The sequence below is a fragment of the Canis lupus genome, chromosome 32, assembly GCF_048164855.1.
Source record: "Canis lupus baileyi chromosome 32, mCanLup2.hap1, whole genome shotgun sequence".
NCBI lineage: Eukaryota > Metazoa > Chordata > Mammalia > Carnivora > Canidae > Canis > Canis lupus.
This window is the reverse complement of record NC_132869.1, coordinates 3,511,442-3,570,270: the sequence shown is the minus strand read 5'-3', so window position 1 is coordinate 3,570,270 and position 58,829 is coordinate 3,511,442. Positions and strand designations below refer to the sequence as shown.

General features: G+C 39.0%; 2 protein-coding genes and 1 pseudogene across 2 annotated transcripts; all 3 read right to left on the bottom strand.

Annotated features, from left to right (window-relative positions):
• Positions 1-778: 778 nt before the first annotated feature.
• On the bottom strand, positions 779-1,895 carry LOC140622718 (olfactory receptor 4F6-like). Its single transcript, XM_072808386.1, has 2 exons — positions 1,560-1,895; positions 779-1,357 (listed from the first exon to the last, which is right to left on the bottom strand). The coding sequence occupies exons 1-2, from the start codon at positions 1,893-1,895 to the stop codon at positions 779-781; spliced, it is 915 nt and encodes a 304-aa protein (XP_072664487.1).
• Positions 1,896-25,283: 23,388 nt separating this feature from the next.
• On the bottom strand, positions 25,284-26,215 carry LOC140622752 (olfactory receptor 4F15-like; annotated as a pseudogene).
• A 12,373-nt stretch (positions 26,216-38,588) lies between these two features.
• Positions 38,589-39,642, bottom strand: LOC140622661 (olfactory receptor 4K15). Its single transcript, XM_072808296.1, has one exon. The coding sequence runs from the start codon at positions 39,625-39,627 to the stop codon at positions 38,653-38,655; it is 975 nt and encodes a 324-aa protein (XP_072664397.1). The 5' UTR covers positions 39,628-39,642; the 3' UTR covers positions 38,589-38,652.
• Positions 39,643-58,829: the final 19,187 nt, after the last annotated feature.

Genomic DNA, 58,829 nt, shown 5'->3' with positions numbered 1-58,829 from the left:
CTCCACAGGTCCTTCCTCTAAGATGTTCAGCTTTTTAAGTTTTAGTAATTCTACCTTCTTCCCTTCATTTTCCATTGCAAGGGGTGAGAGCTGCTTCCTACAAATGCTATGTCTGTGATACTTCACAGTTCATCTTTTTTCAAAAAATAATTACCAACTTTTACTTAACAAACCATTCTTTACAGCAAACTTTTCCTTTAGATTAACTGGTATGGTTACTGTCTCCTTACCAGACCCTGAAAAAGCTAGATTAGCAATAAAACAATGAGGGAAGCTAACACATATTGAGCTAAAAGATAGAAAACAAATCAGCTATATAGTAAGACAAATCAGATAAAGTAAAAATATTTATCTTTAAAGGAAGAGAGTCTATTTAATATTGAGAAAATAGAAAATGAAGAGTGAGCCACATATTGCCTTTCAAAAGAGCTTGTTTCACATTTATACTAATTCTATTTGGCACCATATCAAGGTAAGGCCACTGGTGAGATAAGAAAATCATGACCAGGTCTCGTGGGTGGCTCAGTTGGTTAAGCATATGACTCTGGCTCAGGTCATGCATGATCCTGGGGTCCTGGTTCCAGGCCTGCATCCAGGCTCTCTGCTTAGCAAGAAGTTTGCTTCCTCCTCTCCTTCAGCCCCTCCTCCCACCCATTCTCTCTCTCTCTCTCTGAAAAAAATGAAAGAAAGGAAACCATGACCTAGAAGTCTCCTGCATAAGCAGAGTCCTGAAAATGACATCACAGTGCAATACCCTGCATATTTAAGAGACATTACTCTATTTCACCAACTGAGAACACAGTCTCCTCATTGCCACCTTCATCTCCTTATTCCTAAAAGCGTAGATGACCAGACTCAGAAAAGGAGTGAGAACTGCATCAAAGACGGCAAGGAATTCATCCAGATGTGATGTGGGGAAGGGCCACACATAGAAGAAGATTAATGGCCCAAAGAACAAAACAACCACAGTGACATGAGCTGACAAAGTGGAGAGGGCCTTGGACCTACTTCCCAAAGACTTTTTCTGAATAGTCACCAAAATAAAGGTGTAAGAGATGATTAGAATGAAAAAGGAGGCCACAGAAATAAAGCCAGTAACCATGAATCCCAATGTGCTTGTGTATGTGCAAGCAAGTTTGATAAACCAAGGAAAGTCACAGAAAAAGCTATCTAAATCATTAGGCCCACAGAAGGACAAGTCCACAACAAAAGCCAGTTGAGTCACTGAATGAATAAGGCCAATAATCCAGGAAGCGACTAGAAATAAAATGCACTTCCTCAGGGTCATGATCGTCAGGTAGTGCAAAGGCTTACATATGGCAACATATCTGTCAAAGGCCATGGCGATGAGGGATCCCTGGGTGGCGCAGCGGTTTGGCGCCTGCCTTCGGCCCAGGGCGCGATCCTGGAGACCCGGGATCGAATCCCACGTCGGGCCCCCGGTGCATGGAGCCTGCTTCTCCCTCTGCCTGTGTCTCTGCCCCTCTCTCTCTCTCTGTGGCTATCATAAATAAATAAAAATTAAAAAAAAAAAAAAAGGCCATGGCGATGAGCAGCACCATCTCAGGGCTCCTAACTGCATGGATAAAGAAGATATGAGCTACAAAGCTCCCAAAAGAGATGGTTTTGCACTCTCTTAAAAGATCATAAATCATCTTGAGAGCTGTGGAAGAGCAAAACATCAAGTCAATGATGGAAAGGTTGGCCAGTAGTAAGTACATGGGGGATTGTAAACGAGGGTCAGAGGTCACAGTTAGCACAATGAGGAGGTTTCCCATCAGGCTGGCCATATAGTACACACAGGAAAAGAGGAAGAGAAGGAGCTGGATCTCCCGGGAGGTGGAGAGTCCCAGGAACACAAACTCCAACACCACAGAGTGATTGCCTTCATCCATTGCCTCTGTCAGCAGGGATACCTCTCATGCCACCTGAAAGAGGAGAGTAAGGAGAAACTGACTTAGGAGAAATGGCACTGATCTTAATCTTGGGCAATTCAATCAGTGTCAGAAAACTAGACCAAGGCTGCTGTGTGCTCTTGGAGATCATTTTGATCACAAAGCAATTCAGGTATCTTTGTCATGTATTTTATCACCAAAATGCAAAGCAAAGAATAAGGATCCTTTTACTTAGATTGGTAGTTCTGTCGTATTTTTTCTGTCATTGCTTCATAGTCATTTCTCATATATGACTACAAATTAATAGGCTTTCAGAAATTACTTAACTGCATGAACTAATGCAGTGACAGTACATTTCATATTTTGGACATATCACAGTAGAATCTGTCCATAACCATGACCACATTGGCAAATTCTATGAAAATCTTTATAAACACTTTTCTTTGAAGACCTGATATGTAAATTTACCATAGCTATAAATTAGCAAGACAAGATGAGTTCTTTTAGAGGAAGGAAGGAAAGGGAGGTGTAGTGGTTGCCAGAGCATGGCATTCACCATCCCATAGAAGGAGGATAGATGCTAGAGACAGTGACGCAGTTATGGGTTCTGTGGAGGGGATTCTGCAGAGGAACAAAGAGAAGAAGGAATGAGAGACCAGAATGGCGATGATAAGTCATTTTTTAAAATGCCATGTAGAAGAGAAAGAAAAAGAGTGAAAATTACCCATGGCTCTCTTGACTTATGTATGAAAATACTTGACCTCATTCTGTATTAAATAAATGCATACTGAAATAGCAAGACACTTGTTTTTCTTACAACATTGGCAGGGATTTAAACACTTGACAAAATTCAGGGTCTGAGAGGAAATGGGGAAACATATAGTCTCATAACTGGTAGTGTGAAAGTAAACTGATAAAACATGAGCCAAGTTGGTGATACCTTCCAAAATTGTAAATGCTCATGTTCTTTGATTCAGCTACTCTACTCCTTGGAAAGGATATCTGGATGTGTGTGTGTGTGTGTGTGTGTGTGTGTGTGTGTGCGTGTAGGTGTATGTGCATGCATGTGCACGTGCACATGCACACAGGAAGAAAGTGAACAAAGAAGAGTGGTAGGAGAGTGGGAAGGGTGGATGAAATGGGTGGTGAGGGTCAAAAGATACAGTTATAAAATAACTAAGTCATGAGGATGTAATGCATGGCATGGTGGCTACAGCCGTTGGTCATGTATTACCTATTTGAAAGGTACCAAGAGAGTAAATCTTGAGAAAGTTCTTATTGTGATGATCATTTTGCAGTGTAGACAAGTATTGATTCATTATGTCCCACACCTGAATTGATAGACTAGGCCAATTACATCTCAATTTTAAAAAGATACAGAGATGTTTACTGAAGCATTGTTGCTTTTAAGAGTAAAAGCCTGCAATCCCATTTACAAGAGTAAAAACCTGACAATAACTTCAATGTGTAGAAGCAGGGGACTAGTTGAATAATGTCTATCAGACCCCATCTATGGAATACTATGTAACCGCCTAATTTGCTAAAGTTGACCTAAATGTACATAGGCAGGAGAGATAGAGGAAAGGGGGCATTATCTGGCATTCATCTTATCCTGTCTGGCTTTTTAAAATTTATATCAATAAGTTACATACATAAAATCAGATTAAAATGGATAGACAATGCCTAGATTGATAGGCAAAATAAAAGTTAATAATAATTACCTCTAACGAGTAGGAAGCTATGCAGGAAAAGGGATCTTTTGCTTTTCACTTTGTAAGCTCTCACCAACCATCTTTCATTTTTGCAGTAAACCTGCAATTGAGCTTTAACAAAAATGTCAATATATGTGGATCTGAGAAATTATACAACTTGTATCTCTGGGATTTAAACCTTCCAAAGATACCTTCATAATGTATCTTCCAAATTATAGCAATCTCAGATCTTGCACCCAAGATATTCACTGTGTTACCATACTCCTTTCTTTCTCTCCCACTCTTAGCTAAACCACCTCCTCTTCCCCGGACAGGCACTCAAATGGTATTCACCCTTCCCTCACACACACACTTAATATTCCAGCCCATGGCCTCCTTCCACATTCTTCACTCAGCTTGCAGTGCCCAGGCCTTCATCACATCTCTCCAGTTCTTCCCTTTCTTCAACAGCCCACTCTGCACAACTCCTTACTCTGTGAAGTCCTTTTTGATACCCTTGCTTTACATATATGGGGTGAAGACAAATTTTCCTTACAGTGTGGTGACAAAACAAGAAACACTAACAACCATAGTGTTCTACTACTGCTCTAACAAAGACCACTATCTAATTCTCTGTTGCTCTACATAAAGGTTTCTAAATATGTGTTTACAATGTCTTTTCTAGTTAAAAATAGAGCTACCCAAGGGCTCAGGAATCGCACTACCAGGTATTTATCCAAAGGATACAAACAATGATTCAAAGAGGCACATGCAACCCAATGTTGATAGCAGCAATGTCCACAATAGCTGAACGATGCAAGAGCCCAGTTGTCCATCAACAGATGAATGGATAAAGATGTAGTGTATACATACAATGCAATGTCATTCAGCCATCAATAAAAAATGAAATATTTCCATTTGCAATGACACAGATGAAACTACAGGATATTATGCTAAGGGAAATAAGTCAGTCAGAGAAAGACAAGTGCCAGATGATTTCACTCAAATGTGGAATTTAAGAAACAAAACAGAAAACATAGGGAAAGGGGAGGAAAAATAAAATAAGATGCAAGCAGATATATAGGCAAACCATAAGAGATGCTGAACTCTAAGAAACAAACTGAGGATTGCTGGAGGGGAGATAGGTGTGGGGATGAGGTAACTGGTTGATGGCCATTAAGGAGGGCCCTTGATATAATCAAAACTGGGTATTGTACACAACTGATGAATGACTAAATTCTATCTCTGAAACTAATTTTTTAAAAGTCTTTTTTAGACCTTTTTTATGATGTTGTAAATCATACTCACATTAATAAAAAGCAACACAGCTTGGAAGCAGTTAGTTTCTTTTCACGGGGATTATCACCAGTAACCTCCCCACTGATGCAATTTATCCCAGCAAACGACTGACTCCAAATTACCCTCCTAGAAGCTGACAGTTAATCCACCCATGCTTTCAAATCAACCTTTATTTTATCTTCCCCTAAAAATGGATGATACTTTTAATGGATCAGATTAACTAAGATTTAAAAAGTAGATAACTCCTTGTGTTGGTAAAAAGTTGGAAAACAGGATAGTTGTGGAAAAAAATGGAAAACATTCGTTGGTGGCACTGCTTTCTAGCCAGTCTTTCACTTTCTGCCTAACTGAAAACTTGAGGTCTCTACTGATACTTGGTATCAGTCTCCACTTTTAAACAAGGGCAGAATAGTAGTTTAAATCTGATCTTTTCCATTAAGGGGAGTGAAACTGTCCCCCTAACTCCTTTTTGCTAAAGGAGAACAGGTGATCAGTGGTGATCAACAACTAAATACCAGGGTGCCTTTGTACTGTCCTGAGTCTCACAGCTGTTCAACACACAGCATTGACCGCTGCCCACACCTCCACCATAAGCCTAGAATGTAAGAAACCAGAGACAGTTCAGAGACCATCTAGTGACCACCTGACCCTCTTCTCTCCTCAGGTTTGATTATCCTTGTGCTGGTCTGCACAGATAGTAAACAAATGATAAACAATGTGGGCTCACCTCCCATTCAAGCAATGATGACAATTCTGGAGTACTTTTAAAGTAGATCAAACACTTGTAAAAACAAAAACAAAAACAAAGACTTGTAACCTCTACTTCATAACCTGAGTCTCACTCAAATTACTCACAAGGTTGAGCTGAAATTAGAATTACTGGAAAACAATAAAATTCACAGAGAAACATCTCAATATCATCACCATACAGATTTCTCCAGTAGTTGGCTCCTCCAGAGATATGTAGAGAGAGCTCAGAAGAGTAAAAAGATGTACATGAATGGGCAGTGGAGCTGCATGCTGTCAAAGGGATTGTTCCTACAATGCAGCAAGCACTGTAGAAGACTGTTGCTGCTGGGATCTGAGTGAAACTGCTAGTGATTGTAAAATCCCTCTATTTTAGAGTTAGGAAAGCCAAGGTACAGAGAGGATAAATAGCATTACTGAAGCCAAGGACAAGCCCATGGCCAATCCAGAATTAACATGGTTGAGTCTTGGTTTCTAGACAAGCCAGGTTATTCCTACTTCTGTTGCTGGGATGGTCCAACCTGGACATCCAGTGTGTGGCTCAGGAAATCATAATATATCCAAGCTACTTTCTTCAGCATTGTCCAACATTCTTCTCACTTTACTCCCCTTGGATCAGATGTTCTGCTCCTACTATATTCTTCATCTGGGAACAACACTCAAGACACATCTGCAAATGTCACTAGAATGACTCCTCCAATACAGGTCAGGAAGTCATGATTTGAGTCCATCATCTTACTGTCTTCTCTAGTTTGGGTGTGAGTTTATCTGCCATACTCTCCCTGTTGAATAAGAGAACTCATTCATTTCTTCTAGTTGACTAGATCTCCCTTCTCACTGCTCTATGTGTTTCTACTTGAAGCTCTCATCTGCATCAAAAATTATGTCCACCTATCTAACTCACCTGAGCTCATGTCAAAATGATCCTGGACTTAGATGACCACAGAATGCAGAGCTCTTTCTTTGAAATGTTATCAGCAGCTGGCATAAAAACTCATATGTAATGCCTCCAAGCAGGAAGCACAGCTATAGCAGCACTGGAAAGTTACTTGAGCACTGCTGTAGAGACCTGGAATTGCCACTGTACTACATTTTGCCAAGGGAGTTTTATCCTAGAACCCCAGAAATTTGGTCACAGCAACCAAAGGGAAAAGTTAGTAATAGGCCACTTGAGGGGGGAAGGAGAGGAGACTAGAGATTTTTGTGGAAATTATCTATTTGATTTTCTGATTCATGAGAGGAAAAACCTCATAAGAATGAAAATACATACCTTCAAACAAGTGAAAATAATGCTTATAGTCTCCATAGGAAGGAAGCAAGGGAGCAAAAGTGGATGTAATGCAGGGCTCCAGTATGGCGCTGTCATCTGTGTATCATTAAACAGGATAACTAAAGTAGAGGTAATAAGATATGCAGATGTTCCATCAACAGTTAGCTAGTTCTTTATTATGTGTGTGATGTGGAGAGATGAAGAGGGTGCTATAACAGCAATGCAAGGGGATGAACCCACATGATAGTGGAGCTGAGATGAGATGGAGCTGAGATGAGATGAGGCAAATCACTAATGGTTTAATATCTCATGCAAAAAGAAACATCAACGAAACAGAAAATCTCCCCCAGTTACATCGTATATTTTTACATCAAAAGTATGCAGAGAGTCAGTGATGTGGCCATTGATAAACCATAATCATATAGAGCACTCTGTTTCAGTTACCTATTGCTGTATAACAAAGTAGCTTAAAGCAACAGCATTTTACTTGCTCCTGAGTCTGCATTTAGGACTGAGCTCAGCTGGGCAGGTCTCATGCTAGTCTCACCTGGGTTTTCTCATAAGGCATCAGTTAATTGGCAGTTTGGAGATGGAGGGTTTATGAAGGCCTCTTTAACATGTCCAGGGCTTTAATGGTGGCTATGGTCTGGGCCTTTTCCTCCAAGGGGTTTTTTATCATTCAGTAGTCTTGCTGAATTCTTTACAGAGTAGTAAGAACACTGTAGGATAATGAAGGCAGAAGATGCAAAGCAAACTATGTCTTAGTTCTGGAATTCAGGCAATATCATCTTTACCACATTCCACTGGTCAAGACAAGGCAAGAGACCAGGCCAGATTTCAGGTTGAAAAATAGACTCCACCTCTTAACAAGAGAAGGTGTGAAATATTATAACCATGTTTTCAATTAACTAGAGACTCCATAACTACTCATTTGAGTTCTGTTGATTGGCTAAGTCTCAGCCTTAATATTAGGAACTGAAATAATTCCTATGAGTTCTAAGTTGCTGTTGCTCCAAATTTTACTAATTCAAATTTTACCTAGCAGCTCTCTCCCACTCCTGTATTTGTTTTCTAGTTAACAGATTTGTAATAATTAATTTTAATTTCTTAATGAATTAACATCCTGTTACTATATATGAGCCTGGGGAAGCCACATGACCTTCTTGAGTCTTCTGTGTTCAGGACAGAAGAGCCTTCTGTCAAAGAATATTTAAGAACACTGAGGCAGAAACCCAGCCACTTGCTTAATTTGAAAGTAATCTAGAGTTCCTTTCATATAGAAATTTCTACCATCAACATATACAGAACTGTCTGATGAGTTTAAGACGTCCAAAGGAGGGCAACTTAATGCATCTGAGATAAAGTCATAAAAGCAAAAGATATCAGCAAAGTAGGCAAGACTGAGCAAGCAAGTTCTCAATCCCAGGTACAGAGTGAGGGTATACATGACCACCCTCCAACATAGACTCTCTACCTTTTTCCCACCCCTGTCTCCCCAGATCCTTGCATGTCACTTGCTTTCTGGAAATGATAGAGTTGTGATATGAAGACAATAGCTGTGATACTAGAGCCCAGATCTCTTCTGTGGGAATACCTTCACAGAAGAGGCTGTGAGGAGCAGCTAAAGCAAGCCAAGGCGGACAGTCCAAGGCAGGCTTGCAGAGGTTCAGACAGCAATGTGTGGGTAACTGGCTACCAGTCATTTGGGAAAAGCAGGCAATGACTCAAGCAGAGAACTATGTGCCACAGTGGCCCATGTCCCTAAAGCAGAAGAATGGCTACAGCATAGCCAACAGAACAGTCTGTACTCATTGGAGAATCTTCCTGCCAATTACTCTAGAGGAAATATTTAGGGAGGAGAACCCAGGAAAAGATTTAATTTCTGCTTCAGAAGCAAGGCAGAGAAATGAGACTCAGAATTTTGTATTAAGGCCATCGGCAAGAAGGAGGAGCAAGGGTCCTCACCTCACCTGGCCCCACCAACTTACCAGGATAACTGTCAAATCATCCTGAAAATATATTAATCCTACCTGAGATTTAAAGAGATAAAGGCCAAGAACGCTGAAGAGAGAAGGATTTTCGCTTCTAACAAGGTAGGAAGGCGGAAAAAAATAAAATAAAAAAGAATCAAGGAGGGGAGGGGCCCCGTGTGGTACTCAGCTAAGAGGGGCAGAGAGAGACTCCAGAACAGGAGAGCCCTGCCCCAGAGATGCAGGAACTTTAAAAAATCTACATGGGATTCTTTCCAGAGAGGCGCTCAGCAGGGAATTCGGGCAGAAGCACAGGATGGGCAGGGGAGCCTCCAGTTTCCCGGAATCTCTAACAGAGGAAGTGCGCCAGGGGAGAGCGCCCGCCACACAGTGGGGCGAGCTCAGTAAAGGGCTGGAGCCTGCACCTGGCGAGGCCTCGGGGAGAAGCCGGTCGGTCAGGCGGGGCTCCAGATGGAGGGGGCTGCGCCCTGCTGCCTTCGGAGCCGCGGCCCCAGGAGCAGGATTCCAGCAGCACAGACCCCAGATCCCAGGGCTCCGGGGGACACAGCCCAGGATCCTGCGCTCCCCTGGGACGGGCGGAGGCAGGGAAGGCACAGAACAGCAAGGAATTTCCTGCCTCGGGCCGCCCCAGGCGGAGGCAGAGAGGGCTCAGGACGGTGAGGACTCTTCTGCCGCCGGGTGCCCCCCCCCCCCCCCCGGAGCATCTAGGCCAGTGCAAACTGAGAGCTGCAGGTGGTTACTGGGGAAGCTGACACAGAGCTGGAGAACTGGCCTCCGCCAGTGTTGCTGTTTCTCCTGATGTCGCTGGGTTCCTGGGAGGGGCGGGGCCGCCAGGGGAAAGAGGCCTCATCGGGTAAACAGCTCCCACTGAGTCCAGCACCCAGCAGGGGACGGGGCAGCTCCCCAGGTACACGCACCTGGGAATTAGCACAGCAGGCCCCTCCCCCAGAAGACCAGCTAGAAGGACAAGGAAGAGCAAATTCAAGCAGCGCTAGAAAGCTCCAGGGGAAGTCAAGGGATTTACAGTATATAGAACCAGAGAGTACCCCTCCGGTTTCTTTTTTTCTTCCTTTTGCCAGTACAACTCCTTTTAATAACAGACTGTAAATTTCCAAATTTTTCTCTTTTCCCTCTTTAACTACAGTATTTTAACACTGTTCATTTTTAAGTTTCTCCGTCTTTGACTTTCATATTTCTACCATCACAGGTCTTAGATATATTTTCCACTTCTAAATTTCCTTCAACATACACAGCTAAATTTTGGGACATATACAAGATATGTTTTTTTGCTTTACGTTTTTTGTTTCTCTGCCTCATTTTGTTCTACAATGGCAGAAGTTAATACCTTCTAAAACATGACCCGCATGCACCCAGAACCAAGTGGAATACCGTGCTGGTTCATTCTGTGAGATTATTTTCTCTCTTCATTCCCATTCTGCCCCCCTCTTTTATCTCATTTATGTTTTGGTGGTCAATGTTGGGGCCATCTACAAATATCACTAGTTTATATAAATTTGGGATTGAGCATATTCTAACATACAGAGAACTTAATATACTCAGAACCAAGAGGATCACCCTCTAGGGCCACTCAGGTAGACTACAATCTCCCTCCGCTACAACTTCGTCACCACCACCATCTCCCAGGACCCTCCCTTTCCTCTTCTTTTTTCTTTTTTCTTTTTTTCTTTTCTCTTTACATTTGCTTTTTTCTCTTCTTTTTCCTTTTTTTCCTCTTCTTTGGGATTCTTGGCCTTTTATTATTTACTACTTTGTTTTAAATTTTGTTTTTCATTTTAGTGGTCCTTTTGTTTTATTTCGTTCTGATCTTTGTTTTCAATTTCTGGTCTCTGACCTCGCCAGAATCATCTAGGGAGAAATTTACTTGTATAGTGCTTGATATTCTTGACTCAGCCCACTCATACAGCCACTCTGCACTGAGCAAAATGACTAAAAGAAAGAACTCACCACAAAAGAAAGAATCAGAAACAGTACTCTCTGCCACAGAGTTACAGAATTTGGACTACAATTCAATGTCAGAGAGCCAATTCAGAAGCACAATTATAAAGCTACTGGGGCTCTGGAAAAAAGCATAAAGGATTCAAGAGGCCTCATGACTGCAGAATTTAGATCTAATCAGGCCAAAATTAAAAATCAATTAAATGAGATGCAATTCAAACTGGAGGTCCTAACGACGAAGGTTAATGAGGTAGAAAAAAAGAGTGACATAGAATACAAGTTGATGGTAAGGAAGGGAGCTGAGGAAAAAACAGAAAAAAAAAACAATTAAAAGACCATGAGGAAAGGTTATGGGAAATAAATGAGAGCCTCAGAAGGAAAAATATACGTTCAATGGGGTTTCAGAGAGCGCCGAGAGAGACAGAGGCTTAGAAAGCATATTTGAACAAATCATAGCTGAGAACTTCCCTAATTTGGGGAGAAAAACAGGCATTCAGATAGATACAGGAAATAGAGAGATCCACCCCCCCTAAAATCAATAAAAACCATTGAACACCTTGAAATTTAATAGTGAAACATGCAAATTCCAAAATTAAGGAGAAAACGTTAAGCAGCAAGAAACAAGACATCCCTAACTTATATGGGGAGAAATATCAGATTAACCACAGACCTCTCCACAGAGACCTGGCAGGCCAGAAAGGGCTGGCAGGATATATTCATGGTTCAAATGAGAACATGCAGCCAAGGATGCTATATCCAGCAAGGCTCTCATTCAGAATAGAAGGAGAGATAAAGACCTTCCAAGATAGGCATAAACTGAAAGAATATGTGACCACCAAGCCAGCTCTGCAAAAAATATTAAGGGGTACTCTGTAAAAGAAAGAGGAAGTTGGGATCCCTGGGTGGCGCAGCGGTTTGGCGCCTGCCTTTGGCCCAGGGTGTGATCCTGGAGATCCGGGATCGAATCCCACGTCGGGCTCCCGGTGCATGGAGCCTGCTTCTCCCTCTGCCTATGTCTCTGCCTCTCTCTGTCTCTCTCTCTGTGTGTGACTATCATAAATAAAAAAAATTTAAAAAAAAAGAAAGAGGAAGGCCAAAGAAATAATCCACTAAAACAGGGACTGAATAGATATTATGATGACACTAAATTCATATCTTTCAACAGTAACTCTGAACATGAATGGACTTAATGATCCCATCAAAAGATGCAGGGTTTTGGACTGGATAATGAAGCAAGACCCATCTATTTGCTGTCTACAAAGACTAATTTTAGACCTAAGGACACCTCCAGCCTTAAAATGAAAGGTTGGAAAACAATTTACCATTCAAATGGTCCTCAAAAGGAAGCTGGGGTAGCCATCCTCATGTCAGATAAATTAATGTTTATCCCAAAGACTGTAGTAAGAGACGAAGAGGGACACTATATCATATTTAAAGGGTCTATTCAACAAGAAGACCTAACAATCATGAATATTTATGCCCCTAATGTGGGAGTTACCAAGTATACCAATCAATTAATAACAAAAGTAAAGACATATTTAGATAATAATACAATAATAGTAGGAGACTTCAACACTGCACTTTCTGCAAATGACATATCTTCTAAGCACAACATCACCAAAGAAAAAAGAGCTTTAAATGATACACTGGACCAGATGGATATCACAGATATTTACAGAAGTTTACATCCAAATGCAACTGAATACACATTCTCCTCAAGTGCACATGGAACTTTCTCCAGAATAGACCACATACTGGATCACAAATCAGGTCTTAACCAATACCAAAAGATTGATATTGCCCTCTGCATATTTTCAGACTATAGTGCTGTGAAAAATGAACTCAATCAGAGAACAAATTTGAAAGAAACTCAAACACATGTAGGTTAAAGAGCATCCTGCTAAAAGATGAATGGGTCAAATAGGAAATTAGAAAAGAATTTAAAAGTTTCATGGACTCTAATGAGAATGAAGATACAACCATTCAAAATCTTTGGGATACAGCAAAAGCAGTCCTAAGAGGGAAATACATCCCAATAAAAGCATCTCTCAAAAAATTGGAAAAAACTCAAATACTCAAGCTAACCTTGCACCAAAAGGAACTGGAGAAAGAACAGCAAATAAAATCTACACCCAGCAGAAAAATAGAGTTAATAAAGATTCGAGCAGAACTCAATGAAATAGAGACCTGAAGAATTGTAGAACAGATCGACAAAACCAAAAATTGATTCTTTGTAAGAATTAATAACATAGATAAATCATAAGCGAGCCTTATTAAAAACAAAAGAGAAAAACTCTAATTAATAAAATCACGAATTAAAAAGGAGAGATCACAACCATACGAAAGAAATAAAAACGATTTTAAAAACATATCATGAGTGGCTATACACCAATAAATTAGGCAATCTAGAAGAAATGGACACATTTCTGGAAAAAACACAAATTACCAAAACTAGAACAGGAAGAAATAGAAAACCTGAGCAGACCAATAGCCAGGGAGGAGATTGAAGCAGTCATTAAACACTTCCCAAGACACAAAAGTCCAGGGCCAGATGGCTTCCCAGGAGAATGCTGTCAAACGTTTAAGGAAGAAACAATACCTATTCTACTAAAGCAGTTCCGAAAGATAGAAAGAGACAAAATACTTAGAAACTCGTTTTTGAGGCCAGCATCACCCTAATTCCAAAACCAGACAAAACCCCACGAAAAAGGAGAAATATAGACCAATATCCCTGATGAACTCGGATGCAAAAATTCTCACCAAGATATGAGTCAACAGGATCCATCAGCATATTAAGAAGATTATTTACCATGACCAAGTGGGATTTATCCCCGGCATACAAGGCTGGTTCAACACTGTAAAACAATCAATGTGATTCATCATATCAGCAAGAGAAAAAACAAGAACCATAGGATCCTCTCAAGAGATGCAGAGAAAGCATTTGACAAAATACAGCATCCATTCCTGATCAAAGCTCTTCAGAATGTAGGGACAGAGGGAACATTCCTCAGCATCTTAAAAGCCATCTACAAAAAGCCCACAGGATAATATCCTTCTCAATGGGGAAACACTGGGAACGTTTCCACTAAGATCAGGAACAAGACAGGACACCTTCACCACTGTTATTCAGCATAGTACTAGAAGTTGTAGCCTCAGCAATTAGACAACAAAAAGAAATAAAAGGCATTCAAATTGGCAAAGAAGGAGTCATTCCCTCCCTTTTTGTAGATGACATGATACTCTACGTAGAAAACCCAAAAGACTCCACCCCAAGATTGCTAGAACTCATACAGCAATTTGGCAGCGTGGCAGTATACAAAATCAATGCCCAGAAATCAGTGGTATTTCTATACATGAAAAATGAGACTGAAGAAAGAGAAATTAAGGAGTTAATCCCATTTACAATTTTACCCAAAAGTGTAAGATACCTAGGAATAAACCTAACCAAAGAGGTAAAGGATCTATACCCTAAAAACTACAGAACACTTGTGAAAGAAATGGAAGAAGACACAGACAGATGGAAAAGTATTCCATGCTCATGGATTGGAAGAATTAATATTGTGAAAATGTCAATGCTACCCAGGGCAATTTACACATTTAATGCAATCCCTATCAAAATACCATGGACTTTCGTCAGAGAGTTGGAACAAATCATCTTAAGATTGTGTGGGATCAGAAAAGACCCCAAACAGCCAGGGTAATATTGAAAAAGAAAACCAGAGCCGAGGGCATCACAATGCCAGATTTCAGGTTGTACTACAAAGCTGTGGTCATCAAGACAGTGTGGTACTGGCACAAAAACAGACACATAGATCAATGGAACAGAATCTAGAATCCAGAAGTGGACCTTTATGGTTAACTAATATTCAACAAAGCAGGAAAGACTATCTGCTGGAAAAAGGACTGTCTCTTCAATAAATGGTGCTGGGAAAGTTGGACAGCCATGTGCAGAAGAATGAAACAAGACCACTCTCTTTCACCATACACAAAGATAAACTCAAAATGATGAAAGGTCTAAATGTGAGACAAGAATCCATCAAAATCCTACTGGAGAAAACAGGCAACACCCTTTTTTAACTTGGCCACAGTAACTTCTTGCAAGATACGTCTAAGATGGCGAGGGAGACAAAAGCAGAAATGAACTATTGGGACTTAATCAAGATAAAAAGCCTCTGTACTGCAAAAGAAACAGTCAACAAAACTAAAAGACAATCCACAGAATGGAAGAAGATATTTGCAAATGACATATCAGATAAAGGACTAGTAACTCAACACCCAAGAAACAAACAATCCAATCATGAAAAGGGCAAAAACATGGACAGAAATTTCATCAAAGAAAACATACACATGGGCAACAAGCACATGAGAAAATGCTCTGCGTCACTGGCCATCAGGGAAATACAAATCAAAACCACAATGAGATACCACCTCACACCAGTGAGAATGGGGAAAATTAGCAAGACAGGAAACAACAAATGTTGGAGAAGATGTGGAGAAAGGGGAACCCTCTTGCACTGTTGGTGGGAATGTGAACTGGAGCAGCCACTCTGGAAAACTGTGTGGAGGTTCCTCAAAGAGTTAAAAATAGACCTGCTCTATGACCCAGCAATTGCACTACTTGGGATTGACCCCAAAGTTACAGGGAAAGACAGAGACACCTGCACCCCAATGTGCACAACAGCAATGTCCACAATAGCCAAATTGTGGAAGGAGTTTGGTGTCGGTTGACAGATGGATGGATAAAGAAGATGTGGTCTATACATACAATGGAATATTCCTCAGCCATTAGAAACGACAAATACCCACCATTTGCTTCAACGTGGATGGAACTGGAGGGTATTATGCTGAGTGAAGTAAGTCAATCAGAGAAGGACAAACATTACATGATTTCATTTATATGGGGAATATAAAAATTAGTGAAAGGGATTAAAGGGGAAAGGAGGGAAAATGAGTTGGAAATATCAGAGAAAAGGGCAAGACGGCGGAAGAGTAGGGTCCCCAAATCACCTGTCCCCACCAAATTACCTAGATAACCTTCAACTCGTCCTGAAAATCTACGAATTCGGCCTGAGATTTAAAGAGAGAACAGCTGGAACGCTACAGTGAGAAGAGTTCGCGCTTCTATCAAGGTAGGAAGACGGGGAAAAAGAAATAAAGAAACAAAAGGCCTCCAGGGGGAGGGGCCCGCGAGGAGCCAGGCTGAGGCCGGGGCGAGTGTCCCCAGGACAGGAGAGCCCCGTCCCGGAGACGCAGGAGCTGCACCGACCTTCCCGGGGGAAAGGGGCTCGCGGGGAGGTGGAGCAGGACCCAGGAGGGCGGGGATGCCCTCGGGCTCCCGGGGACACTAACAGACACCTGCGCCCCGGGAGATGCGCCGAGCTCCCTAAGGGCTGCAGCGCGCACGGCGGGACCCGGAGCAGCTCGGAGGGGGGAGGGCGGAGGAAGAGGCTCTGCAGAGGGGGCTGCGGGGCGGGAGCAGCTCGGGGGGCTCGGGGGCGGCTCCGGGGAGGGGGCTGCGGGGCGGGGGCAGCTGGGGGGCCTCGGGGGCGACTCCGGGGAGGGGGCTGCGGGGGGAGCAGCTCGGGGGGGTGCTCGGGGCCGGCTCCGCGGAGGGGGCTGCAGGGCGGGAGCAGCTCGGGGGGCTCGGGGGCGGCTCCGCGGAGGGGGCTGCGGGGCGGGAGCACGAATCCACCAGCGCAGGCCCCGGAGCGCTGAGCGCCGGGACACAGCCCAGGATCCGGCCTCCCCCGGGACAGGCAGAGGCCGGGAGGGCCCAGGACAGCAAGGACGCTCCTGCCCCGAGCTGAGCAGATCAGCGGCCCCGCCCCGGAGCCTCCAGGCCCTGCAGACTGAGAGCTCCGGAGTTACTGCGGGAGCTGACTCTAGGACTCCAGAGCTGACCCCGCCACTGGGGTTGTTCCTTCTGGGACCTCACTGGGTAAACAACCCCCACTGAGCCTCAAAGTGGCCTCACCAGATAAACAGCTTAAACATCACTCACTGAGCCCTGCACCAGGCAGGGGGCTGAGTAGCTCCCCCAAGTGCTAACACCTGAAAATCAAAACAGCAGGCCCCTGCCCCAGAAGACCAACTAGAGGGACAGGGGAAAAGCAAATTATTGAGCAAGCAGCACTGGAAAGTTCCAGAGGAAGTCGAGGGACTTACAGTATACAGAATCAGAAGATATACCCCCTTGTTTTGTTGTTGTTGTTGTTGTTTTATTTCTGTTTGCTTCCCCCCCCTTTTTCTTTTTTCTTTTCTTCTTTTATCTTTTTTTATCGTTTTTTTCTTCTTTTCTTTTTATTTCCTTCTTTCTCTTCTCTCTTTTTCTCCTTTTCCAAAAAAACTTGTTTTTGGCCACTCTGCAGTGAGCAAAATGACTAGAAGGAAAAGCTCACCTCAAAAGAAAGAATCAGAAACAGTCCTCTCTCCCACAGATATACAAAATCTGGATTACAATTCAATGTCAGAAAGCCAATTCAGAAGCACTATTACAAAGCTACTGGTGACTCTAAAAAAAGCATAAAGGACTCAAGAGACTTCATGACTGCGGAATTTAGATCTAATCAGGCTGAAATTAAAAATCAATTGAATGAGATGCAATCCACAATAGAGGTCCTAATGACGAGGATTAACGATGTGGAAGAACACGTGAGTCTTTGATGGCAAAGAGGGAAACTGAGGAAAAAAGAGACAAACAAAAGATCATGATGATAGATTAAGAGAAATAAGTGACAGCCTCAGGAAGAAAAATCTACATTTAATTTGGGTTCCTGAGGGTGCCAAAAAGGACAGAGGTCCAGAATATGTATTTGAACAAATCGTAGCTGAAAACTTTCCTAATCTGGGAAGGGAAACAGGCATTCACATCCAGGAAACAGAGAGATCCCCCCTAAAATCAATAAAAACCACTCAACACCTCGACATTTAATAGTGCAGCTTGCAAATTCCAAAGGTAAAGAGAAGATCCTTAAAGCAGCAAGAGACGAGATCCATAACTTATATGGGGAGAAATATAAGATTAACAGCATACTTCTCCACAGAGAGCTGGCAGGCCAGAAAGGGCTGGCAGGATATATTCAGGGTCCTAAAAGAGAAAAACATGCAGCCAAAAATACTTCATCCAGCAAGGCTCTCATTCAGAATAGAAGGAGAGATGAAGAGCTTCCAAGACAGGCAGGAACGGAAAGAATATGTGACCTCCAAACCAGAACTGCAAGAAATTTTAAGGAGGACTCTTAATATGCCCCCTTTAAGAAGTCCAATGGAACAATCCACAAAAACAGGCACGGAATAGGTATCATGATGACACTAAACTCATATCTTTCAATAGTAACTCTGAACGTGAACGGGCTTAATAACCCCATAAAAAGGCGCAGGTTTTCAGACTGGATAAAAAAGCAGGACCTATCGAATTGCTGTCTACAAGAGACTCATTTTAGACAGAAGGACACCTACAACCTGAAAATAAAAGGTTGGAGAACCATTTACCATTCAAATGGTCCTCAAAAGAAAGCAGGGGTAGCCATCCCTATATCAGATAAACTAAAATTTACCCCGAAGACTGTAGTGAGAGATGAAGAGGGATAGATACTATGTCATACTTAAAGGATCTATCCAACAAGAGGACTTAGCAATCCTCAATATATATGCCCCGAATGTGGGAGCTGCCAAATATTTAAACCAATTAATAACAAAAATGAAGAAATACTTAGATAATAATACACTTATCCTTGGTAACTTCAATCTAGCTCTTTCTACCCTCGATAGGTCGTCTAAGCACAACATCTCCAAAGAAACGAGAGCTTTAAATGATACACTGGACCAGATGGATTTCACAGAAATCTATAGAACTTTACATCCAAACTCAACTGAATACACATTCTTCTCAAGTGCACATGGAACTTTCTCCAGAATAGACCAAATACTGGGTCACAAATCGGGTCTGAACCAATACCAAAATATTGGGATCTTCCCCTGCATATTCTCAGACCATACTGCCTTGAAATTAGAACTAAATCACAACAAGAAGTTTGGAAGGACTTCAAACACGGGGAGGTTAAGGACCATCTTGCTAAAAGATGAAAGGCTCAACCAGGAAAATAGAGAAGAATTAAAAAGATTCATGGAAACTAATGGGAATGAAGATACAACCATTCAAAATCTTTGGGATACAGCAAAAGCAGTCCTGAGGGGGGAAAAGCTCACAATACAAGCATCCATCCAAAAACTGGAAAGAACTCAAATACAAAAGCTAACCTTACACCTAAAGGAGCTAGAGAAAAAACAGCAAATAGATCCTACACCCAGCAGAAGAAGAGAGTTAATAAAATTCGAGCAGACCAGAGGAACTGTGGAACAGATCAACAAAACCAGGAGTTGGTTCTTTGAACGAATTAAAAAGACAGACATTAGCCAGCCTTATTAAAAAGAAGAGAGAGGAGACTCAAATTAATAAAATCATTAATGAGAATGGAGAGATCACTACCAACACCAAGGAAATACAATTTTAAAAACATATTATGAACAGCTATATGCCAATAAATTAGGCAATCTAGAAGAAATGGACGCATTTCTGGAAAACCACAAACTACCAAAACTGGAACAGGAAGAAATAGAAAACCTGAACAAGCCAATAACCAGGGAGGAAATTGAAGCAGTCATCAAAAACCTCCCAAGACACAAAAGTCCAGGGCCAGATGGCTTCCCTGGTGAATCCTATCAAACGTTTAAAGAAGAAACCATACCTATTCTACTAACGCTGTTTGGAAAGATAGAAAAGAGATGGAGTACTTCCAAACTCATTCTATGAGGCCAGCATCACCTTAATTCCAAAACCAGACAAAGACCCCACCAAAAAGGAGAATTATAGACCAGTATCCCTGATGAACATGGATGCAAAAATTCTCAACAAGATACTACCAATAGGATACAACAGTACATTAAGAAGATTATTCACCATGACCAAGTGGGATTTATCCCGGGGCGTAAGACTGGTTCAACACTTGTAAAACAATCAATGTGATTCATCATATCAGCAAGAGAAAAAAAAAGAACCATGTGATCCTTTCAATAGATGCAGAGAAAGCATTTGACAAAATACAGCATCCATTTCTGATCAAAACTCTTCAGAGTGTAGGGATAGAGGGAACATTCCTCAACGTCTTAAAAGCCATCTACGAAAAGCCCACAGCAAATATCATTCTCAATGGGGAAGCAATGGGAGCCTTTCCCCTAAGATCAGGAACAAAACACGGATGTCCACTCTCACCACTGCTATTCAACATAGTACTAGAAGTCCTAGCTTCAGCAATCAGACAACAAAAAGACATAAAAGGCATTCAAATTGGCAAAGAAGAAGTCAAATTCTCCTTCTTCACCGATGACATGATGCTGTACATAGAAAACCCAAAATACTCCACTCCAAGATTGCTAGAACTCATAAAGTAATTCAAAAGTGTAGGAGGATACAAAATCAATGCCCAGAAGTCAGTATCATTTCTATAGACTAACAATGAGACTGAAGAACGAGAAATTAAGGAGTCAATCCCACTTAAAATTGCACCCAAAAGCATAAGATACCTAGGAATAAACCTAACCAAAGAAGTAAAGGATCTATACTCTAAAACCTATAGAAACTTCTGAAATTGAGGAAGACACAAAGAGATGGAAAAATATTCCATGCTCATGGATTGGAAGAATTAATATTGTGAAATTGTCAATGTTACCCCGGGCAATTTACAGGTTTAATGCAATCCCTATCAAAATACTATGGACTTTCTTCAGAGAGATAGACAAATTATTTTAAGATTTGTGTGGAATCAGAAAATACCCCGAATAGCCAGGGGAATATTAAAAATGAAAACCATAGCTGGGGGCATCACAATGCCAGATTTCAGGTTGTACTACAAAGCTGTGGTCATCAAGACAGTGTGGTACTGGCACAAAAACAGACACATAGATCAATGGAACAGAATAGAGAACCCAGAAGTGGACCCTCAACTGTATGGTCAACTAATATTTGACAAAGGAGGAAAGACTATCCACTGGAAGAAAGACAGCCTCTTCAATACATGGTGCTGAGAAATTGGACATCATCCACATGCAGAAGGATGAAACTAGACCACTCTCTTGCACCATACACAAAGATAAACTCAAAAAGGATGAAAGATCTAAATGTGAGACAAGATTCCATCAAAATCCTAGAGGAGAACACAGGCAACACCCTTTTTGAACTTGGCCACAGTAACTTCTTGCAAGATACATGCAGGAAGGCAAAAGAAACGAAAGCAAAAATGAACTATTGGGACTTCATCAAGATAAGAAGCTTTTGCACAGCAAAGGATACAGTCAACAAAACTAAAAGACAACCTACAGAATGGGAGAAGATATTTGCAAATGACGTATCAGATAAAGGGCTAGTTTCCAAAATCTATGAAGAACTTATTATCAACAGAAAAGAAACAAACAATCCAATCATGAAATGGGCAAAAGATATGAACAGAAATCTCACAGAGGAAGACATAGACATGGCCAACATGCACGTGAGAAAATGCTCTGCATCACTTGCCATCAGGGAAATACAAATCAAAACCACAATCAAAGACCACCTCACACCAGTGAGAATGGGGAAAATTAACAAGGCAGGAAACAACAAATGTTGGAGAGGATGTGGAGAATGGGGAACCCTCTTGCTCTTTGGGTGGGAATGTGAACTGGAGCAGCCACTCTGGAAAACTGTGTGGAGGTTCTTCAAAGAGTTAAAAATAGATCTGCCCTGCGACCCAGCAATTGCACTGTTGGGGATTTACCCCCCAAAGATACAGATGCAATGAAATGCCGGGACACCTGCACCCCCATGTTTCTAGCAGCAACGTCCACAATAGCCAAGCTGTGGAAGGAGCCTCGGTGTCCATCGAAAGATGAATGGATAAAGAAGATGTGGTTTGTGTATACAATGGAATATTACTCAGCCATTAGAAATAGAAATACCCACCATTTGCTTTGAAGTGGATGGAACTGGAAGGTATTATGCTGAGTGAAGGAAGTCAATCAGAGAAGGACAAAAATTATATGGTCACATTCATTTGGGGAATATAAATAATAGTGAAAGGGAATAAAGGGGAAAGGAGAAAAAATAAGTGCAAAAGATCAGAAAGGGAGAAAGAACATGGAAGACTCCTAACTCTAGGAAACGAATTAGGGCTGGTGGAAGGGGAGGAGGGTGGGGTGTGGGGGTGCCTGGGTGGCAGGCACTGAGTTGGGCACTTGACTGGATTAGCACTGGGTGTTATTCTGTATGTTCACAAATTGAACACCAATAAAAAATAAATTTATTATTAAAAAAAACACAGACTGCAAAAATGAACTATTGGGACATAATCAAAACTTCATCAAGATAACAAGCCCCTGCACCGCAAAAGAAACAGTTAACAATACTAAAAGACAGCCTACAGAATGGGATAAGATATTTGCAAATGACGTTCAGATAAAGGGCTAGTATCCAAGATCTATAAAGAACTTACTAAACTCAACACCCAAGAAAGAAACAATCCAATTATGAAATGGGCAAAAGAAATGAACAGAAATCTCACAGAGGAAGACATAGACATGGCCAACAAGCACATGATAAAATGCTCTGCATCACTTGCCATCAGGGAAATACAAATCAAAACCACAGTGAGACCACCTCACACCAGTGAGAATGGGGAAAATTAACAAGGCAGGAAACAACAAATGTTGGAGAGGATGTGGAGAAACGGAACCCTCTTGCACTGTTGGTGGGAATGTGAACTGGCGCAGCCACTCTGGAAAACTGTGTGGAGGTTCCTCAAAGAGTTAAAAATAGACCTGCCCTACGACCCAGCAATTGCACTGTTGGGGATTTACCCCAAAGATTCAGATGCAATGAAACGCCAGGACACCTGCACCCCGATGATTATAGCAGCATTGCCCACAATAGCCAAACTGTGGAAGGAGATTCGGTGTCCATTGAAAGATGAATGGATAAAGAAGCTGTGGTTTATGTATACAATGGAATATTACTCAGCCATTAGAAATGACAAATACCCACCATTTGCTTTGACGTGGATGGAACTGGAGGGTATTATGCTGAATGAAATAAGTCAATCGGAGAAGGACAAGAATTATATGGTCTCATTCATTTGGGGAATATAAATTTTAGTTAAAGGAATAAAGGGGAAGGGAGAAAAAATAAGTGGGAAATATCATAAAGGGATAAAGAACATGGCAGACTCCTAACTCTGGGAAACAAACTAGGGGTGGTGGAAGGGGAGAAGGGAGAGGGTATGGGTGCCTGGGTGGCAGGCACTGAGTTGGGCACTTGACTGGATTAGCACTGGGTGTTATTCTGTATGTTGGCAAATTGAACACCAATAAAAAATAAATTTATTATTTAAAAAAAGGAAATATCAGAGAAGGTGACAGAACATGAGAGACTCCTGACTCTGGGAGGACAAACAAGGGGTAGTGGAAGGGGAGGTGGGCAGGGGAATGCCGTGACTGGGTGATGGGCACTGAGAGGTCACTTGACGGGATGAGCACTGGGTGCTGTATGCTATATGTTGGCAAATTGAACTCCAATAAAAAAAATACAACAAAAAGAAGGTAGATTCAGGAATGCCTGATGACTTTTAGTTAAGCATCTTCTTTGGTTCAGGTCATGATTTCAGGGTCTTGAGATCGAGCCCCATTGGGCTCCCTGCTCAGTGGGGAGTCTGCTTCTCCCTCTATCTCTGTACCTCTCCACTGCTCATGCTCACTTGCTCTCTCAAATCTTTTTTTTTTTAAAAAAGGATTCATCACAAAGATCTACCAAAAATTGCTAACAAGAATATGAGTGTATATGTGGCATTTTTAAAGAATCTTAAAATAAGTAGGCATTAATACAACTTTATCAGAGTTATTAGTTTCTAAATCAATAGTTTAGTTTGTTTAAAGAACAGAAAGATTTCGTTTCTAGACTATATGATCTCTAGATCCCAAAATTTCTAAAATGTCTCAGCTGTTCAGACTTAGAAACCATGATCCAGAAACAGATAAAGGAATGCAGTAATATTCACATATGAGATTCTTTAAGGTTACTTAAGATAACAGCCAATTCTTGGTAGCAACAAGATAAGTTATGGTGAACACCTTTTAGAGTGTTCATTAGAGTTGAAAGGCAATACAGAGAGGGAAATACTGTTTTTATTGTTGATTTTTTAGTAAGTTATATAAATAAAAGCCTTGAATGAGACCATGTTTGAGTGATGAAGTAATCGTGCAGTTGTAAAATAACCAGAAATTTCTTGTTAGCCTGCAAATAAAGAACTTGGAAACAACATATAATCATATGAAACCGATACCAAATGAAGAAAATAATGACCTCAGTTGTGTTACTTCTGCTATTATCAAGTCATAAATAGCAGGCCAGAGGAATAGTCTATTAATGAAAAGCTCAAGAATCCAATTTAGTAAGTAAGCCTAGATGTTTTTTTTTTTAATCTAAAGTGAAGAGAAAAGAGCTCACTATGTGAGGTGTTGGGTGTGTTAATTATTTTGATCTTGGTCATAACTTCACAGTGAATGTGTATATCAAATTATCACAGTGTACACTTTAAATGTATACAATTATATTTGACAATTATTCCTCAATAAAGTTGGGGAAGGCGAGTGTGGAAATTTGATTCTCACCTTGAATCTACCATTTAACATCTCTGTGCCTGACTATTATCATTGATAAAATAAATAGGTGGGGACAAATGATCTCAAATTCCAGTTCAAAATTCCACAATTCCATTATATAATCAACAGTTCTCTAGGTAACCAAAGGAATGAGTTAATAGGAATCAAACTGATCCTTAGAGGATAAAAGTCAAATTGCCATATGTCAATTGACATATGGCAGTTTGGTAGATAGTTTGAGTAAAGGCCGTTAACCAATTCAAAGCAATGAAAATACAACAGTGAAAAGAAATAGCATGCCAATTTCCAATACTAAATTGTCGAACACATTCTCTGTTTGGCACCTTTTGAGGGATAAGACAATTGGAAGTGGTGGATTAAGGTGATAACTTTGGTTTGAGACATTTCCCTATAATTAAAGAGGGGTGAACAGGAAGCATTTCTCAATTTTAATTATCCCCCAAAACCAAAATAAAAAAGTACTTGCTACACAGTGTTTTCATAAATATATAATAACATAATTTATATAAAACATCCAGCATAGGGTTCTGAAACACAGAAGTCCTAACATTAGCTCCCTTTATCATTAATTAGGGTACTCAGAGATACACATAGACATGGTTGTTGCCTAAATGTAACCTAGTACATAAAATTAATAGGGATATAAAATGTTGATCACTTTCTTTTTTCTGTGATTATTGAGTGTAGAGCTCAGATTTTTTTTATCTTTAGAGTATTTAGAGTATCTTCAGAGTATCTTCCTGTAATTCACAAGCTGATGACAGAGTTTTTTCATTGCCACCTTCATCTCTTTGTTCCTGAATGTGTAGATGACCGGATTCAGAAAAGAGGTGAGAACTGCATCAAAGATAGCAAGAAATTTGTCCAAGTGTGATGAGAGAAAGGGCCATGTGTAGAAGAAGATTAATGGCCCAAAGAATAAAACCACCACAGTGACATGAGCTGACAAAGTGGAGAGGGGCTTGGATAACCCACCTGAAGAGTGCTTCCATACTATGGTCAGAATGATGATGTAAGAAATAATCAGTATAAAGAAGGAACCCACAGAGATGAGTCCACTGTTGGCTGTGACCATGAACTCCAATCTATTGGTCTCCGTGCAAGCAAGTTTAATGAGTTGAGGAAGGTCACAATAAAAGCTGTCCAATACATTAGGACCACAGAAGGGCAAGTCTACAACAAAAGCCAGTTGGGCCACGGAGTGAATGAGGCCGAGAACCAAGGCTGCCACCAAAATCAAAATGCACGTTCATGGGCTCATGATGGTCAGGTAGTGCAGAGGCTTACATATGGCAACATATCTGTCAAAGGCCATGGCAATGAGCAGCACCTTTTCTGTACCCCCAATAGCATGAATAAAGAAGGTATACAACCTCCAAAAGAGATGGTTTTGTGTTTTCTGAAAAGGTCATAAACCATTTTGGGGGCTGCAATAGAGCAAATCCCCACATCAAGAAAGGAGAGGTTTGCCAGCTGGAAGTACATAGGAGAGTGCAATGTAAGGTCAACTCTCACAGAGAACATGATAAGGAGGTTTCCCATTAGGCTTGCCATGTAGAACACAGAGAAAATGAGGAAAAGAAGAAGCTGGATCTCCCATGAATTGGAGAGTCCCAGGAACACAAACTCAGATACCACAGATTCGTTGGCTCCATCCATTGCCTCTGCAAGCAGAGGTGACACTAATTTTACCTGAAAAAGGGGAGTAAAGAGAAAATCAACTTTGTGGGGAATCACTGACTGCGTGAATTTCATATCATAAATTTTACTTCACAAAGTCAAAACACATCTAATATAATCCCTTAAACTGTAGTTGCAGAAAATAGGCAGTAACTCACTTTTACAAAGCACTGCTTCCAACTCCCTAGTCTCCTTAAAATTCCCTAGATTTTGATATGAGAAGATTAAGCAAAACTTTCTGCTGAATCAGAAGGGTTATTGAGAGGCAAACCAGAATGCCCTGGAATAACATAGGAGAAGAAAGAAGAAATGACATGAGCTCATTGATTTCTCCCTCACAGTTTGTTACTCCTGCCCATGGAGTTTCTCAAAACTCAGGCAATTTATGATGCTCTTCATTTTCCTTACCCCTTTGTTTGCCATCTATATGCAATGCTGTCAATCCTATTAATGCTCTCTTATGTTTAGCCTCATGCTTTTGCAATTGATCAAATTATAGTCAACTTTTCCTCCTCAAGAGAAAAGATAATGTAGAAACTCTAAAGGTATCCAGCTATTGTAGCACATCTCAAGGAGTGGAAGTGATCACAGAGCTTCAGCTATGAAAGCATATAATAAAGTAAGAACAAGCCAGAAGAGAGATTTTGCTGGCAGAATCTAAACGCAGTTGAGATAATGCGACATAGAAAAAAAGATTCTATGTGATTTGTACTTGTTGATCATTGCCCGTGTCATGTTCACTTTTCATGGTTCATGGAATGGCCAGAAGAACATAGCACTTGGAATCAGAAAAGCTGTGATCAGATCCTAGCCCTAAGTCTGTGGAAACTTAAGTTCTTTCTCCCACCCCTTCTGCAACTTGATTCACTTCTTTTTTTTTTTTTAAGGATTTTATTTATTCATGAGAGAGAGAGAGAGAGGCAGAGATGCAGGCAGAGGAGAAGCAGACTCCATGCAGGGAGCCTGATGTGGAACTTGATCCCGGGACTCCAGGATCATGCCCTGGGCTAAAGGCAGGTGCCAAACCGCTGAGCCATGCAGAGATCCCCTGATTCACTTTTTGAACTCGGTTTCATCATCTACAAAATAAAGGGGGCTGAGGTGACTGATGTTAAGTAATTTTTCCAAGTCTAACATTTCTATGATTTCATAACACAATGCCACCTCAGAATGTAGTAAAGTCCACCATATGTTGGTATTTTCTGCATTGGACTGCTACCATATTCACCATCTTTTCCCTCATCTGCAGTTGGTTATAAATCCTATATTCCATAGAAATCCCTCTCTTCATATTTCCGTCTTCTCTAATTCCTTTTGCACTACATTCATGACTCAATTAGCATATTATTGTAAATTTGCGATATCATTTATTTTGTTCTTTATCATAACCATCTGTAATCAATCACTAAACATTTACTAGTTGCCTGCTAAGCACAATGCATTGTTACAGGAATATGGATTTACTGAAATATTAAAAAATCCACTACACTTAAGACATTTTAGCACATACACAAAAGTATAAAAAAGTAAAAAATGGACTATATTTTAAAATGTCAAGTAATATAAGCATAGAATTTGTGAAGCAAAAAAGATACCCAGAGGAGGAGGGGCAAGACGGCGGAAGAGTAGGGTCCCCAAGTCACCTGTCCCCACCAAATTACCTAGATAACCTTCAAATCATCCGGAAAACCTACGAATTCGGCCTGAGATTTAAAGAGAGACCAGCTGGAACGCTACAGTGAGAGGAGTTCGCGCTTCTATCAAGGTAGGAAGACGGGGAAAAAGAAATAAAGAAACAAAAGGCCTCCAGGGGGAGGGGCCCGCGAGGAGCCGGGCTGAGGCCGGGGCGAGTGTCCCCAGGACAGGAGAGCCCCGTCCCGGAGGAGCAGGAGCTGCACCGACCTTCCCGGGGGAAAGGGGCTCACGGGGAGGTGGAGCAGGACCCAGGAGGGCGGGGATGCCCTCGGGCTCCCGGGGACACTAACAGACACCTGCGCCCGGGGAGATGCGCCGAGCTCCCTAAGGGCTGCAGCGCGCACGGCGGGACCCGGAGCAGCTCGGGGGGCTCGGGGGCGGCTCCGCGGAGGGGGCTGCGGGGGGAGCAGCTCGGGGGGCTCGGGGGCGGCTCCGCGGAGGGGGCTGCGGTGCGGGAGCAGCTCGGGGGGCTCGGGGGCGGCTCCGCGGAGGGGGCTGCGGGGCGGGAGCGCGAATCCAACAGCGCAGGCCCCGGAGCACAGGGCACCGGGACACAGCCCAGGATCCAGCCTCCCCCCGGACAGGCAGAGGCCGGGAGGGCCCAGGACAGCGAGGACGCTCCTGCCCCGACCTGAGCAGATCAGCGGCCCCGCCCCGGAGCCTCCAGGCCCTGCAGACCTAGAGCTCCATGGTGACTGCGGGGGCTGACTCCAGGGCTCCAGAGCTGGCCCCTCCACTGCGGTTCCTCCTGGGGCCTCACGGGGTAAACAACCCCCACTGAGCCCTGCACCAGGCAGGGGCTGAGCAGCTCCCCCAAGTGCTAACACCTGAAAATCAGCACAAAAGGCCCCTCCCCCAGAAGACCAGCTAGACGGACCAGTTCCAGGGGAAGTCAAGGGACTTAAAGTACACAGAATCAGAAGATACTCCCCCGTGTTTTTTTTTTCTTTTTGATTTCTGATTGCTTCCCCCACCCTTTCTTCCCCTTTCTTTCTTTTTCTTTCTCTTCTTCTTTTTTCCTTTTTTTCTTCCTTTTTTCTTTTTTCTTTTTCTCTTTTCTTTCCTTCTTTCTTTCTCTTTTTCTCCTTTTCCCAATACAACTTGTTTTTGGCCACTCTGCAGTGAGCAAAATGACTAGAAGGAAAACCTTACCTCAAAAGAAAGAATCAGAAACAGTCCTCTTCCCACAGAGTTACAAAATCCGGATTAAAATTCAATGTCAGAAAGCCAATTCAGAAACACTATTATACAGCTACTGGTGGCTCTAGAAAAAAGCATAAAGGACTCAAGAGACTTCATGACTGCAGAATTTAGATCCAATTAGGCAGAAATTAAAAATCAATCGAATGAGATGCAATCCAAACTAAAAGTCCTAACGACAATGGTTAACGAGGTGGAAGAACGAGTGAGTGACATAGAAGACAAGTTGATGGCAAAGAGGGAAACTGAGGAAAAAAGAGACAGACAATTAAAAGACCATGAAGACATATTAAGGGAAATAAAGAGAGCCTGAGGAAGAAAAACGTACGTTTAATTGGGGTTCCCGAGGGCGCCAAAAGGGATAGAAGGCCAGAATATGTATTTGAACAAATCATAGCTGAAAACTTTCCTAATCTGGGAAGGGAAACAGACATTCAGAACCAGGAAATAGAGAGATCCCCCCCTAAAATCAATAAAAACCGTTCAACACCTCAATATTTAATAGTGAAGCTTGCAAATTCCAAAGATAAAGAGAAGATCCTTAAAGCAGCAAGAGACAAGAAATCCCTGACTTTTATGGGGAGGAATATTAGGGTAAGAGCAGACCTCTCCACGGAGACCTGGCAGGCCAGAAAGGGCTGGCAGGATATATTCAGGGTCCTGAATGAGAAGAACATGCAATCAAGAATACTTTATCCAGCAAGGCTCTCATTCAAAATGGAAGGACAGATAAAGAGCTTTCAAGACAGGCAGGAACTGAAAGAATATGTGACCTCCAAACCAGCTCTGCAAGAAATTTTAAGGGGGACTCTTAAAATTCCCCTTTAAGAAGAAGTTCAGTGGAACAATCCACAAAAAACAAGGACTGAATAGATATCATGATGACACTAAACTCATATCTTTCAATAGTAACTCTGAACGTGAACGGGCTTAATGACTCCATCAAAAGGTGCAAGGATTCAGACTGGATAAAAAGCAGGACCCGTCTATTTGCTGTCTACAAGAGACTCGTTTTAGACAAGGGACACCTACAACCTGAAAATTAAAGGTTGGAGAACCATTTACCATTCAAATGGTCCTCAAAAGAAAGCAGGGGTAGCCATCCCTATATCAGATAAACTAAAATTTACCCCGAAGACTGTAGTGAGAGATGAAGAGGGACACTATATCATACTTAAGGGATCTATCCAACAAGAGGACTTAACAATCCTCAATATATATGCCCCGAATGTGGGAGCTGCCAAATATTTAAACCAATTAACCAAAGTGAAGAAATACTTAGATAATAATACACTTATACTTGGTAACTTCAATCTAGCTCTTTCTACCCTCAATAGGTCGTCTAAGCACAACATCTCCAAAGAAACGAGAGCTTTAACTGATACACTGGACCAGATGGATTTCACAGATATCTACAGACCTTTACATCCAAACTCAACTTAATACACATTCTTCTCAAGTGCACATGGAACTTTCTCCAGAATAGACCACACACTGGGTCACAAATCAGGTCTGAACCAATACCAAAAGATTGGGATCATCCCCTGCATATTCTCAGACCATAAGGCCTTGAAATTAGAACTAAATCACAACAAGAAGTTTGGAAAGACTTCAAACACGGGGAGGTTAAGGACCATCTTGCTAAAAGATGAAAGGGTCAATCAGGAAATTAAGGAAGAATTTAAAAGATTCATGGAAACTAATGAGAATGAAGTTACAACCCTTCAAAATGTTTGGGATGCAGCAAAAACAGTCCTAAGGGGGAAATGCATCGCAATACAAGCATCTCTCAAAATATTGGAAAGAACACAAATACACAAGCTATCCTTCCACCTAAAGGAACTGGAGAAAGAACAGCAAATAAAACCTACACCCAGCAGAAGAAGAGAGTTAATAAAGATTCGAGCAGACCTCAACGAAATCGAGACCAGAAGAACTTGGAACAGATCAACAAAACCAGGAGTTGGTTCTTTGAAAGAATTAATAAGATAGATAAACCATTAGCCAGCCTTATTAAAAAGAAGAGGGAGAAGACTCAAATTAATAAAATCATTAATGAGAAAGGAGAGATCACTACCAACACCAAGGAAATACAAATGATTTTTAAAACATATTATGAACAGCTATACGCCAATACATTAGGCAATCTAGAAGAAAAGGACGCATTCCTGGAAAGCCACACACTACCAAAACTGGAACAGGAAGAAATAGAAAACCTGAACAATCCAATAACCAGGGAGGAAATTGAAGCAGTCATCAAAAACCTCCCAAGATACAAAAGTCCAGGGCCAGATGGCTTCCCAGGGGAATTCTATCAAACGTTTAAAGAAGAAACCATACCTATTCTACTAAAGCTGTTTGGAAAGATAGAAAGAGATGGATTACTTCCAAATTCGTTCTATGAGGCCAGCATCACCTTAATTCCAAAACCAAAGACCCCACCAAAAAGGAGAATTACAGACCAATATCCCTGATGAACATGGATGCAAAAATTCTCAACAAGATACTAGTGTGTAGGATCCAACAGTACATTAAGAAAATTATTCACCATGACCAAGTAGGACTCATCCCTAGGACACAAAGCTGGTTCAACACTCGTAAAACAATCAATGTGATTCATCATATCAGCAAGAGAAAAACCAAGAACCATATGATCCTCTCATTAGATGCAGAGAAAGCATTTGACAAAATACAGCATCCATTTCTGATCAAAACTCTTCAGAGTGTAGGGATAGAGGGAACATTCCTCAACATCTTAAAAGCCATCTATGAAAAGCCCACAGCAAATATAATTCTCAATGGGGATGCACTGGGAGCCTTTCCCCTAAGATCAGGAACATGACAGGGATGTCCACTCTCACCACTGCTATTCAACATAGTACTAGAAGTCCTAGCCTCAGCAATCAGACAATAAAAAGACATTAAAGGCATTCAAATTGGCAAAGAAGAAGTCAAACTCTCCCTCTTTGCCGATGAGATGATACTCTACATAGAAAACCCAAAAGTCTCCACCCCAAGATTGCTAGAACTCATACAGCAATTTGGCAGCATGGCAGGATACAAAATCAATGCCCAGAAATCAATGGCATTTCTATACACTAACAATGAGACTGAAGAAAGAGAAATTAAGGAATCAGTCCCATTTACAATTGCACCCAAAAGCATAAGATACCTAGGAATAAACCTAACCAAAGAGGTAAAGGATCTATACCCTAAAAACTACAGAACACTTCTGAAAGAAATTGAGGAAGACACAAAGAGATGGAAAAATATTCCATGCTCATGGATTGGAAGAATTAATATTGTGAAAATGTCAATGTTACCCAGGGCAATTTACACGTTTAATGCAATCCCTATCAAAATATCATGGGGTTTCTTCAGAGAGTTAGAACAAATTATTTTAAGATTTGTGTGGAATCAGAAAAGACCCCGAATAGCCAGGGGAATTTTAAAAAAGAAAGCCATATCTGGGGGCACCACAATGCCAGATTTCAGGTTGTACTACAAAGCTGTGGTCATCAAGAGAGTCTGATAGTGGCACAAAAACAGACACATAGATCAATGGAACAGAATAGAGAACCCAGCAGTGGACCCTGAACTTTATGGTCAACTAATAATCGATAAAGGAGGAAAGACTATCCATTGGAAGAAAGACAGTCTCTTCAATAAATAGTGCTGGGAAAATTGGACATCCACATGCTGAAGGATGAAACTAGACCACTCTCTTGCACCAGATACAAAGATAAATTCAAAATGGATGAAAGATCTAAATGTGAGACAAGATTCCATCAAAATCCTAGAGGAGAACACAGGCAACACCCTTTTTGAACTCAGCCACAGTCACTTCTTGCAAGATACATCCACGAAGGCAAAAGAAACAAAAGCAAAAATGAACTATTGGGATTTCATCAAGATAAGAAGCTTTTGCCCAGCAAAGTATACAGTCAACAAAAGTAAACGACAACCTACAGAATGGGAGAAGATATTTGCAAATGACATATCAGATAAAGGGCTAGTTTCCAAGATCTATAAAGAACTTATGAAACTCAACACCAAAGAAACAATCTAATCATGAAATTGGCAAAAGACATGAAGAGAAATCTCACAGAGGAAGACATAGACATGGCCAACATGCACATGAGAAAATGCTCTGCATCACTGGCCATCAGGGAAATACAAATCAAAACCACAGTGAGAGACCACCTCACACCAGTGAGAATGGGGAAAATTAACAAAACAGGAAACCACAAATGTTGGAGAGGATGTGGAGAAAAGGGAACCCTCTTCCACTGTTGGTGGGAATGTGAACTGGCGCAGCCACTCTGGAAAACTGTGTGGAGGTTCCTCAAAGAGTTAAAAATAGACCTGCCCTACGACCCAGCAATTGCACTGTTGGGGATTTACCCCAAAGATTCAGATGCAATGAAATGCCGGGACACCTGCACCCCAATGTTTATAGCAGCAATGTCCACAAAAGCCAAACTGTGGAAGGAGATTCGGTGTCCAACGAAAGATGAATGGATAAAGAAGCTGTGGCTTATGTATACAGTGGAATATTACTCAGCCATTAGAAAGGACCAATACCCACCATTTGCTTCAACGTGGATGGAACTGGAGGGTATTATGCTGAGTGAAGTAAGTCAATCGGGGAAGGAGAAACATTATATGTTGTCATTCATTTGGGGAATATAAATAATAGTTAAAGGGAATATAAGGGAATGGAGAAGAAATGTGTGGGAAATATCAGAAAGGGAGACAGAACATAAAGACTCCTAACTCTGGGAAACGAACTTGGGTGGTGGAAGGGAGGAAGGCGAGGGGTGGGGGTGAATGGGTGATGGTCACTGAGGGGGGCACTTGACGGGATGAGCACTGGGTGTTATTCTGTATGTGGCAAATTGAACACCAATAAAAATAATTTTATTATAATAAATCTGAAACTGATACCTACAACTTTTTTCTTCCTTTTCAAAATTGCTTTGGATTTTTTAGGTCTTTTATAGTTCCATATTTCACTCTTTCTTTTAAAAATGTTTAATGGTGATTTCATTGACTCTGTAAATTGCTTTTAACAGTATGGACATTTTAACAGTATCTGTTCTCCCAATCCATAAGAACACAGACTATCTTTCCATTTGATTGTATCATCTTCAATTTCTTTCATCAGTGCTTTATAAGTTTTGAGTTCAACCCTTTCACCCTCTTTGGTTAAGTGTATTTCTAGGTATTTTATTCTTTTTGGTACAATTGTAAATGGAATTGTTTTCTTAATTTTCTGCTGCTTCATTATTAGTGTATATAAATGCAACCAATTTTGCATATAAATTTTGTATCCTGCAACTTTGCTGAATTCATTTATTACTTCTAATAGTTGTTAGGTGTGGTCTTTGGGGTTTTCTCACATTATTTGCAAATACTGAAAGTTCAAAGTCTTCCTGAGCAATATGCTTGGTTTTTTTGTTTTGTTTTGTTTTGTTTTTGTCTGATTGCTATGGCAAGAGCTTCCAGTTTTATGAAGAATAAAAGTGGTGAAAGCAATCATCCTTTTGTTTTCCTGATCTTGGAGGTAAAGCTCTCAGTTTTTCACCATTGAGTATTATGTTAGCTATGGATTTTTCCATTATGATCTCTATTATGTTGGGATTTGTTTCTTCTTCTTTTTTTAAGATTTTTTTATTTATTCATGAGACAGAGAGAGAGAGAGAGAGAGAGGCAGAGACACAGGCAGAAGGAGAAGCAGGCTCCATGCAGGGAGCCTGACATGGGACTGATCCCAGGTCTCCAGGATCACGCCCTGGGCTGAAGGCAGCACTAAACTGCTGAGCCACTGGGTCTGCCCGGCTTTGTTCCTCCTAAATCCCTTTTATTGGAGGTTTTAAAGATTTTTTTACCTATTTTAGAAAGAAAGAGAGAGCAAACAAGGGGAGAGGCAGAGAGAGAGAGAGAACCCTGAAGCAAACTCCCTACTGAATGCAGAGCCTGACTTGAGGCTTGATTCCAGGACCTTGAGATCCCAACTTGAGCCCAAAGCAAGAGTCAGCTCCCCAACCAAATGAGCCACCCAGGTGCCCCTAGTGAGGATTTTTATCATCCTTTTCATCCTGCCATCATATACTTTTTCTTTTTTTTTTTTTTTGAGTTGGTCACATGGATCATATTAATCTTACGCTTCCTTTTAAACATGGCATATTATGTTAATTGATTTACAAATAGTAAACCATTATTGCATCCCCAGAATAAATCCCACCTGATCATGGTGAATCATTTTTTTGATTTATTGTTGGATTTCATTTGCTAATATTTTGCTAAGGATTTAGGCATCTATGTTAATGATGGATTTTGGCCTGTATTGTGTGTTTGTGTGTGTGTGTGTGTGTGTGTGTGTATGTGTGGAATCTGTATCTATTTTGGCCTTGTAGTATGTATTTGGAGGCTTTCCTTCTTCTTTTTTGAAATAGTTTGAGGTGAAAAGGTTTTAACTCAATTTTATTCTTATTGTTTTTTATTCCACTATAATTAACATACAGTGTTATATTAGTTGCAGGTATACAGTAGAGTGATTCAACACTCTATGCAATTCTCTGTGTTCATAATAGTAAGAGTACTCTTAATTCTCTTTACCTATTTCAGCCATTGCCCCCGTCCACCTGCCCTCTGTAACTACTGGCTTGTTCTCTGTATATATGTATCTGGTTTTTGTTTGTCTTTTCTTTCTTTATTCATTTGTTTTGTTTCTTTTGGTAGAGCCTTTAGGGTTTTCTGTATATAGATGATGTCATCTGTGAGTACTGATAACTGAACTTCCTCTTTACCATTATGATTGCCTTTTTTTTCTGTTGGACTTCTTGATTACCAGTTCTATGATAAATGAAAGTCATGAAAGAAAATATCTTTGTCTTATTCCTTATTTTAGAGGAAGAGCTCTCAGTTTTTTAACATTGAATATGATGTTAGTTGCAGGTTTTTCATATATGGCCTTTATTACTCCAGTATCTTTCCTCTAAACCTACTTTGTTGAAGATTTTTATCATGAATTGGTGATCTACATTATCAAATACTTTTTTTACATCTACTGAAATGATCATATGGTTTTTGTAATTTCTCTTGTTGATGTGAGGTATTACATATTAATTGTTCCTTATTGTTTTTATTATTATATATTATTTTTAAGTGGAGAGGGCCAGAGGGAGACAGGTAGAGAGAATCTTAAGCAGGTTTTACACACAGCATGAGCCCAGCATGGCATGATCTCACAACGCTGAGATCATGACATGAGCCAACGTTAAGAGTTGGACACTTAACTGACTTAGCCACCCTGGTGCCCCAGTATTCACTGTTCTTTAAATATTGGTTAGAATTTACCTTGAATCCATCCAGTCCTGAGCTTTCATTTCTTAGTAATGTTTTGGTTGTTGATTCAATTTTTTTTACTAATAATTGATTTATTCAGATATTCTATTTGTTTCTGATTAAGCTTTAGAAGATGTTTTTAGGATGTTAGATATACTTTTGGGGGGGGGAATTTATCCATTTATCCTAGTTCCTTCAATTTGTTAGGCATATAACTTTTCATAGTATTCTCTTATAATACTTTTTATTTCTGTAGTATCATTTGAAACTGCTCTTTAATTCCTGATTTTATTTCTGTCCTCTCTTCTTTCTTGATTACTCTGGATATATATTTCTCAATTAATTATCTTTTCAAAGAACTATCTCTTGGTTTTATTGAACCTTTTAATTTATTGTTTAATCTCTATTTCATTTATTTCCACTCTAATCTTTATTATTTCTTTTATTCTGCTACTTTGGGCTTTGTTTGCTCTTGTTCTCTTTCTAGGTCTAAGGTTAGATTGTTTATTTGACATTTTTCTTATTTCTATATGTATCCCTGTATCACTATAAAACTTCTTAGAATTGCTTTTGCCTTTAGGTCAATAAGTAAGTTTCCTATGGCTTAAAAGGGAGAAGTTATTTTTTCTTTCAGTAAGAACAATTATAGAATTACTTTCAGAGATTCTAAGAATCCGAGTCTACAAAACAGGTAACATTATAACAGATTGTGAAACTAGAACACAGAAGAAAAATATAGGAAAAACTTGAATATAATGAAAGAGTAAAAGCCTCCAATAAACTATAATGAGGATTCCTAGAAAGTCTTATTTTCATAAGTGATCATGGAAGAGTAAATTCATGGCTCCCTTAAAGTTCTTGAAAGAGGGTTCTCTCAGGCATGTGGGTTTCTCAGTAGTTGAGCTTCTGCCTCAGCCCAGATCATGATCCCTTGAGTCCCTTGTGGGGCTCCCAGTTCACTGGGGAGTCTGCTTCTTCCTCTCCCTCTGCCTTTCCTGCCTACTTATGTGCTCTCTCTCTTTCTCTCACTGTATCTCAAATATATAAAATATTTTTAAAAATATGATTCTGTCATTTTTTGTACCTTAATTATGCAATATTAAAAATAAAATTTTAACTAAAAAAGTCCACATAGAAAAATGATTATTTCTCCAGCTAATAATATAAAAAACTACCTTGTCTGAAAAGACAGGAATTATGAAGACTTATGTGATGACAGAGTGTTTTGTATGAAGAATTAGTCTCCCATAATCATGATAACAAGTGGTAGAGAATTATAACTCATCTCTGAAAGTTCCCAGGTAATTTTATCAGTATTAAACAGAAATTAATGGGTTCCTAGGTGGCTCACTCGGTTAGATTCCTGCCTTCAGCTCAGGTCATGGTCCCAGGGACATGGGATCAAGCCCCACATCAGTCTCCCTGCTCAGTGAAGAGCCTGCTTCTCCCGTTAGCTCTCCATCTGCCTCTCTCCCTGCTCATACTCATTCTCTCTCTCTCTCTCCCTCAAATAAAAAAATTTATTAAAAATAAAGAAATCATAAATTAACATAACTAAATACAAAATGCTCTGGTGAATAAATTTATTCAGCAAGTTGTTTTCCATGATTAATATGTATTAAGCAGCAACATTGAAGAAGGATTTGTGGAAGTGTTGACTATAAATGCTTTGTTAGATAGCCTTGCTATTTTACATGGTACTGTAACATTAACACCAATCATAGAATTGTCTTTATGTGTTGTCAATTACCTAGGACTGTGTGAAATGTAATATTATCTAAATATATCATATATACGGAAATAGATCTATTTTCTCTATTGTATGGAGATAAATATCTATTACTCCAAAATTGTCATCTGAGCTGTATTGGTTTGAGAGGAAGAGGTACAATTTATTTATCATATATAAATAAATACCATTTCTCAATGTATTCAAAGGCTATATATTAAAAATTTAAAGTAAAAAAAATAAGAAATAGAAATAAAACACACACTAATGAAAGAGAATCAAAATATCAGTAAGGTTCATTCTCTGGCTTTTATTATTATCATTACTATTCCAATAGAGTTAATCAACCCTTCCATTGGTCAAAATAATCTCCTTTAACATCATAGTGATTCTATTTGTAGTTGTCTAGATATAAGGCTACAGCAGTTACAGTTGAGTAACTTTAATTTGTTTCCAGGAAAAGAACATTTCTTATGACTGTAGAAACCTGGCCAGGCTTCAGATACTGACTCTTCAGTTTCCTCATAGCTGTCTTCACTTCTTTGTTCCTTAGAGTATAGATAACTGGGTTTAAAATAGGAGTAAATATGGTGTAAAATACAGCAAGGACTTTGTCAACAGAATAATTACTGAAGGGCCACACATAGATGAAGATGCATGGTCCAAAGAAGAGTGTGACCACAGTAATGTGAGCAGTCAATGTGGAGCGGGCCTTTGCCATGCTAGCAGAGGAGCGGTTCCTAACTGTGATAAGTATCACAGTGTAGGAGACAACCAAAAGGAGAAAGGAACTCATAGAAAGAAAGCCACTGTCTGCAACTATAAGTAGGCTGACAACATAAGTGTCTATGCAGGCCAGTTTGGTCACTAGAGGGAGGTCACAGAAAAAACTATCTACCTCATTGGGGCCACAAAAAGGCAAGTTAACAGTAAATGCCAACTGACTAGTAGTATGGATGAAACCCACAAACCAGGAGATGAGAACAAGAATAATACAAACACGACGGCTCATGATTGTCATGTAGTGGAGAGGTTTGCATATAGCTACATAACGGTCATAAGCCATGGATACAAGGAGCACCATTTCACTGCCAGTGAAAAGATGGACAAAGAAAATCTGAGCCAGGCAGGCATCAAAAGAAATAGTCTTGTGCTCAACCAGAAAGTCTGCAATCATTTTGGGAGTAGCAAAAGAGGCAACGCATATATCTATAAAAGAGAGGTTCGCAAGCAGAAAGTACATGGGGGTGTGAAGGCGGGAATCTGAGGTTACAGTAAGGATGATAAGAAAGTTTCCCAGCAGTATTGCTAGGTAAAGTAGTGAAAATAGGAGGAACAAGAAAGGTTGGAGTTCCCGGGAATTAGAGAGTCCCAGCAACACAAACGCCGTCACCCGGGAATGATTTGTCTCATTCATTGACTTTGGAAGGAACTTATCTTGTTACCTGAGTAGGAGAGAGACAGAGATCAATCCGTGAGCATGGCTTTCACTTCCGAGTTCCACTTCCTTCCTTAGAGATTCTAATTTCTACTTATATTATGTATCTGAATTTTCATGCATCATTGGAAGTTATATCGACAGCATAAAAACAACACTAAAGAGAGATGGAGGGGAGAGTAGTTGAGAAGATGTTTGACATTGGTGTATCCAGTTATGTGAATTTGAGGAATATAATCTATTTACACTAAAAATGGAATTGAAAATCTTGGAATGTTTTCTTGACCTATAGAGATCCAGACTACAAAATTACAGGGAGGCAAGCTGAATCATTTTCTCTTCAATAGATGATGTAACAAAGTTTGAATGGCTAACACAGAGGGAAATAATTTCACAATATTGACCCCCAAGTGTAGACACAAAAGTGTATATCCTGTACAAACCTATTTGAATAAAGTTCAAAAATAAGCTACACTATTCTATGATATCATAAAGCTCCTGTGGTGGTCATAGGGGAATAGGCACTGGAAGGTGACAGGAAGGGCTTCTGAAGTGCTGCTAATGTTCTGTTTCTTGATGTGGTTTATAAGTACATGGAAGTGTTTGCTTTGTTAAGACTTAAAAAGATGTGTAATTCTGGGATGCCTAGGTGGTTAAGTGGTTAAGCACTTGAAGCACTTGGCTCAGGGCATGATCCCAGAGTCCCAGGATCGAGTCCCACATCAGGCTTCCTGCATGGAGCCTGCTTCTCCCTCTGCCTCTCTCTCTCTGTGTCTCTCATGAATAAATAAATAAAATATTTTTTAAAAAGATGTGTAATTCTGCTTTGTGTACTTCTGTGCATATTTTATTGTTAATAAAACATTAACCAGCAGATAAAGGGACACCAATATATTGTGTAAGAGCTCACAGGCAGAATCATTGCCTTCAGTGATTAGATCTTATTCCCTTATCTATTTAGTTACAAAATGTATGCACTAAAATACAAAACCCAGCAAAACCCAAAGCTCTAGAGCTTATTGAAACTCTTCCTGGAGTTGTGACTTCTTTCTTCCTGGACTTATATGAAAGAATCTAGTGCATTTGTTCTCTTTAATTACTCCCTGATATTAAGATTCATTAAGCTCAGGTATTGTTAATTCACATGGATATATTACTGAATTATGACTGATATTTTATTTGATTTGGTGGGGATTTTAGAAATTATATTGCACAATAGTATTCATAGTAAGAAAAACAGACCATAAATAAAAAGTTCCTTCTCTTTTACTCAATTTTTCTGCATTATATTTTATCAACACTTTCTCCTTTTTATGTTGTTTTTATTTTTATAAACTATTATAACTTGTAAACATTGTATAGTGAATAAGAAAATTAAAAGGTGAAATGTAGAGAAATATATCTTTCTATATCCAAATCAGGTATTTGGAAGACAGTGTCTTATCTATTTAGATTTCTAACTATCTGCAGTTTTTTTTTATATTAATGTCTTCTTAGATCTAATTGCAAATTGCCTTGTGTTTCCTTGAGTTTCACTGGAGCTTTACACATAAAGACAGGGCTGTGATGAATAATTTTAACTCCTAGGAATCAGATTCAGGAACTCACTACTATATTTCAAATCTCTAGTTCTCTAGAAAATTCCCACAAAAAAGTAATTCACTTATCATCACCAGATGTATCAAAATATGGCTCTAGGATTTCAGAAGGGACTAACAGCAGAGTCTGAAGTCAGAGCAGGATGGAAGTAAATTTAACAATGGAATAAATTGTCTTTGAGGAGCCACCACATTCTCCACAGTGCATTTCTTCTCTCTTCCTCATCATTTCTTGGTAGCCTGATTTTAAGTTAACTCCAGGTGCGCACATGGCCTATCCTCCCTAGGAAACACCCTGACTCTTAGACTCCTTGACACAAATACTACTTTGAATGCCTGGAAGCAGGAGGGAAAATGATATCCAACAAGACCAACCAATAGGCATCCACATGTGTCCTGTCAGAAACAGCAAAGCCTTAAATTAAGCACAGGAAATGAGTCTCCCAGGGGGACCTTCTAGAGATACAACAGAAAGGCATAGCAGAGATGACTTTCTGGAAATTTAGGAATAAAATACATAATCCAGTCATGTGAGAAAATCACCACAGGATTTATCCTCCCAATAAATCTACAAGCTCTACTCTTCCCGGTCAATGGCTTCTTGGGGGACCCAGGAAAAGAAAAGACCCAGTTTTCATGGGAAAAAATACTGGGCCAGTTAATCCAATCAAGAGCTGGGTTTCTTAATATAGAAAACAACAATGAGCTAAATTCTAAATAAGTGTACTCTAAAGACAAATTCTTTACTTCTGATAGAACTGCATTCTTTTTCAGTTGATTTGCCCTGTCAGTATGTAGATGTCCACCTCTCAGGGCACAGTGCTGTGCACTGTGATAGAGTGGTTAGGTTTGTAACTTGCCTCCAGAGATCATTTACTAACACTCAACACTTTTTTATTTAGAGAAGTTGCTGAGTCCTCATTTTCCTTCACTGGCTAGCACATTCTTTTTTACTAGAAATAGACTTTTTACACCAAATAAGGCTGCTGTAATTTAGTGAAAACATAAAGCTTTGAAATTTTAAAAACTATGTTAGGGGCATCTAGATGGCTCAGTTAATTGTTGGATACTTAGTTTTGGCTCTGGTCATAATCTTGGGGTTGTGGAATTGAACCCTGTGTGGGGCTCCATGCTAAGTGCAGAATCTGCTTAAGAATCCTCTCTCTCTCCCCCTCTCCTTCTCCCATTCTCCTCATGTGTACAGTCTCTCTTTCTCAATAAACAATACAATTTTTTAAAATTACTGTACTGTTTCAGATCAGAGAATGTATTTTCTGATGATGTTACATACTCAAAGATAGCATGACCTGACTCATCCAAGAATGAGTTTCTACTGAGTCAATGTGTTCTTGTAAAGACCAAGTTTCATCCCTTGTACTATTTGAAAGTAAATTAATGCATGCACACAAGGTCGTACTAGGTAACCCTCAGGTCCTCCCTTTTTGAAATTCTGTCAAATTCTTTCCTGCTATTTCTATCTTGACTATTATGACTGGTGGATTAAGTAAAGTAAGTAGTACTGTTTGTAAGAGGCCAGATAACACTCTCAGATCAAAGAGACATCATTCACAAGCTTTCCAGCATTGCCACTCCCTTTACCCTCTCTCTCTAAATCCAGATCAGGAATATAACACTTACTGTGGAGATACACGCTGGCATATGGGTCTTGTAAGGATGCTGACAGAGGGCTTTCACTTACCTGAGATGAAATGGGAAATCTGGATATGTTCTATAATTTATACTCATTAATGCTTAGCAAGAATTTGTTGTTACTTCCACAACTCCTAGAGGAATAGCTCTGACTCAGAAGAGATGAATCATAAAGTCTACTTTTAAATAAGAAGGAAATAGACCTAGGCTGTCTGTAGCCAGGATGGACTGTCTTCATAGAGGTGAGAGAAAGCTGAATGTAGTATTTGAACTCAGGTGTAGAGTAGTGGGGGGAGCACTTGGAGACCTCAGGAATCTAAGAGACAGAGGAATAGACAAAAAGGAAGTAATGTTAAAGCAAAATTTCCAGTTTTGCAGTTTTGCAGAGAACTCAGCCTAACTGTATCTGTCTTGCTTCTGTTTTTAATAGCAGTCAGATGACTACTATTTAATAGACGACTACAAATAACTTTCAGAGACCTCTAGAAATCGATACCAATCATATGTAACTGAGGATCACATGAAGGTTAGTTCTTAGTCTGTACTGCAGCTTCCAGTATAGAATATTTACCTTCATATATTAGGAAAATGCCTTTTTTACCTTAGCTGCATCCAACAAGTCCAAAAGTATGGATGAAATTCTTGAGAGATTTAAACAATGTTCACTAGGGGAGGTTTCAGCAACATTCTACAACAATTTCATATAATTTTTCTTTTAAAAATCACCAAGAATATTTTTAGAAGTGTCAGTTATGGTAGTAATTGTTATATGATTTGGGGTCTGAAGAGATATATCAGAATATTGTATCATTTTATTAAAATTATGTTTAGGGAAAACTTAGGCTTTTTCTTCCCTTCATCTCCATTCCCCTTGATTCAAAGTTTAGGTAACATTTTCCCCTGCTTCTCAGATATGTGTTATACATGATCATCAAATACTTGAACCAGACATTTTTGTGTGATTGCAATATAATGAATTTAGCATAGTACTAATAAGACTGTAAAAGATAGAAATCATATAAGGGGTATCCTCTTTTTTTCTCCCATAAGAAGGACATATGTCAAGCAGGATATTTTGCTTTTCATTTTATGTGTATTTTCTAGTCATGAACTAACAAAGAGCATTCTAAACTGTAAGGTTTAACATAACCTGAGTCCAACTCAGTGGATGATATCCAAAGACATTATAGATTTTAAGAGAAGTATTAGCCTGAGTTATAGAAAATATCTGTTCAATTTCTGCTTCTCAATAAATAATGTCACAGTTTTGGGCAAATTACATACCTTCAAGGTGCTCCATTTTCCTTCAAAAACAAGAGGGAAGATGTCTCCTTCCTAATTCCAATATCCTGTAATCGTCTGGCTTTTGAAAGCATGACCCCTGCCAGAAAGCTAATTCAATGATAAAATGATAAAAGTTTGTGTTGAAATACAAGTATATTCAGTTAAAATGCTAAATCCATCTTGGTTTAAGCTGAGAAATATGGCCTTCAGTCACTTCTCAGACTTAGTAATTTGGACATTTAATAGGCAAAATGGACATAAAATATTCAAAGATTAATTGGAAGGGTGAAGGCTAATTATCTCTCTCTGTTCTCTGTTGTGACCAAATTAGCAGGCTGCACTACAACCATACTCTTCTTGACCCTCTCCTTATATTGCACCAACTGGGTTCTTCAGTGGTTCTTCAGGATCCACTGGGTGGGGCACAAATTTAGGGAACCCATGTCTTTCCAGACTTTAATCTCCACTATTTATACTTTGAAGTATCCTCAGCACATAGACCTAAGAAAGCCATTAAAATAGAAGCTGATTAGCAATTTGACATCACTGAATGCAGTGACTCAGAGACCCAGAGGAGAGTTGTGATAGTAGAAATCACCTTCCTTATGGCTAATTATGTGAGAGAGTTTGTGTGTGCACAAGAGTTACAGAGCATCACCTTGAGGATTTTACAAATATGAAAGGAGCAGGCCTAATGGAAATGCTTTGTCCTGTTGGAGAAAATGTAACCAGTGGAAAGAAAAGCAATGAATAATTTTGTTGGTTATTCCTTTCTGCTTCAGGAGAGCTTTAGAACAATTTAGGCCCCAGGAGGGCCATCTTCTTTTGATGAGAAGATCCTTGTGCCTTTGCATAGTGTGCAAATGCCAATACACAGCAGTGCAAATGTCTTGGCATTTAATAGAAGACCCACATGCCTGTTTTCCAGGCCAAGGTTTCTAGGGTAGGGCAGTCAGAGCCATTTTCCAGTAGAAACACCCTATCCTACAGAGTCAATTCTGGTGAAGCGACTTAAAGTAATCTCACAGATTTTTGAATTTTTTTGTTGTTGAAATTTTTAGGAAAATACTTAGTGTTGGGCAAAGCTCTGATTTTCTCCTTCTCTGAGATTATTTTGTATTCAAGAACAGTATAAAAGGATAAAGAAAGAGTTTTCCTCTAATTCTCACATAGAATTTTGATGCTGATATAAATCCCAGAAATCAACTAGTCCAACATCCTAAATTATTAGATAGGATGAATAAATTCTTGAGGAATTAGTTTCTTGACTCAGGCTGTGCTGTCTAGTTTGGGGACATGTCTTCTAATATTTTGTCTAACACCCCTGCTGTTGTCCCTCAATTCATCTTCCACAAATTGGCGTATTTTGAGATTATGATTAGAGATTAGCTGAATCTTCATCTCTTCCCAGACACATGAATTTAGAGCACTCTTAAGTTACTCTGGCCAGTTCTTCCACTGTCTTTTAGTGCAGTCCTTAGATCATTTATAGGTAATGCAATTACTTAAATTGCTCTACAGCTACCATCTTGCTGTTTTTTCTATTTTATCTATTTTTGCTCCTTTCTCACTCTTCCTGCCCTCTGTTGGAATTTTTTTCCCCAGTATCTTATTTCATTTCCAGTCCTGGTTGTATTTTGTTTTTTAAAATTGCCCTATAACCTTTATTTTTTGTTTTGCTGTATTATAACATTTGACCATAGAAACAGTATTCTTTTTGTATTTAAATTTTTAGAGAAATATTTATTAAATGTCATTTCATTTTTGAGACAGTAATTACAGTAAAAATTTTTCTAAGATTCTTATTTGTTTATTTGAGATTGAGTGAGAGAGAGAGAGCATGAGTGGGGGCAGATGCAGAGGAGAAGGAGAAGCAGGCTCTCTGCTGAGCAGGGAGCCTGACATGAAGCTTGATCCCAGGACCTTGAGATCATGACTTGAGCCAAAAGCAAATGCTTAACCAACTGAGCCACCCAGGTGCCCCTACAATAAATTTTCTTAATCAAATTTACTTTGACAGATTTTTTTAAATACTTTTTTTAGGAAGAATTTTTTTTAAAAAAGATTTTATTTATTCATGAGAGACACACACACACACAGAGAGAGAGAGAGAGAGAGAGAGGCAGAGACACAGACACAGGCAGAGGGAGAAGCAGGCTCCATGCAGGGAGCCCCATGCAGGACTTGATCCTGGGTCTTCAGGATCAGGCCCTGGGCTGAAGGCCGCGTTAAACCGCTGAGCCACCCAGGCCACCCACTTTGACAGGTTTTAAACTTTTGTTAGACATGGGGCCTTAATCTTTAAAAAAAAAATAAATAAATTTTTTGAAGCATGGCTGGTGTACAGTACTTGCACTTCATGCAACTCAATTCATGCAACTTGATGAGTCTGACGATAATTATATACCCATGAAGCGATCACCAAAATGTCTGCTATAAACATATCTGTTACTTCCAAAACTGTTTCCTAACCAACTTTATTTATTATTACTTTTTTTGTGATAAGAACACTTAACATAGGATCACTCTCTTAGCAATATTTTAAGTATCCTATATGGTATTCTTAGCTGTAGGTATTATGCTGTACAGTATCTCTAGGACCTATTCATCTTGTAAAACTAATAAACTGCTTTTTTATTTATAAGTATCACTACTTTTTCCAGTTTTATTGAAATATAATTTCATAAATTTTAAGTGTACTTTGGGGTGATTTTAATGTATAAAATGATTATCACTATAAAGTTAATTCATATCTATCACCTCACAAAGTTTTGTGGCTGTGTGGTGAACACATTTAAAATTTACTCTCTAAACAGATTTAAAGGTACAACATATTATTGTTCACTATAGTCATTATGATGTACATTTGAATTCTGGAAATTTTTCGTCTTATAACTGAAACTTTGTAAATTTTGACTAGACGAACACTTCCCTTTCCCCCACCCCCGATAACTAGCAACCACCATTCTACTCTTTGCTTCTGTGATTCTGACTAGTTTAGATTCCTCATATAAGTGGTATCACATAATACTTGTCCTTCTTTGTCTGGCTTGTTTTACTCGACATAGTGTCCTCCAGATTCATCAATGTTACTGCAAGGAGCAGGATTTCCTTTGTTTTTTGTTTTTGTTTTTGTTTTTGTTTTTTTGAGGCTGAAGAATATTTAATTGTAGGTTACACAACATTGTCTTTATCTATTCAATGGATATATAGGTCCCTGTGTTATTGTAAATAATGCTGCTGTGAACATTGGAATGCACATACCTCTTCAAGATTCTGATTTCAGTTCCTTTGTATATATTCTCAGAAGTGGGATTGCTGGACCACATGGTCATTCTATTCATTAAATGTTTTGAGGAAACTTACTGTTTTCCATTGTGGTGGTACCAATTTATAATTCCAACGACAGTGTACAAGTTTCATATTCCCCACATCCACTGTTGGCTTTATTTATTCACTTTAACACAAGCTTTTTTACTCAGTCTGACAATTTGAATTTTAATAAGTGTGTTTAGACTGTTTACATTTAATATGATGATTGAAATTAATTTTCTTTTTTTACTTCTCTTTTGCTGTTTCTTTTTCTTTTTTGCCTTCTTTTGATTTTTGAGTATGTCTTTTATTCTAATTTATCTCCTTAGTTGGTTTATTATATTGAACTGTTTATTTTATTAGTTGTTTTAAGTTTATAATATGTTTCTATCTCAACAAATCTACCTTTAAGTAGCATCATACCACTTTACACATAGTATATGAATCTTAAATACTATATGTACTTTTCTCCTTTCCAAGCATTTGTGTATTATTGCATATTTCACTTCTTCATATGTTCAACTTCTACATTACGTTGTTACTCTTGCTGCTTTAAATTTTCAATTATAATTTAGAAAAGTTGAAAATATATAAAGTTTTATGTTTGCCCTCATATTAGTCCAGTATTCTTTATTGTATATTGTAAATCCAGACTTCTATAAATGATGTCATTTTATTTCCTTCAAGGATTTCCTTTAAAATTTCTTGTACTGTATGTCTAATATAATTTTTCAATTTTGATATTTCTGCAAAGGTCTTTATTTTGCTTTTAGAATATTTTTGAGGGTAATTCTTTTTGTTTATAATTCTTTAAATATACTCCTTGACCGTCTTCTGCTTGCATTACTTCCAACAAGAAATCAGTTACCATTTCTAAATTTGCTTTTCTACACATATGTTTTTTTCCTCCATCTGCTTTTAAGATTTTCTGTTTATCATTGGTCTTAAGAAATTTTATTATGTATGTTGATGTGGGGTTTTTTTCGTGATCCTTGTGCTTTATTTCTATATTCTTGGATCTTTTGGTGTAGAATGTTCATAAAATTTGGAAAATAATCAGGCATTATTTCTTAAGGTTTTTTTTCTTTACCTCAGCCAATTGCTAATATACTAGGCCATTTAAAAATGCTCCACATATCACTAATAATCTAGTGTTTGTGGTTTACACCCTTCTTTTCCTGTGCTTTATGTTGGCTAGTTGCTATGGTCATACGTTTAAGTTCTTTTTTTTTTTCTTGTTTAGTGTCTAATCTGATAGTAAGCCCATCTACTATATTTTTCATCTTAGCCATGATATTTTTCAGCTCTAGAGGTTGGTATTTTTAAAATATCTTCTATGTCTCTGATACTCTACATAGAAAACCCAAAAGTCTCCACCCCAAGATTGCTAGAACTCATACAGCAATTCAGTAGCGTGGCAGGATACAAAATCAATGCCCAGAAATCAGGGGCATTTCTATACACTAACAATGAGACTGAAGAAAGAGAAATTATGGAGTCAATCCCATTTACAATTGCACCCAAAAGCATAAGATACCTAGGAATAAACCTAACCAAAGATGTAAAGGATCTATACCCTCAAAACTATAGAACACTTCTGAAAGAAATTGAGGAAGACACAAAGAGATGGAAAAATATTCCATGCTCATGGATTGGCAGAATTAATATTGTGAAAATGTCAATGTTACCCAGGGCAATATACACGTTTAATGCAATCCCTATCAAAATACCATGGACTTTCTTCAGAGAGTTAGAACTAGGGGTGGTGGAAGGGGAGAAGGGCGGGGGGTGGGAATGAATGGGTGACGGGCACTGGGGGTTATTCTGTATGTTAGTAAATTGAACACCAATAAAAAATAAAAAAAATAAAAGAAACAAATTATTTTAAGATTTGTGTGGAATCAGAAAAGACCCCGAATAGCCAGGGGAATTTTAAAAAAGAAAACCATATCTAGGGGCATCACAATGCCAGACTTCAGGTTGTACTACAAAGCTGTGGTCATCAAGACAGTGTGGCACTGGCACAAAAACAGACACATAGATCAGTGGAACAGAATAGAGAATCCGGAAGTGGACCCTGAACTTTATGGTCAACTAATATTCGATAAAGGAGGAAAGACTATCCATTGGAAGAAAGACAGTCTCTTCAATAAATGGCGCTTTGAAAATTGGACATCCACATGCAGAAGAATGAAACTAGACCACTCTCTTTCACCATACACAAAGATAAACTCAAAATGGATGAAAGATCTAAATGTGAGGCAAGATTCCATCAAAATCCTAGAGGAGAACACAGGCAACACCCTTTTTGAACTCGGCCACAGTAACTTCTTGCAAGATACATGCACGAAGGCAAAAGAAACGAAAGCAAAAATGAACTATTGGGACTTCATCAAGATAAGAAGCTTTTGCACAGCAAAGGATACAGTCAACAAAACTAAAAGACAACCTACAGAATGGGAGAAGATATTTGCAAATGACGTATCAGATAAAGGGCTAGTTTCCAAGATCTATAAAGAACTTATTAAACTCAACACCAAAGAAACAAACAAACAAACAATCCAATCATGAAATGGGCAAAAGACATGAACAGAAATCTCACAGAGGAAGACATAGACATGGCCAACATGCATATGAGAAAATGCTCTGCATCACTTGCCATCAGGGAAATACAAATCAAAACCACAGTGAGATACCACCTCACACCAGTGAGAATGGGGCAAATTAACAAGGCAGGAAACAACAAATGTTGGAGAGGATGCGGAGAAAAGGGAACCCTCTTACACTGTTGGTGGGAATGTGAACTGGTGCAGCCACTCTGGAAAACTGTGTGGAGGTTCCTCAAAGAGTTAAAAATAGACCTGCCCTACGACCCAGCAATTGCACTGTTGGGGATTTACCCCAAAGATACAGATGCAGTGAAACGCCGGGACACCTGCACCCCGATGTTTATAGCAGCAATGGCCACGATAGCCAAACTGTGGAAGGAGCCTCGGTGTCCAACGAAAGATGAATGGATAAAGAAGATGTGGTTTATGTATACAATGGAATATTACTCAGCTATTAGAAATGACAAATACCCACCATTTGCTTCAACGTGGATGGAACTGGAGGGTATTATGCTGAGTGAAGTAAGTCAGTCGGAGAAGGACAAACATTATATGTTCTCATTCATTTGGGGAATATAAATAATAGTGAAAGGGAATATAAGGGAAGGGAGAAGAAATGTGTGGGAAATATCAGAAAGGGAGACAGAACGTAAAGACTGCTAACTCTGGGAAACGAACTAGGGGTGGTAGAAGGGGAGGAGGGCGGGGGGTGGGAGTGAATGGGTGACGGGCACTGGGGGTTATTCTGTATGTTAGTAAATTGAACACCAATAAAAAATAAATTAAAAAAATAAAAATAAATAAAATATCTTCTATGTCTCTATTTAATTTTTATGTACATTCTTATTTATATGAAATCTCTAACAATTGTTTACATGTACATGTGCAAAAATTCCATCTCATCTTTTTCATTTCTGTTGTTTCATTTTTCTCATTACAGGTTGAATTTTTCTGCTTCTTTGCATCCTGGTAGTCTTTTATTGGAAGGCAGGTATTGTGAATTTTAGTTGTTAGTTATTATCTATTGCTTATATTCCTACACGTATTCTTGAGTTTTGAAAACTATTTTATTTTTCCAGACTAGCTCTCAAAATGCTTTGTTAGGTGGTGTCAGGGTAGTCTACAATGTATTTTGCTATTGTTGCAATAGTAATCTGAGTTATTTTGCAATGTCACATAAATTATGAGGTTTTCCACTCTGGCTGCTGGTATCACAGATATTTCCTGATTTTGTGTGAAGTCTCATGATTTTTTCCTTCTGCTTCTCCTTGGGTATTATTTTCCCCACACTAGGTACTTTCCTCACACACAGACCCTATTTGGAAATTACATGAAAACTCAAAAGTGATCCTATATTGTTTTCTGAAGTTCTCTTTCTCTGTGCAGTTCTCTCCTCTTCAGTATTCTGTACTTAAACAATAGCCATATTGACGTCTTCAAACTTCTGTCTTGCTGTCTCAAACTAATGGAAATTGCTGGGCTTTGTCTGTATTTCTCATCCTTGACCCATAGACTAGAAAATAAGCCTTTAGGCAGTAAGTTAGGGATATCCATGGTCTCAGATTGTTTGTTTTCCCTCTTGCAGGAGTCAATTTTGTGCATTACCTGGAAATATATAGAAAGTGTTATTTTGGAGTGCTTCAGTGGTTTTTTTGGTAAACCTTGACTCTTGTTCTCAACTCATGTCATGATCTCAGGGGTCATGGGGTCAAGCCCAGTTTTGGGCTCCATGTTCAGTGCAAAGTCTGCATGGGATCCTGTCTCTCTCTCTGCACCCCCCAAAATAAATAAATAAATAGATAAATAAATAAATAAATAAAATCTGTTTTAAAAAGTGTTATTTCATATATTGTTTAGTTTTTTGTTTGTTTTAGGCAAGATATTAGATCTTACTACTTATTATTCCAATGTGTCTGGAAATTTTAGTCCAATTATCTTTTTAAAAATTTAAAAATTAGGAAAATGTCATTTAAATTTCTCTACATATTTATCCTTTTCAGTTACTTTTATTCTTTTTCTATACAAGTGAATTTCTCTTTTTTTTTTTCATTCCATATTATGGACTTTATCTTTTTGTTTTTGTAGTGGAAGTTTACCAACCATAAATTTGCTCAATTTTTATTTGTTTAAACAGACCTTCTTGAACCTTAATTTTTGAAGGATTTGTTTCCTACATCTACAGTTTAGTGCTTCTAGACTTTTAGTCATACTCCTCCTTTTTTAAAAGATTTTATGTATTTATTCATAAGGGACAAAGAGAGAGAGAGAGAGGCAGAGACACAGGCAGAGGGAGAAGCAGGCTCCATGCAGGGAGTCTGATGTGGGACTCGATCCCGGGACTCCAGGATCATGCCCTGAGCTGAAGGCAAATGCTCAACTGCTGAGCCAATCAGGTGTCCCTAGCCATTCTCTTCTTTTGTCTTCTTATCTTCAGTTATTTTTACTCTAGTTCCTCAGTCCATGATCTCTCTTTTATCTATGGCTACTGTAAGACTTTTTTCTATGACAGATTTCCAGTATGGATTATGATATATCTTCTTGTGGTTTTCTCTTGAGTTACTTTGTTTGAGGTTTGCTGGGCTTCTTTACTATTATATATGTTAAATTTTTTAAATCGAAGTGGAAAAATTTGGTCACTAATTTGGTTTAAAATATAATTTTTCTATAACTTTATTTTCTCCTTTCTTACTAGAACTTTAACTTCATATACCTTATACCAGTTGATATTATCCTACATATCACTGTGACTCTTAGTTTTTGTGTCTGTACTTCTGTTTAGAGAATTTCTCTTGCTATGCTTTTACTGATTGATCATTGTTTGTAGTATCTAACCCACAGTAATAGTCCAATAATAATTTTTACTTATACTCCATCTAATATATTTTTAATCTCTGGGAGTTCCATTTTGTTATTTTAAATATATTACATTTCTCTTTGTTATGTTCATATTCTTCTTTATATACTTCAGCATACTTATACTAGTTCTTTTAGGGTTATTTTTATCCATTTCCATCATCTGGTACTTTCTGAACCTATTTCTATTCAGATTCTGTTGTTGTGATTCAAATTTTTGTGTTTCTTCATATTTCTAATTGTCTTTGAATGGTAGATATTTAAAATTTACATTTCTGAGTATTGGATTGTTTTTCTTTCTTTCTACAAAATACATGGTCTTTGTTTAGTCAATCAGTGAAGTTACAAGTGGATCAGGTAAATTATTTCAAGATTTGTTATTAAATATTTTAGACTCATTTTGTTTTGCTGTTGTTGTTAGTCATTTTCTTAGTTAACTTCTAAAATACTTCTGCATTAGATCTGCTGTGAATACCACTTCTCTCTACCCCACGTTTACATTTTTAAAGGTCTTATTGATATAGGTTTTCCCTTCTGGATTGGCATTTCAAATCTATAGAAAAGGTAACATTGTTATTTCTAGTACTATTCTCTGCTTTGTGCCACATATTGAAGTTTTTCAGCTGTAGACATTTTTCTATTCCCAGTTTTTGAAAGTTTTTTCTAACAATGATAGTTAACTATTATTAAACACATATTTGCATGTAGTAAGTTAATCACATGTTCATTTTCTTTTATTTACTTTTAATACAGTGAAGTATATTCAGTGATGGTCAAATGTTAAGTCAGCTTTCCATTTCTAGGTAATCTTAGCTAGATCATTACCTTTTTTTTCTGCTTTTATGAACTCCTGGATTCATATTGTAACATTTTTTAAAAGGAATTTGGCTTTTTATCTTTTTTTTCCAAAAGATATTATTAATTAATTTGAGAAAGCGAGAAAGGGCACGTGTGTATGAGAGAGAGAGAATGAGAATGCACAAGCCAGGGAAGAAGGAGAAGCAGACTCCCTGCTGAGCAGGGGGCCTGATATGGTGCTCCATCTTAGGACCTGAGATCATGACCTGAGTCAGAGGAAGAAGCTTAATGGACTGAGCTACCCAGGTGCTCCTGTATCCTTGAGAGTTTTAAATTAATTTAAAAACTTCAAATAATTAACGTGAGCATTATATTAGTATCAAGTGTATAATATGATTCAAAAATTCTGTATATTACTAATAGCTCATGATGATAATCCCCTTCACCTAGTTCATGCATTCCCCCCATTCACCCATCTCAGGTAATCATCAGTTTGTACTCTGTATTCAAGACTCTGTTTTCTCATTTATCTCTTTTTTATCCATTTGTTTTATTTATTAAATTCCCCATATAAATTAAATCATATGGTATTTTACTTTCTCTGACCTATTTCATTTAGCATTATACTCTCTAGGTCCATCTATGTCATTGCAAATGGAAGATTTTATTCTTTTTATAGCTGAGGAATGTTCCATGTACACACACACACCCACACACACACACACACACCCTACATCTTCTTCACATCCTCTTTGGCCATTTGTCAGTCAATAGACATTTGGGCTCTTTCCATAATTTGACTATTGTTGATAATACTGCTATAGACATCAAGGTGCATATGCTCCTTTGAATTAGAATTTTTGTATTCCTTGGGTAAGTACCTAGTAGTGCAATTGCTGGATCATAGGGTCGTTATGTTATTTATTTATTATTCATTCATTAATTTGTTTGCTTAGATATGAGAGTGACAGAGAACAGACATGTGTGGAAGTGCTCCCTCATGGGGGGACAGAGAGAGGAGGACAAGCAGAATCCACACTGAGCACAGAGCCCAGTGTGGGACCCTGAGACCATGACCTGAGCTGAAACCAAGAGTCAGATGCTTAACTGAGCCACCAGGCACCTAGAGTAGTTTAATTTTTAACTTTTTAAGGAATCTCCATACTGTTTTCCACATTGGCTGCACTATTTGCATTCCCACCAACAGTGTAAGAGGGTTCGCCTTTCTCTGCATTCTCACCAACACCTGTTGTTCCTTGTGTTGTGAATTTTCACCATTCTGACTAATGTGAGGTGATATCTCACTGTGGTTTGATTTATATTTCCGTGATGATGAGTAATGCCGAGCATTGTTTCAAGTGTCAGCCATCTGTATGTCTTCTTTGGAAAAATATCTGTCCATGTTTTCTGCCTATTTCTTAATGGAATTATTTGTTTCTTGGGTGTGGAGTTTGATACGTTCATTAAAGATTTTGGATATTACCCCTTATTAGGAATGACATTTGCAAATATCTTTTCACATTCTGTCGGTTGTGTTTTAGCTTTCTTGAAAGTTTTCTTCACTGTGCAGAAACATTTTATTTTGATGAAGTCCCATTAATTCCTTTTTCCTTTTGTTTCTCTTACCTCTGGAGACATGTCTAGCAAGAAGTTGCTATGGCCAATATCAAAGAGCTTACTGCCTTGTTCTCTAGGATTTTTATGACTTCCCTTCTCACATTTAGGGTTTCATCCATTTTGAGTTTTTGTTTTTGTTTGTATAATGTAAGAAACTGATCCAGTTTCATTCTTTTGGATGTGGCTGTCCAATTTTCCCAACACCATTTGTTAAAGAGACTTCCCCCCCCCCCCACTGGATATTCATTTCTGCTTTGTTAAAGATTAGTTGACCATAGAGTCGTGGGTCCATTTCTGGGTTCTGCATTCTGTACCATTGATCTATGTCTTTTTTTGTGTGTCAGTACCGTACTGTCTTGATGATAACAGCTTTTTAATACAGCTTGAAGTCTGGAATCATGATACCTCCAGGGTTGGTTTTCTTTATCATCATTATTTTTGACAATTTACACATAGCTTGCTTTTGGGCATTATGGAAAGATATCTCAGAGAAGGAGAAGGGCTGAAAAGTCTCCAGAGAACAGCTGACAGAGAAAATAGTTAATGTTGAAACACAGAGTAAGTGCCCAGAAAATTTGGTGAGTCTAATAGAAGCCCAGGCTTCTCTGAGTTCTTGACTGGTAGACCAAATCCTTCTCAACATCTCTTTGTATCATTGACATTTCACTTCTACTGTTTCCAAACCTATTTATCCTTTACTCTGACCCATCCTAGCTAATGGCATTTCTGTGTCCTGTGGTTTTGGCCAGAAATTTAGCTCCTTCCTTTTCCTCTATTCCTTTCCAAACCTGCTTTACCTCCTTCTCCAAATATTCCCCATTTATCAAATTACTTCCATTTTCACTCCCTGTTTAAACCTTTATTATGTCTCCCTCTTAACTGTCTCAAAGGCCTTTTTATGGTCTCTACCTTGTAACATTGCTGTTTTCCAATCAGTTCCTCCAGAAAGATGTTTAAAAATAAAAATCAGAATTGGTCAAACAACTGTATTTATTTATTTTTTTAAAAAAGATTTTATTTCTTTATTAATGAGACACACACACACACACACAGAGGCAGAGACATAGGCAGAGGGAGAAGCAGGCTCCACGCAGGGATCCCAATGTGGGACTCGATCTCAGGACTCCAGGATCACGCCCTGGGCCAAAGGCAGGCGCTAAACTGCTGAACTATCCAGGGATCCCCAGAATTGGTCAAATAACTTTTAAATGGTGAATACATTACATTGCTCTAGAAATAAAATCAATAGTCTTGCCCAGTGCTTGTCATTTTATATTCCACATGTTAACCTTCACCTCACCTCTTCTCACTCTACTCAGACACTAAACTCCTGCTTTCATATCCTGGAAAATCCCTTTTACATCACTGAGTTTTCCTTTCTCATTCCTCTATCTTAATTTTTTTCTCTGTCTCTTCATATTCTATATCCTCTTTTTTTTTTTTAGAGAGAGAGAGAGAGATGTTATTCGAGAGAGGGAGCACTAACAAGAGAGCACAAGCAGGGGGAGCTGCAGAGGGAGAGGAATAAGCAGGCTCCTTACTGAGCAAGGAGCCTGATATGAGGTGGATCCCAGGACCTGAAATCATTACCTGAGCTAAAAGCAGTTGCTTAACCAACTGAGCCACTCAGGTGCACCTATATCCCCATTTCTTAAGTATCAGGTGAAAGGTCATTCCACAGAGTGGCCTTATCTGATTACCCTTCCCCTCCGTGTCCTAATTTTTAAATTTTTTCTTCTTGCAACAATATTTTCTCATCTCATAGCACTCATTACAATTTTAATTTTTACTTATGTTTATTTGTGTACATTTTGGTATTTGTTTCTCCTCCTCTCTACCCTAGGAGTATAGGCTTCATGCATGCAAGGACTGAGTCTCTCAGATCATTATTAAATATGGCATGGAACTTAGCAAATGGTAGATGTCCCAAATAATAGTATTGTCCCAGTGAATAATTGAATTACAGTGTGTAATTTCCCATTATTTATTTTAATTTATTTTAAAGAATGCTATAAAGCTTTGTTTTTTGAGAATGTCACATAAATGGGATTATAGGTTTCTTCTTTATACTGGCTTTTTTTTACCCAACATAATGTCTTTAAGATTCATTCATAAATCAATAGTTGCTTCCTTTTTATTCCTGAGTACTATTCTGCACTGACTCTGGACGTGGCGATCTGTCTTGTTCTGTCCAGTGGGATAATAGCACAGAGGTGTTTTGTGTTGGAGCTGCCCTTTCTTGCCTCAAACAACCACAAATAAAAGGCCCTGTGGAGAAAACTGAGGTGCCTGGTATGATAGTCAGCTGGCTCCCACTGCCAAATTGCAACCACCAAATATGTGAGTGAGGTCATTGTTGATTATCCAGTTTCCAGACTCACTAGATTGTATAGCAGAGATTCTACATGCTGGCCCAGACCAGAGAAAGAACCCACTGGGTTTGTGAGTAAATATAAAATTCTTGTTTTATTATTTTTTTTAAATTCTTGTTGTTTAAATTGAATACATTTGGGGATGGTTTGATACAATTTTCTTCTAATTCTCCCTGCCATATCACTAAAGTTCTAGCAATACTTACATTCTTGACTGCTCAATATCCTATAATCCCCTTTATGTCTCCAGCTCTTACTAGTTTCCATTCCTTTCTTTAGTCCTTCAGGCTAAGAGTGGCAAAGACTCCTGCTTCTAGACCCTAGATACTTCATTTAATTCTGCCAGGACTTCTATATATTGCATATTATATTTAAAAATCTCTGCCAAGTGTGTTTTCTCTTTCCTTTTTTGACCTGAATTTGCACACTTCTTGACACATTCTGATTTTAGACTTCATCATTCCATTAAAACCATTCTTATTTATCTCTTATTTTAACTGACTGCCCAAAACTTAGAAAAACTTGCAAAAAAAGTGGCCTGCCAAGATACTTCACTAAATAAAGGCCTCTGGTTTTAGGAGGAATTATATCATTCCCTTGTAAATAGATCGTGCTAGAAGTAGTTACAACATTAAAGCATATTTTCTCTGTATTACATATCCAATTACCTACTGAGTATCTCCACTTCAAGTCCTTTGTGTACAATACTTAATCATCATCTTCCCCATATTTGACACATAATGAATGTTTTAAGAAATTAATGAATGAACTCCTCTTGGAGTATGCGTCTTTTTACTAGTTCCCTAAGCAAGAAATCTGAGAGACAATGCTTACTGTCCCTTACCTTCAGATGCAGCCAATCAATAGGACTTACTTTAGATACCTTTGAATCCCTTCAATTCTGTCTGTCCAACCCTTGTCTCCCATTGTGGGCATCCACTTTCTCTCCTGAAAAGCAGCATACATACTTTGTGCGATTCTTTGATACTTCCAAGGATAATTTATAGATAGATGATAGATAGGTGATAGATGATAGATAGATAAATAGAATTTAAGTATATGTAAATACAAATATGTAATATATCCTA

What these genes read in the sequence shown, in the direction of transcription:
- LOC140622718 (XM_072808386.1), bottom strand. Translation starts at nt 1,895, where the DNA reads ATGGATGAAGGCAATCACTCTGTGGTGTTGGAGTTTGTGTTCCTGGGA. An exon ending in CAGTTAGGAGCCCTGAGATG is followed by an intron (nt 1,358 to 1,559) that starts GTGCTGCTCATC and finishes TGCGCCACCCAG; the next exon opens with GGATCCCTCATCGCCATGGC.
- LOC140622661 (XM_072808296.1), bottom strand. Translation starts at nt 39,627, where the DNA reads ATGAATGAGACAAATCATTCCCGGGTGACGGCGTTTGTGTTGCTGGGA.